Source organism: Sminthopsis crassicaudata, chromosome 4, assembly GCF_048593235.1.
Source record: "Sminthopsis crassicaudata isolate SCR6 chromosome 4, ASM4859323v1, whole genome shotgun sequence".
Classification (NCBI taxonomy): Eukaryota; Metazoa; Chordata; class Mammalia; order Dasyuromorphia; family Dasyuridae; genus Sminthopsis; species Sminthopsis crassicaudata.
The window spans coordinates 278686019-278758107 of NC_133620.1; positions in this window are offsets into that span (position 1 = coordinate 278686019).

Sequence of the window (72089 nt, forward strand, 5' to 3'; positions counted from 1 at the left end):
CCCTGGGCTCTTACAGAGTCCTTCTACACCCTTAGCCCCAGCAGAGATTATGCCACTAGCCCACATCCTGGCTTTGTCCCAAAATCTGCAGACATCCAAAGTACAGTCACTTCACAACAGGCAAAATCTCTGCCTGGATTGTAGTCCTGCTAGCTGGCTTCTTTTAATGTTTATTAGGTATTGCCAACCTCGTGCCTGGTACTGTCTGAGGGCACATAGACACCTCAGGCTAACACGTGGTGATCTGCTACACACACACACACACACACACACACACACACACACACACACACACACTGGGCCAGAGAGGACAATAGGTCATTGACAGATGGCAGAGATGAAGAGTGAGGACTCCTAAAATGAGAGCATCCTGTGGGGAGACCTTAAAGAAGACTTGGGAGCCTGGCAGAAAGCGTCAAGGAGACAATAGGATCCTCTGAGAAAGGAGGAGAGGGAACAAATCAGCGAGAGTGTATCATTTGAGGATTACTCAATAAATCCCCGGGACCCTTGCCCAATGGGGCCTGTGCCAGAGCTGAGGTTGGCCTGGGGAAGTAGAAAGGCTTCCCTTCCCTGTAGCAATCTTCCCATCCCTTCTCCTCCCCTTCCTCCCTTTCCCATGGGGCCTCTCTCTCTATCTTTGTCTCACCCCCACCCCACCCACACACTCACACTATGTTTTTTTTTTTTTCTTTCTCCAATTGTTTTTCCTCAGTCTCCTCTTCTCTGCCTTAGTCTCTCCGTCTCTTTGTTTCTACTTTCCACAGCCCAATAGACTGTCTAAATTCCCTCTGAAGAAGCATAGCTCCTTGCTGCTGAGGGCTGAGGATGAGAGGGAGGAAGAGAGAGGTGGGAAGGGGTATTACAAAGAAAATGAAGCCTGTGGAGCAAAAACTGACCTAGGCACCTGCAACCAGAATTGCTTGGTCAGAGACAGATGAACCCTCTGGGTTCTTTATAGTTCGTAATGTCTGTAGTAAAAAAGAACAGTAGATTTGAAATGAGAATAACTAGGTATCACTCCCAGCTCTGGAATTTTGCTACCAATAAGACTTTGGGTAAATCATTTTCCTTCTCTGCCTCATTTTCCAAATTGTTACATTCAGTTTTAAATCTAGAACTCATTGAGTTCTAAGTTTGTAATGTCTGTAGTAAAAAGAACAATACATTTAAAGTAAGAATTAACTAGGCGCCGTTCACAACTCTGGGGTTTTCTATCAACAAGACTTGGATAAATTATTTTTCTTCTGTCTCATTTTCCAAATTGTAAGAGAAGGGATTGGCCTTTGTTTCTAAAGTTCCTTTCAGATCTAAATGGAATGAGCCAATCTTAGGGAAAAACAAAAACAACAACAACAAAAAAAAAATTATGGTGTTGAAAACATCCCTAAAATGGGATTTAACAATAGAAAACAGGTTTATTGTTATTTTATTTACAAGTTGTTTTGTTCTAAGATTTAAAGGTAAACAATCGTGTCTAATGGGAATAAAGAAATAGACCTTTCCCATCTTTCACTGTCTTTTTTCCTAATGAATTGCAAGAACTAGTGAGTACTCAGGTGAATGCATCTCCTTTGTCTAACTTACCCCACATATCCTTCAGACATCTGTCACCCCTCCCCTCAGAGCACCCACTTCCCTGCTCTTGGACAGTCAGCTTGACACCAAAAGTAGGGCCATCCTGGAGAAGAAAGTTGTTCTGGTGCCTAGAATCTTGCTTTGGTGACCATCCCCTTATTCTGTGATCCTAACCAAACTGACCTTTTTGTTACTCCTCACACATATAATACAAGCTTCTCTCTTTTATAAAATCTGGACCTTTATTTAGGATGTCCTCATTACTTGGAATATTTTCTTTCCTGCTTCTCTGCCTCCTCGAATTCCTAACTTCTTTCAGTGTTCAACATGAAGACTATTTCTTCCATGAAGTTCTTTCCTCTTTTCCCCTAGCTATTGGTGACTACTATCTCCCAAATTATTTTGGATTTCATTTTCTTAATGTGCATTTAACTGATTATTAATTAGGCATACTTAATTGAATATATGCTCCCACAGAGCACAATAAGCTCCTAACATCAGGGGCTATTTCATAGTTTTTATTTTGAATTCTCAGAACCTACTACAGTGCCTGGAACATAGTAGATGACCAAAAAATATTATTAATTGATAGATTCATAGAAGGGAGATTTTATGTGGAAAAGACCCAAGCTAAGAGATTCATTAAAGAAAAGTTATTTTCTTTTTGTTTTTTTGCTTTTACATCACCTTCATTTCCAGATATGAAAACTCCTTTACCCATAAAGCCTCAAAGTTACAAAGATAAACTATCACATAAACCATACCTGACAGCACTTATAACATTTCACACTTATTTTTCCCATCTCTTCAACAATGTTTTTTTCCCCTTTAAATCTCTTTGCAGGGACCAAGATTGGTCAATATAACCACAATTCAATTTTATTTGTTATTTTATTCATTGTTATTTTTCTTTTCATCCCTGTTGGAATCATCTGTGTATATTGTTTTTCTGGTTTTGCTTGCTTCATTCTATATCACTTCAATATAAAGCTTCCCATGTTTCTTTGACTTCTTCATCCTCATTTTCTGTCTCTAGTGTTGACTCTTCCTAGCTATTACCTCCTTCCTTGCTTTTTATAAACATGTTCATTTTTTTCTTCCTTGAAAAATTAATCTGATCCTGCTATTCCAGATAATTCTTTTCACTATAACCAAACATGTATATGTTTTTAAAAGTTTTAATAATAGCTTTTTATTTTCAAAATATATGCAAAGATAGTTTTAAACATTCATCCTTGAAAAGCTTTGTGTTCCCATGTAAAATGTATGGGATTGCCTGTCATCGGGGGGGAGGGAGTGGAGGGAGGGGGGTGATAATTTGGAAAAATGAATACAAGGGATAATATTATAAAAAATTACTCATGCATATATACTGTGGGAAAAATTCTAAATAAAAAAAAGAAAAGCTTTGTGTTCCAAATTTTTCTACCTTCCTTCCCCAACCCCTTCCCCTAGATAGCAAGCAATCCAATATTCTTTAAACATGTGCAATTCTTTTAAACATATTCCCACATTTTTCATCATGCACAAGAAAAACCAGATCAAAAAGAGAAAACTTTGAGAAAACAGACAAACAGATAACAAAAAAGGTGAAAATACTGTATTGTGATCTACATTCAGTCTTCATAGTCTCTGGATACCCTCTCTTCATCACAAATCTATTGGAATTGGTCTGAATTAACTCATTGTTAAAAAGAACCAAGTCCATCACAGTTGATCATCCAAACATGTATATGTGACAATATATAAGTGATATACATCTAATTCTCTCTGTATGTATTTTTTTTCTTTTCTTTTCAGTGCTCAGTAATTGAGTTCTACATCCCTATCTCTAGGGTCACCCTAACCTTTGTTATCAACAATTTACTGGACATTTCCCATTTCCGTGATGTTGTTGGTCCTCTTTCTCTGTGTCTCTATCCTTTCCCCCCTCACTAGATCCACCTGCTAATTCCTTCAAGGGTATGAGAAAGGCTAAGGAAGAATGGGAATGGAGTGATGCTGGATGTCTCCCCAACTAGACTCTTTGTGGGAGAATCTCATACACTTCTCTATCATTGCACTATATCAAACGTAATATGAGCCACATAGAAGATGCTCAATACATATTCAATAAACATTGTTTGAAGGTATCTTTGCCCTACTCAGTAGTGAGTCGCATTGGTGCCCTTGTAAGAGAGAAGCATTTTCATCTATTTACCTTTTGTCTTTGAATTCCCAGAGACTAGCATAGTACTTGGCACATAGGGAAAAGCAATAGAGTTTACCAAAACAAACTTTTATGCAAATTATAGTCTTAGAGTGTGGACTAATTATGTCACCCAGAATCTCATAGCCAGTATGTGCCAGAGGTGAGGATCAAAACCCAGCTTTCTGTTCATTAAACCATATTATCTCTATATGTCATATAGTAGGTGATTAATAACTCCTTATTGATTGGGATGTTTGTTTTGTTTGTTAGGGTCACTTTTATTGGAAAAATACTCTCTCCTTCCTGTTAACTTTTCTTTACCCCTCTTCCCTTCTATTTCTTTCCCTTTTCTTCTCTGCCTGATCCCCTTTTCCTCTTCCCTCACTTCTTTCTTTGAATTCCTCCTCACCTCTTTTTTTTAAACCTCCTATCTTCCCCTTTTCTTCTCTTCTCTTCCCTCTTCCATGCATCTTTTCTTCTCTCCTTTCCCACTGCATATCCATGAATAATACCTCATAACCACCCCTTTCCAAATAAGTCCCAAGGCACAGGGGAGATTTATCTCACAGAGAAGGAAAGCTTGAATCCCCCCTTTTTTTTTGACAACTTAGTCCTCTCATTCCACCGCTCACCCTCTCTGCTTTCTTCAAGCATAACTATGGGTCCTTAAGTCCTTTCCATTCCATTTGTCCCAGACACCTCTCCCAGGAGGTTTGAGTGTTGGTGTAATGTCAATCCATTTGTATGCAGAAACCTACTAATATGGGTCTTCTGTCCCCAGGGCTCAGCATTCCCACGAAACCTTCTTCTCCTCCCCTTTCTCCCTCTCCCTCCCTTCGGTATACCACTGAGGGAAAGAGATTGGGACTAGAGAGGAACAACTGTGTGACTGGACATTCTCCTAATGGTGTGGTTGATTACTGCCTCCTTCTCGCTCCCTCCCCCAACATTCTGCTACTATAGATCCTTTTCTTTTTAACCCCCAGCTTCAGGAGCTAGGGAAGTCCTTTCTCAGTACCCCACTAGGCCAGAGTTTTTTGTTTCTAGGGGACTCAGATGCAGAGGGCACCAGATGTGTATCTGGCAGGTCTGTATGTGTATACTTGTGTGTCTGTGTCTGTGTGTGTGTTTATCTTCAAGATGACAGTGAAATGGAGCAGAGAAAGGGGGAAAGTCCCCATGGAGGAGACATTGTCACCAAGCCAATGGCTTCTGCGTAGGCAGAGAGCTTGGCAGGAAAAGTGCGTGGGCCCTAGTCAGAATGGCACCCGGGATAGGGCCAGATCCTGAAGGCAGGTAAACAGGATACTTGTGCTGAGGTGTGTGTGAAGGTGGGGGCATTTTAAGGGGGGTGGATGAGGGAGGGGTACAATAACCTATTGTCCTTTCTGAGATCATCTTCCTTTTCTCTAGGGGTTGGGCTTCCCAGGGTTTGGGCAGATTCCTCCATTCCCTTCTTCTTCCATCCCGCATGGTTCAGAGAACCTGGAGACACTGCCTAATGAACTAATTTAGGTTCTCTTGTCCTTGCCCAGACTGGCATGGATTAGATAGAGATTAGGACATGCCCTGGTCCTTCTTCAATGGCAGTTTCATAGACTACTGAGTTCTGTTGAACTGAGAAATTCCAACAACGTGGGGTCAAGGAAGTATTAATTAGGATTGGTATTACAATTTGGCTTTAGTATCTCAGAGATTTTCTGGATGTTTTCTAAATCTTCAAAACATTAACTTGTGGCACTCATTCAATTCTACACTGAGAGCTGTCTTCTTTTACTTTAAAGTTCTTCCAACTTCCACCCCCCCCCAAACAAACAAAGACTTTAAGCTTTAATCAATGATTTCCACCTCCCTATAAAATTGACATCGCCTTTTCCAAAAGCTCTATTTTGAGAGTTCAACACATAGAAATAAAGTTTCTTTGGCCTAGGTGTGGATAGTTAGGTGGCAGCTAGAGTGCCAGGTCAGGAAGACTCATCTTCCTGAGTTCAAATCAGAACTGCAGACACTTACTTGCTGTGTGATCCTGGACAAATCACTTAACCTTGTTTGCCTCAGTTTTTTCACCTGTAAAATGAGCTGGAGAAGGAAATGGCAAACCACTTCAGTATCTTTGCCAAGAAAATTCCAAAAGGGGTCACAAGGAATTGGTTTTAAAAACTGAACAACAATAGGCCTAGGTATGTCTGCCCCTGGTACACAAGCGATCCCTGGAAAAATCATAATATCATAGCATAGTTCTAAAGTTGAAAGAAAATTTAAAGGATATCAAGACCAAACTCTTCATATTATCAATGGGGAAAGTGAAGGACAGAGTGGTTAAGTGATTTGCCCAGAGCCACATCTGAGGTAGTGTCGAGGTAGGGTTTGAATCCATTTCTTCCTGACCCCTCCCAAACTCAGTTCCCTATTCACTACATAAAGGTGCTTCGCCAACACTTTGGTGACATCAGAAAAACTGCTCTCAGAGAGGACCTTAACTATACCAAGATTATTAATGATATGATCTTGTCTCAAGGAGGGTATGTTCAGATTTGGAGTGTACTAAGTATATACAATGGAAAATGTAAGTTGAATGCAAACTTTTAGGAATATAGCAAGTGAGGAATACCAATATAAGTCTTTTGAGCTGTCTAGTATACAGACTTGTCTCAATATGCTGGGCAAAGATTGTATATTTTTGAGACAAACCAACAAAAACCAACCTATTCCAGAGAGTAACCAAGCCCTTTTACGCCTGAAATTATGGAAGAGCTTGACAGTGGTAGTGGCAGTTTTGATGGTGAAATTAATAGTTGTCAAAATGGTAAAGGTACTGAGCATGAGGTGACAGTTTGGTGGTCAAGTTCTTTTTTTTTAAATTTTTTTTTGTCTTTATTTTTTTATTATAGCTTTTTATTTATAAGATATATGCATGGGTAATTTTTCAGCATTGGCAGTTGCAAAACCTTTTGTTCCAACTTTTCCCCTTCTTCCCCCATCTCCTGCCCAGATGGCAAGTTGACCAATACATGTTAAATATGCTAAATTATAAGTTAAATACAATATATGTATACATGTCCATATAATTATTTTGCTGTACAAAAAGAATCAGACTTTGAAATAGTGTACAATTAGCCTGTGAAGGAAATAAAAAATGCAGGCGGACAAAAATAGAGGGAATTCTATGTAGTGGTTCATAGTAATCTCCCAGAGTTCTTTTGCTGGGTGTATCTGGTTCAATTCATTAGTGCTCTATTGGAACTGATTTGGTTCATTTCATTGTTGAAGAGGGCCATGTAAGGATGGTTAAGTTCTAACATGACTTAACAAGTCCTAAAGATTTCAGTTCAAAACTTAACTTTGCCACTGACTAGCTGTGCAACCCTGGGAAAGTCACTTAAACTCTTTGACTGTCAGTTTCCTCATTTGTACAGTGCTAATTGGAGAAGGAAATGGCAATCACTTAATTATCTTTCACACACCCACTTCCCCCCCCCCCACAAACAAATGGGGTCATAAAGAGCCAGATATGATTGAGAAAAATGATTCAATAACTGAACAGTATTAATAATGTCTATAGTATCCTCACAAAATTATTGTAAGGCTTAACTAAGATCATATAGGTATCTATATCTATTTATCTCTTTCCATCTATCTATTTATCCATCTTTCCAATCATCTATGTCTCTTTTATCTCATTTTTTCATCCATTCTTCTTTTATATATCTATATTTTCATCTGTCTCCCTATGTGCCTATCTTTTAATCCATTGCCCTATGTATTTATCTATCTCTAGAGAAGAGACATGGGGAAAGACACCTATTTACACAGCAAACTTTTAATTGTAATTGATTATTCTTGGTATTGGGAGGAAGGCACTAAGACAAATGTTGGAAATTCCCTAGCCTGGAATGTACCAACTGTTCATCAGGTAGTCCTACACTGTCTGGAATTCTTGATACATATTGAAATGGGAATATCTCATGGTTAAAAGAAAATGGCTTTTTTTTAGAAATTCATATCCACCTGTGTGATCTTGGAGGCATCCCTTTACTTCTCTGGAAGTCAATTTCCTTATATGGAAAATGAGAGATTTGGACAAGAAGATTACTAAGGTATTTTCTAGCTGTGATCTTTCAGTTCGTCATCTATTTATAAGTAACTTCTATATGTCAAGCACTGTGCTCAGCTCAGGGAATGCAAGGAAAGCCAAAAACTAGGCTCTGTCAGCTCACATATTAATGGAGGGGACAACATGCTAGTAACTTTCTACAAAATAAAAAAAAAAAGATATATGTAGGGGAAATTGCAGATGGACCCAGAAAGAAGTCATTGATTTTTTTTTTAAATAATAGCTTTTTATTTTTCAAAATACATGGTAAAAAATACATGAAAACCCTGTGTTGCAACCCCCCCCCCTTTCCCCTTCCGCTGGACAGCAAATAATCCAATAATAGGTTAAACATGTGCAATTCTTCTAAACATATTTCCAAATTTATCATGCTATGTAAGAAAAATCAAATCAAAAGGGGAAAAATGAGAAAGAAAAAACAAACAACAAAAAGGGAAAATGCTCATTCAGTCTTCATAGTCTTCTCTCTCAATGCAGATGGCTCTTTCCATCACAAGTCCATTGGAATAGAAGGCATTAATTTTAAAGAGAATTGGGAAAGACTTCTTGCAGAAGATGAGACTTTAGCTGGGACTTGAATGAAACCAGAGAAATCAGAAGAATAAGATGAGGCATGAGAGACAGCCTGTGAAAATGCTGAGTCCAGTGATGTAGTATCTTGTGAGGAATACAGAAAGAAGGTTAATGTCACTGGATCAAAAAGTATATGCAGAGGAGTAAAATTTAAGAAAACTAGAAAGATAGGAAGGGGGCAGGTTATAAAGAGCTTTAAAAGCCAAACAGAGGATTTTATTTTTGATCTTGAAGGCAACATTAATTGAATATGGTGTAATAGAGAGACTGTGTGATGTGGTCAGGCCTCTGCTTTGGCAAAATCAATTTGACAGCTGAAGGGAATGGGGAAAAACTTGAGGCAGAGAAACTAATGAGGGAGTATGAGGTGAGGAGGACTTGCTTTCCAATGGTTACAGTGTCAGAAAAGAGAAAGGAGAGTATATGAGAGATGTGACTAAGATGGAAACAATAGGATTTTACAACTGGTTGGATATGGCTGGAGACCTATATAGTTATTGTAAAAGTAGTTATTGTTACAGTAACTAATAGTTACTGAGACTCTGGTTTCAGGAAGCACTGAACCTGATGAGGGGTTGGGTGGTCCCTGTTCTCTGTTTCTCTCAATCTACTATAGAAGGCACAGACCTTTCCCTGGTGGACAACTCAGAATAGAAGAGGAAACATGGTATACACATAGAGTATACAGACCATCCAAAAGTATAAATTCATACAATGAATAGAGTCCAAATAGACTCAATTATAGGACTTTTTTCAAAAATGTTGAATCTGATGATTGCACCATCTATGAAGAATTGGTCTTAGACCCTGAATCTTCTTGGGGTTGGGGGAATCATAATCATTTTTGAATCTATAGAATGATGTTGCCAGAAGTATGGCATCAGTGATGAGTGCCAAGCTTAGAATCATAGGATATGAGTTCAAATCCTCTCTACTCGCTGTTACTATCTTTTTTTTTTTTCAGTTGTGTCCAACTCTCTGTGATCTCATTTGGGGTTTTCTTGGCAAATATATTGAAGTGGTTTGCCATTACCTTCTCCAGATCATTTTACAGATGGGGGAACTGAAGCAAGCAAGATTAAGTGACTTGCCCAGGATGACATAGTTAGGAATTATCTGAGGCCAGATTTAAACTTAGGAAGATGAGTCTTTCTGATTTCAAGCCCAGAGTTCTATCTACTGCACAACCTAGCTGTACTTACTGGACAAGTCTCTGGGCCTCAATTATCTTTATTAAAATAAAAGGGTTGGACTAGACCAGGGCTTCTTAAACTTTTTCCATTTGTAACCCCTTTTTGCCCCAGAAATTTTTATGTGATCCCAGGTATATAGGCATATAAAATAAGTATATAAATCAAACATGTAGTGATAGTAAATCATTATTTCTTCTTAAATTCTTTCTTTTATTTCTTTTTTGAAATAGTATTTTATTTTTCCAAATACATGGAAATAGTTTTCAACATTCGCTTTTGCAAAATTTTGTTTTATTTCCCTTCCTCTCTCCCTCCCCTTTTCCTATTCCCCAAGCAATCTGATAAATCATTATTCCACAGCCCCCCAATTCAGTTATAGGACCCCATATGGAGTTTAAGAAGCTGTGGACTAGATGACTTCTAAATTCTTTCTCAGCTTTAAATAAAAAAAAATCATTATTTACCTCCTATGTCTTAAATATTGGGAATGAAAAGACAAACTAGGGAATAAATCCTTCTCTCAAGGTGTTTCCACTCCTCTCACAAGAAAAAGAGAATAGGTACATAAATGCTGGAGGAAGAGAGTTATAAAAACTGGAGTAATGAGGAAGATTTTGGTAGAAAGTAGTATTTGAGCTAAGTCCCAGATGAAGATAAGAATTCCATGGGACAGAAGTCTGGGAAGAGTTTATTCTTACTATGCTAAGGCACTAAGATGGAAACCAGAAGCAAGGGTTCAGATGATGTCCATTTCCTCTGAGGAAAGGAGAAGATATGTGCTTAACATACAGCAGAAGGGATTCAAGTTAGTCATCAGGACAGATTATTGACGAAAAGGGTAGAAGAACACTGGGATGAGCTGTGAATAAGATGGAAAGGCTAGACCATGCTTGGAATCATTTTAGTGTCTTGTTGACTAGGCAGATGGATGGCCTGCTCCAGTAGTTTTCAAATTGTGGACAGTGAACTTGCAGAGAATGTTCAGGTTCTACTGTGACAAATATTAATAGATGAACTCATATAAACAAAAGCTCTGTGGAAGATCCTTGGGAACTTTTAAGAGTATAAAGGGCTTATGAGATTAAAAAGTTTAGGAACCAATACTCCTTGAGATTCTTTCCATTTTGAAGACAGGTGTAGGTGTAGAGTTAAGAGAACTTGGGTTCAAAAAATGCAATTTTTTGACTCTCAATTTCTTCATCTGAAAAAAGATAAGGTTAGATTAGGCCCAAGGCTCCTTATAAAACTATGATTCTGTAAATTTATTAGAGCTATATAATAGCATCTTCCTTTTCCCAAGATATTTTAATCAATAACGTTTGTCATTAACAATCTCCCATTATCTCTAGTGGAATAAATGAAACCCTTGGAGTCCAAAGGCTTGAGATTTTCTGTCTCACTATTTGTATTTATTGAGCAAATCACTTAACCTTATCTGCAGTTTCAGTGTGCTCATTTGTAAAATGGGAATATTTGTCCTACCCTTTTTTATAAGATTGTTATAAGAATCAAATGAAATTGTGCATTAGAAAATATTTTATAAACATGATTTGCTATGTAATCATAAATGATAATTATAAGTAGTAAATTTATGCTCACTTTCCTATCTGTAGGCTTATGGGCTCAACCCTTATTGGAGTAAGTACTTATTAAATTCTTTTAATTCATTCATACCTATTCATTCATTAAGACACCTTGTTAAAATAATCTGGCAAATAATCTCAAAATAAATTCCATTCAGGCTCCCTTTCAAGCTGCTTACTATTAATCAATCAACATTTATTTATTGCTGACTGAGTGCCAAGCTCCATGTTAAACCCTGAAGATACAAAAAAAGACAAAAGGAAATTCCTGCCCTCAAGGAGCTTACTTTCTAAACTAATGAATAACCTGGAGGGAAAATCAATTAGGACAATGCAAAAACATAAGTTTGTACTATATAAGAGACAGCCAGGTGGCAAAGCAGATAGAGCACTGGGCTTAGAACCAGAAAGACTCATCTTCCTGAGTTTAAATCTGGCCTCAGACATTTAGCTTTGTGACCCTAGTCAAATCACTTAATTCTCTGTTCCTCAATTGTTAAAAAAAAAAAAAAAAAGCTGGAGAAGGAAATGGCCAACCACTTAAAGTCTTTGATAAGAAAACCCCATATGGGGGCAGCTAGATGGCACAGTGGATAGAGAACCAGCCTTGAATTCCGGAGGACCTAAGTTCTAATCTGGTCTCAGACACTTAACACTTCCTAGCTGTGTGATCCTGGGCAAGTCACTTAACCTCAGCCTCAGGGGAAAAAAAAAAGAAAACCCCATATGGAATTATGAAGAGATTGAAAATAACTGAACAACAATAACAAACAAAAAATTATATAAGGGAGAGTGAGGTAAGTGTAGAGGACTGGGTGCTAAGAGAAATGTGAAAAGAGAAAACTCAAACTCAGCTGGAGAATCAAGGAAAACTTTATGGAAGAAATGACATCTAAGTTGGGTTTTCAAGGAAGGGAAAAATTAAATAGATAGTGCAGAGTTGAGGTAGACAGGAGAGTCCATTGCAGATATGGGGGAAAGAAAGAGCAAGAATAAGGTAATGGAAGTGAGCATGATGTGATAGATAAGAGTTCAATTTAATAAAAAATAAACTATACAAATGACTATATAACATAAAACCAGATAAGTAGGCTGGTACCAGATTGAGAAGGGCTTTGAATATTTGAATGCCAGAGTTAGGTTGCTTATACTTAACTCATCTCTCTCTCTCTCTCTCTCTCTCTCTCTCTCTCTCTCTCTCTCTCTCTCTCTCTCTCTCTCTCTCTTGACATTTGAAAGTCTTAAACCTAGGAAATCCTTGTTGCCAGTATAGTATAAACCTAACCAATACAAGAGGGCAGATACCCAGGAAATAGGCAATTGGGGGGTGGAATGACTCCTTTAAATACCCACTTTCCTCTAAGAAATACTTCACTGAGAGGCAGCTGGTATTGTATACCTCACATGGACATGACCACAGGGGATTCTGGGCAGAACCACCCACATAGACAGCAGGCTGTATGCCATTACAGATATAATATGGGCAAATTAGTATGGTCTAAGATATAGGGTCAGTGAGGGATCCAGAGAGAAAAGATCATACCTAAGGGGCTGGAAGACAGAAGCTGGAAGTTAGGGTCAGGGGAAATGGGAATGAATAGGGGTCCAGGGTGGCAGAGAGGGCTCAGAAGGCCTGGGGGCTGGCTAATAGTAAGGAGGGGGCTGGGAGTTGGTGGGGTCAGGGCAGTGCTTTTTTCTCTGAAATGGCTAGTAGATTGAAAATCAGACCCTTCAGGTTGTTTTCAAGCCAGATTTTGGGGGGTGTTTAATATTAATAGTAATGACTGTGGCGGGAAGATAATAGGCTTCAGTCAGATTAGAAGGGGGTAAGCTCTTATCTGTGACTGCTGAAGACATATGTCTTTCACCTGCTCCTTTAATATCCCCCCCCTTTCATTCCACCGCCCACCCCCCTCCCACCATTCTAGAACAAAAGGGGCATTATGGGCTGGGGTGTTTTCAGGCTGCAGCCGGGAGACCTCCCCATCCCCCTCACCCCCTTCTGTCTCCCCCCCCCCCAACCAACGTGCAGGGTTTGAATGAGGCTTTTTCCTCCCGAAGGAGATTAGCTCCGTTTGACAAGGCAGTGAACTTTGGGAGGGGTGAGTGGGGGTCTCCTCAGGGAGCTTCCAAAGTGCAGTCTGACTAATGCTGCCTGAGAGAGACCCCGGGAGACAGAGACAGAAAGAGAGAGAGGGAAACAGAGAGATAGGGAATAACAGAGAGTGATAGCGAGATGGAGAGAGAAACACATGGTCAAATGTGCGCAGAACACAGAGAGAAAACAGGGAGCCACACTGAAAAACAGACAGAGACAGCCAAAGAAAAAGATACAGAGAGAGACACATAGAGATGTACAGATAGAGATGTGAGGTAGAGACAAAGAGAGCAATGTGGAAAGATATACTCACAGAGACTGACAGAAACAGAAAAACAGAAAAAAATGGAGCTGAGACATATAAAATGAAGACATAAGGATGGACCAAAAAAAGCGAAGAGAAGAAAAGAAAATGAGGTTGAAAAGGAGAGAGAAAAGGAAGAAAGAAAATTTGAATGAGGAAGGAATAGAATAGCTAGGGGAAAAGAAATGGACTGAAGAGAGGCCAGAAGGGCACTTCCTAGGTTCTGACCTTCCCTGGGGATAGATAGTGTTTGAGCTCAGCTTTACAGCCTATTCCATTGGCATTTGTTTGGAGGCTGCCAGCCAGATAGGTTGATCTAGAGGGGGCAACACAGGGCAAAGAATAGAGCAAAGGTCAGGAGGGACAACAAACAGGATGCATTGTCTCACCCCATTAGATTTTGAGCTTCTCGAGGGCAGGGACTGTCATATGCTTTTTTTTTTTTTTTTGTATCCTCATTGTAGCAGAATGCCTGGCACATAGTAGGCACTTAATAAATGTTTATTGACTCTAACTCTGAGAGAAGAGAGTTGACAAATAGAATAAAGACAAAGACAGATGGAAATAAATTGACTTCTGGAGAATAAAATCGACAAGAGGTAGAAATTCAGAGATAAAAAAAGGCAGAGAGAAGACAGCAAGAGGGAGGAAGAGAAATACAGACAAATACAGAGAGATAGAATCCAAGAAAGCCACACAGAGAGAGACAGGGGGAGAGGGGGAGGGAAATAGAGGTGGGAGAGAAAGAAAGAGAGAGAGAGACAGAGAAAGTGCATATGAATCAAAACAGCTATGTAGGGAATCATTTGAACTTTGAATGAATTAGTTTAAGAAATGTTATACTATGAGTGTGGCTTGCTAGAGGGTATTAGCACCTCCTGGGTACTAGCACTTTTGGTATGAGGGCTTGTCAAACTCTTTTCAGGGATGCTCATCTATCTTTGGCATTTACCTATCGCCCAGCTCCCACCTGTTCCTCCAAGAAGCTATAGCTGGTGCAATGGTCACACCCCAGTAAAACTTGTCAGCAGACAGGCCAAACCAGGCTAAACCAGGTTGAGGGTAACTCATGGGCCTCAAAATTGTTGGTGAGTTAGAGGGATGTCTACTCTAAATATATGAAGATCTCACCAGATGTAAAAGATGGGTGAGAATAATTTGTTCCAATGGCCACAAAGACAGCTGAAACAGGAGCTGTGGAGTGCTTAGAGCTTGATCAGACACTGAAGATGCCAAGGTCATCCATTGCATCTGGGGCATTGCTGGTCACCTTGACTTTTTTTTTCTGCCACTGCATTCTGATGATTCTGGAAGAGAGAGTGAAGCTGAAACTTTGTACATTTAAATCCAATTCATTCAGAGGTCACTCATCATCTACCATTTTACTCCAGCATTGTGATATCATTGGCTATCTTAGAAAATGAAGGACAAACAGCAATCTCTTTGGGACAATGTAAGAAACAGGGATTTTTCTGCTGTAGAGTAGGATCTGTTGAAGCCTACTGAATGTGGAATGGATAGTGGGAAATATTGTTCTAGATCATCATTATCACTATCATTAATCTTTCATTCCTCAGTAACTGCAACAACAGCAGGAGCAATAACAGCAACACCATTACTATTATATCCTCTCCATTATCATCACTTTCACCATCATCTTTCCCATTGTCATTATCCCCAACATTACCACCATTCTCAATGCCACCCTCATCACTACATCCACCGTTTTAACATTTGTATGATGTTTTAGAATTTATGATGTCTTTTATATACATACTCTCATTTGAGCCTCACAATAACCCAGGGAGGGAAGTATTACAGATTCCCATTTTATGGAAGGGGAAACTGGGCTCAATGAGGTTGAGTGAGGTTGTTTAGAATTACACAACTAGTATATTTCAGGGGCAGAATTTGAATTCATCTCTTCTAGGCTCAAAGTGGAATTTACCTCAATGACTGCATACCTACTTAATATTATCACAATTCTCATTACTATTATTATGACCATAATTTCCAACATCATGACTAGTGACATTCTTAACGTGATCACCATCAACATTATTACCACCCACAATGTTTTCACTATCACTACCATCTCCAACACCATTACTTTTGCTGTTACTGTTACCATATGTTAACAGGTTTGGAGTTGGAAAAGATCTTAGGTAGGATGTCATGGAACTAGATTGAACTGGCTCTTACCAGAGAGTCAATTATTAAATTTTCATTGTAAGAATGTACAGAAATGAGAAAACTATAAATCAGGGTTTGATTTAACATTTTGGTTTTTGTCTACATTTAAGAAAATAAGAGAGAAAATATTAATAATGCAAATTAAACTTATTTCAAGGCTACTCTTCCTCTTCTCTCCCCCTCCCCAGCTATGTTATGGCTATTTACCAGCACACCACAGATTTAAAGTAATCTTATTCAATCTTTCATTCCCACTCACACACCCTGGGTTTTACAAATGAGGAAATTTGGCTCAGAGAGGGTGACTTACTCAAGGTGACACAGATAATGATAGAAGTTCAGTCTTTCCATTGTTCTTTCCATTGTACCAGCCTGGTAAAGGTGTGGCTGGGATTGGCCTGGGATTATTGGCAGTGCTGTGCAGTATCACAAATGCCTGTTCATCCTGGGCATAGCTCCTTATTTACCTATCGTGTCTGTCCAAACTATTATACTTAATGGACTAATTCAGTGGTTTATCTATCTAGCCACATATTGTGAAATGTATGTAAACACTATTATTTTTTATTCACTTGGTTTTCCTTGTTTGGATAACTAGGATGATCTCTTTTGCATGGTCATGGATTTTACTAAGAATCTTTCTCCACTTTGTTTTCTCTGTGTGGATGACTAGGGTTAAATCTTTAGAAGGGGTCCTGGACCTCAATGAAAAAGCCTTAAAATAATCAATATAATTGTATCTGCAAACAAGAAAATCTAGGAAATCTCTCCAGTGTTAGGGAACTCCTTTTTCATTTTGGGTTTTTATTCAGGGCATTCCTAAATGCCCTAAGTGAATAAGTGAATACTTTTCATAAGCAAATGCCTTTCTATTTTATATCTTGTTTTCTCATCAGGTAACTGAACAAAGGTGGAATAATAGTCTCGTTTTTCATGAAATTTTGTATGATTATGCATAAGAGATATGTTGTTTGAGGAGAGCCTTTAAAGAGGCATGTTGCTCTTATTTTGCTCCTATTTTCCCAGCCAAATTGGCCTATTTTCTCTTCATATACAATCTTTTGTCTTCTTTTCCCATGCCTTTACATAGACTATTTCCCTGTGCCAAGAATGCATATATTCCTTCCTCACCTCCATATCTGAAAATTTTTGGTTCTTTTCTCCATCTGTTGATCTTCCCAGATTATTCCTGATCTTCCCAATTACTTGTGCCAGCTCACTCCAACCACTCCCCTTCTCGCTATAATCACTTTGTATTTACTTTATATTTACTTAAATAGTGTATGTTGGTTTCCCAGACAGAATGTAAACTCCTATAAGGTAAGGATTATTTAATTTTTCCCTCATTTTATCCCCAGCATCTAGATTCATGCTTGACACATACTGGGTACTTAGATGCTTGCTGATTGATTATCAAGTGTTTTTAAGTGGGATCCTACATTCTTAACATCTCTCAAGAAGAGAGTGATGGATAAAAAAGCCCAAGTATTTCAATATGACATTTAGTATTCATGAAATATTAAAAATATTAAAAGAACCAAAAGAAGTTTTTGGGTTGTGGCTTGAGCTAGAGGATGCTCCCGCACAGAGGTCAAATGCACTTTAGGAATTGAAGTCAAGGACCAGTCTAGTAACTAGGAAAGATTAGAAAGGGTATTCCTGAGATCTTATGTCAAGAAGTAGTAGGAAAAAAAGAAGCCATCTCTTTTGATTCACAGATTTTTTTCATCCAACAAAAGATCTCTTAATCTCTTCTCCAGATCTAATTTATTTACCTTTCAGATCAGAAATTCTATGATTATAAATTATATATACAGAAACATGTTAAGCACCTAGAAGATACAATATATGTGTATAACTTGGTTACTGCCATCAAGAAGTTTAAAAATCCAGTTAGAGAAAAAAGCTCTACATACACACGGAATAATACTAACACAGACTAACCCTAAATCAGTGGTACAGACAGTAAATTGGACAATTTCTACTTGTGTGACTTTAGGTAAGTCACTTATTTCCTTTAGCCCATCATGTGTTTCATCATATGTAAATTGAAGGGATTGGATCAGATGGACTCTGGGGTCCCTTCTAGCTTAACTGTAACCTATAACTATAACTAGCCTTATCTAACCTAAAAGGGCCATAACATGGCTAACTCTCTAGTGACTAAGGAGAGATGTCATTAAAACATGAGATGTATAATTATTTCTCTTATGATCAAGAAACCCTAGAGAACAAATGACTTAGAGTTAGAAGGGATTTTAGAAGTCTTCTCTATTTTACAGATGAGGAAACTGCAGTTCATATAAAAACCTCCTTGTCTGCCTTATGCCTCACCTGGCATTCCTGCTACTACTGTGTTTAGTAAGTCAGAATTTAAGAATTCATAGGTGATTTTTCTTTTGACTTTATGGGCTTCAACAGGTCTGAAGAATCACTTCTTCTCCTCATCCAGAGTCAAAGAAATAGATCATTTGGTCTTGAGTAACACAAAGATTATATAATGGTGGATTGGCCAATGCTCCCTAGAGCATGTGCAGAGATGTCCTTCCAAGTTATACAGAATATGTGCACAATGGTATTGCTTGCTACCAATCCAATATGTGGAGTCAGATTCTGCCCATGAATGTCTAGAGCTTTGTGGTAAAGTTTCTTTTTCTTTTTTTCCTCAAAAGTATTTCATTTCCCCAAATACATGTAAAATAGTTTTCAACATTCATTTTTGTCAGACTTTGTGTTCCAAATTTTTATTTCTTTCTTCCTTTACCTCTCCCCTTCTCAAGACAGCAAACAATTTGAAATAAGTTAAATATGTGCAATCCTTTTGAACATATTTCTATTTTTTGTCATTTTTGTGCAAAAAAAATCAGACCAAAAGGGGAAAAGATCATGAGAAAGAAAAAGCAAGCAAACAAACAACAAAAAAGTAAAAATACTATGCTTCAATTCACTTTCAAACTCCATAGTTCTCTCTCTGGACGCAGATGGCATTTTCCATCCCAGATCTATTAGAATGCCTTGAATCACTGCATTGCTGAGAGGAGACAAGGTCCATCATAGTTGATCATTACATAATCTTGCTGTGACTGTCTATAGTGTTCTCCTGGTTTTGCTCACTAGTGAAGAATTTTCTAATTGACTTTAGAACCAGAAGGACCAATGACAGAGTTGGAACTGAGGAGTTATACAAAAAACCCAACATCTTTTGGATCCTTCGTAGCAATCAAATCAAGAATTACTATGAGCTTCTGAATAAAGATAAATGGAATGGGTTGCACAGAGTCAGTGGTTTTAGCTGCAGATGTAGCTGTCTGACCTCCTTGCTTGGTTACCATGTATCTGTGAACATATAATGTTTCTGTTTTTTTCATCTCTTGTATTTATACTTTTCTGATCTTAGGTTGATGAATATTTGGAAACAGAATGGACTGCATTTTGAGCAAGTCTGAAGAGTTCTCTGAGGTCCAGCAACTGGAGTCAACAGCAGAGTGTGCTGGTAACCCAACCCAGAATGAATTGGACCAGCAGCTGAGAATGCTGTGCCTTGTAAGCAAGAAAGCAGCTCATCCATTAGCTATACTCTATTTACTTGTTGGGGTCTTAGACAAGGGAAAAAGAAACTTTCAGGGCTACACATGTTTTCTATATGTTTTTCAGTGCCTTTGTGCTTCAAGATTGGGTCTATTCCCTCCTCCCCCAGGGACCTTGTTTATGTACAAATCATAGCTGGTATTTGAACCTAATTTCTTTGACTCCAAATGATTGGTCATCTTCATTGCTCATCATCTAAAATCAGTCTGGTTTTGGAAGTCCCTTCAGTGACTGTGGTCTTCTGATGCCCTCCTTCACTGCTACCTGTCTTCCATATTTCATGAAGCTCTGTTCTGGTCTCTCCTAGATCTTTTTCTTCCACATTACTCTGCACACCATTTCCCTAACATATTTTGCAATCTCTGGCTCAAGTCATTGTCCCTACTGAGGACATCTTCCTCACATCCCCATTTTTGCCATTTTAGTTTTATTCTTTTTTCTTTTCTTTTCTTTTTTTTCTGAGGCAATTGAGGTTAAGTGACTTGCTCAGGGTCACACAGCTAGGAAGTGTTTGGTGTCTGAGGGCAGATTTGAACTCAGGGCTTCCTGTCTTCAGGGCTGTTGTTCTATCCACTGCACTACCTAGCTGCTCCTAGTTTTATTCTTAAGAGATATTGAAACTATTCTATAGATTTAATTGGATTAGAAGAGTTTGGACAGTTGATATAGTATTTTGGTGGCCTAGGTACCAAAAAAAAAAAAAAAAAAAGAAACATTAGGGAATTATCAGTTGTCCTCTTAGTCTTCTGCTCATCAAACTAATATGGTCAACATAGAGGTAGGGAAGCTACATCCAAATGAATTGATGCTATACCTGTGCTTAATATCCATTCTCTGCTGTAGCTCAGCAATTTTTTTAAATTAACAGTTATATGGATTATAGGTATTTCATTTTGCTCCAAATTCAAATCTGAATTGAAGTCCTGAGACAGGAATGGCCTAGTATAATTATTGTATTCCTCGCTTTAAATTTTTTTTTATACAGAATCATACATATTTAACATATCAGCTTGCTTGCTGTCTTGGGGAGAAAGGAGGTAAGGAAGGGAGGGAGAAAAATTTGGAATACAAAGTTTTACAAAAATGAATGTTGAAAACTACACATGTATAATACTTCTTAGATGTATGACCTTTGGTAAGCCACTTGACTCCAATTGCCTCAGCGAAAGAAAGAAAGAAAGAAAGAAAGAAAGAAAGAAAGAAAGAAAGAAAGAAGAAAGAAAGAAAGGAGGAAAGAAAATTATATATTTGGAAAAATTTTAAAATTTAAATTAAATTAAATTAAAATTAAGTTTTAAATTTAAAGTTAAAAGATAATTTAAATTAAAAAATAAAAACATAGTGAAGTTTAAAAATGATTTTTATTTAATATTTCATTTCCCCCAATTACATGCAAAAACAATTTTCAACATTCTTTTTTAAAAAAATGAGTTCCAAATGCTATCTCCCTTACCTCCCTCATTGAAAAGGCAAGCACTTTGATATAGATTATACATGTGTAATATTATTTTTTAAATACTCTCTTAATGAATTTTTCTTAACCCTTCAAAGATCTTTATAACTTTTAAAATTATCCATGCATATATCTTGTAAATAAAAAGCTATATAATAAAAAAAGAAAAGAAAAGAAAGCAAAGGCTAGAGTTTCCCTCAAAAACCAAAGACTGATCTTTCTTGAAATTTTTCCAATCTATCTTAAATTGGAGTCAGTCTCATTGAGGTTAAAAGGGTGTTTATCCTGGCTCATATGGAATATGGAAAGCCAGTGAAAAAGTCTTAATTATAGCAGTTCTGCCACTGAGATTCTTGGTCCTAGCTCAGTAGAGGAGCAGAGCAGTGAGATAGTCTCCAATACCAGGTCAGAAGGAAAATTCTTGAAAATCAAGTGTTTCCTGGAAAGAACAGCCAAAACTACCCTCTACAAACACAAGGGGCCTCTGTGCTCAAAATCAAAACTAAGAGCTACACTGAAAGCTTTACCCCAGGAGCAGAGATTCAGATAGGGTTATAGTGATCTGTCCAAGATCATACAAGTAAGAAGTAAGAGCTAGGATTCAAACTCAAATCCTTTGGTTCTAAGTGTGGTGCACTTTCAATTGATAAATAGAAACTTCCTCTTGATAAATGATTATTGAGTGAATGGAATTCAAACCCATCAACAAAAACAAATGACCAAAACTGTTGTAAATCTAAACATTCCAAGAGAATAAAGACTAAAGGAGGAGTTGGGTAATTTTTCAGCATTGACAATTGCAAAACCTTTTGTTCCAATTTTCCCCCTCTTTCCCCCACCCCCTCCCCAGATGGCAGGTAGACCAATACATGTTAAATATATTAAAGTATATGTTAAATACAATATATGTATACATAGCCATACAATTATTTTGCTGCACAAGAAGAATCAGACTTTGAAGTAATGTACAATTAACCTGTGACAGCCTTTACTTTCAAAGAGCTTCTACAGATTCCATAAGAGGAGATTTGGTATCTTTCAAATATATAGTGAGAGAATAGTGTGTGTGTGTGTGTGTGTGTGTGTGTGTGTGTGTGTGTGTGTGTGTGTGTGTTTAAAGAATTTAGATCAGCCACAAAAAAGGGGAAAGAACACACATGTACAAAAACGTTTGTAGCAACCCTTTTTATAATGGCAAGAAAATGTAAATTGAATTGATTTCCATTAATTGGGAAATAGCCGAATAAGTTATGGTATATTCATGTAATGGAATATTATTGTTTTATAATAAATGATGAGCAGACTGATTTCAGAATAGCTTGGAAAGACTTGCATGGCATAACCAAGAGAACATTGTACATAGCAACAAAAAGATTATGTGATGATCAACTATAATAGACTTGGCTCTTTTCAACAATTAAATGATTCAGGGAAATTCCAAATAATCTTGTGATGGAAAGAGCTATCTGCATCTAGAAAGAACCATGGATAAGAATGAATGTGGCTCAAAGGATACTATTTTCACTCAAAAAAATTTTTTTTGCTGTTGTTTGCTTGTTTTTCTTTTTTTCTCCTGTTTCCTCCCCTTTTGATCAGATTTATTAATTCTTTTGCACAGCATAATGAATATGGAAATATGTTTAGAATAATTGCACATGTTTAACCTATATCAGATTGCTTGCTGTCTAGGGGAGGGAAAAGAGAGAAAAAACAATTGGAACACAATATTTGCAAAGATGAATGTTGACAATTATCTTTGCATGTATTTGGAAAAATAAAATTTGTAAAAAAAGAATTTAGATCAACTTCCTATGTGTGCCTATATATTTACGTATATCTCCATATATGTGTCCTGTCTTCCCCATCAGACAGAGAATGAAAAGAGTAGTTTGATGGAGAAATTTTTTTAAAAGAAATTACATGTTGAACATTTTAAGGAAGATTTATAGTCCTAAAAGATTAGAGCTACAGATGATTTTACACATTTACTTGACCACACCATTCCCTCAACTTATCATCTTCTTCTCAATCAAATTCCTCGAAAAACTCACCTATATTCCTTGTTTCTACTTCTTCTCCTTTCACTCTCATATTTCCCTGTAATCTATTTTCTAATTCCATAGCTTAACTGAATCTTCCCTCCAATAATTTTAGTTATCTCTGAGTTACTAAATTCAGGGCTTTATCTCATTCCTTATCCTTCTCTTAAACTTTCTGTAGCATTTGACACTATTGATCACCTCCTCCTGAAAACTCTCTTCTTTCTTTCTTGTCTTACAACTCATCATTCATATAATTCATATAATACCTCTTATCAAAATTTGTCTTAGGTCTTTTTTCTTTAGATGACTTTAGAATGACTGAATGTTAAAACAAAAATATTAGAATCTCAGAGCAGGGAAGGCCCTTAAAGAACATTAAAACACAGAACATAGAATTTCAGAGCTACAAGAGACCTTAGAAATCATCTTGTTTAAATTCGTTTTATAGATGGGAGGCATCCATCTCGAACTTCTCCCTTTCCTTATACCTTAAAATCTCTTAATATCCTTTTCCCCTCTCCTTTTTACCTTTCCTTCAGCCTTTGGGAAAAAGACCTTATCCTGGCCCAAACCAACATGTCCATTTTTGACCTTGAGGTCATTATCTCTTGTCCCTTCTGCAATCACCTCTCAATCTCTAATCTTCAGCCTTTCCTTATCAACTGGCTCCTTTCCTGATGCTTAAAAATGACAAGATATCCTTAATCTTTAAGAAACATTGACTTGACCACACCATTCCTTCACCTTCTTCTCAAATTCCTCAAAAAACTCACCTATATTCCTTGTTTCTACTTCCTTTCCTTTCACTCTCACATTCCTCTGTAATCTATTTTCTAACTCCATGGCTTAATGGAATCTACTCTCCAATAATTTTAGTTATCTCTGAGTTACTAAATTCAGGGCTTTTCCTCATTCCTCATCCTTCTCTTAAACTTTCTGTAGCATTTGACACTATTGATCACCTTCTCCTGAAACTCTCTTCTTTCTTTCCTGTCTTACAACTTCATAGCTACATTTGCTGAATCATCATTCATATAATACCTCCTAATCATGGATATCCTTTCAAAATTTGTCTTAAGTCTTTTTTTCTCCTCTCTTTTCTGCTCTTCTTTTCTCTTTCTCCCTTCCTGTCCCTTCTATTTTTCCCCTTTCTTTCCCTTCCCTTCTCTTTTCTTTCCTTCCCTCCCCTTCCTTTCCCTTCCCTTGTATTGTCTCGTCTACCCTTCCCTTCCTTTCCCTTGTCTTCTCTTGACTTGTCTTCCCTTCTCTTGACTTATCTTTTTCTTTCTCAAATAACCATGTATTTACATATATATTTAGATGTATACATGCTACACATTCTCTGCTCCAGTAAAATGTAAGCACCTTGAGGGCAGGAATTATTATTTATTTTGTCTTTGTATCTCAAGCATATAGAATACACTTATTAGATTAGAATAGGATACTGAAAACCAGGGTGGGGAATCATACAGCAGAACTGAGAACAAACCTTGAGAATTCTGTCACCCAGGATCATGACAAAGTGGAAGAAACCCCTGATGTAGACAGGTGTTCTTTTATTGGATTCTGTGAATTTACAGGGTTCCCCCCCCCACCCCCCGAGGCTGGGGTTAAGTGACTTGCCCAGGGTCACACAGCTAGGAAGTTAAGTGTCTGAGACCAGATTTGAACTCAAGTCCTCCTGAATTCAGGGCTGGTGCTCTATCCACTGCGCCACCTAGCTGCCCCTAATTTACAGTTTTAAGAAACTATTTTGATAACTGGATTCCAATATAATTTTTCCTTTTAATGCTATGTACTTTTGTATACATTTTAAAATATCACTCTAAGAAGGGGTGTATAGAATTCACCAGGCTGCCAAAAGGGTCCGTGGCACGAAAAAGATTAAAAACCCTTGATGTAGAGTTAGAAAAGCAGGTTTGAAATTTAGATCTTTTACATAATAGTAAAGTAGTGACTATGTAATTATTTTTACTATAGAGTCACATGCCTTGGGTTCAGAACCTGATTCTGCTACTTACTATCTGTGTAATCTTGAGCAAATTTATGGACTTTGGTTTCCCCTAAGATTCCTTCAAGATCTAAATCTTCACTTTTTTGTGCCTCAGTTTCCTCTTTTGTTAAAGGTAGAGCTTGAACTATTTATTTTCTGAGGTTTCTTTCATCTCAGAATTTTATGATTGTTCCACTTATATAAGTTACCACTAAAAAACCTTCCTGGCCTAATTCCACTGGGACGTGGGAGACCTGGGAATGGGGAGTGTGGAAGAAAGGTGATAAACAACTTTCTGTACTCTTCTTTTACAGCTATCTCCAGCACTCATTTTAAGGCTCTGCAGAGTAGGGCTCTCAGTATATGATAGCTGGCTTTGCTCCCAAAATGTGAGTGTGTGTGTGTGTGTGTGTGTGTGTGTGTGTGTGTGTGTGTTATTGAGGGGTGCAGAGGATACTAAAGAATTTGGGATTCCATCTCAACTGGGACCCAGAGTCCCTCATTTTAAATAGACACCCTCTCTAAACTCTGACACTCAACCTACTCTGGGACTGCCTGGGAACCCAAGCTGTTGTTTCCTGTCTGGGTCTTGGTAACCCCTTGAAATCCTGGCCTCCCTCTCCAATCCTTTCCAAATGCTCATTAAGCCTCTTGCAAATCCAGGGCTGAATGGCTCTGCATGAGTTTAATAAAGCAGGAGACAAGAGGCCATCCATCACAGGGAGCCACACAGCTGGGGAGCTTGGGGTGGGAAGGTGATGGGTTTGAGCCTTCCCAACAATCTCAAGGCTTCTTAGAGCTATCAGAACCTGTGGCCTCCAGGGAAGTATAAGGTATTACATATAGGAACCATCCTATACACTAATGCCTAAATCTAGGACCTGAATTCTCTCCCTCCCTCCTTCTTTTGAGCTCCATCTTTATGATTACTAAGTTGTAAGCCTCTTGAAGACAGAAATGGGGTCTTCTTTCAACGTTGTATCTTCCTCAGTGCTCATAAGTAGTGATCACTGCATATTGGTTGAATTGACTTCGAAATGGCTGGGAAATTTACAATGCCTCTTCATTTTAAGACTTCAAAGGTCCATGATTTCCAATCAATAAATGTAGACCTGGAAGGAATTTTAGAGGTTATCCAGCTCAAGTCCCTCATTCTACTGATGAAGAAATGGAAGACTTAGAAAGATTAAGAGTTTTGCCCAAGATCACATAGAGGTTGTAAGTGTCAGAGGGGACATTTGAAACTGTCTTCTGCCTTCAAAGTCTATATTCTTCCTTTTGCTCCTTCCACAGATCTCCTCCATTATGGCTTTCTAGATAGCCTATTTAGTTTCTGTGAGTCTCTCTCTACACTGTTTGCTCCATATTGATTAACCCTTCAGTCATGATCCCATTGGAACTTAGCCAGGCTGTTTCTACATGATAAGAGTGTCATCTGGTGCTGGGCTTGTATTGAAATCCTTCCAGGTTGGCAGAACCTGCCAGGCTGGTTTGGAGCAAAATAGAGAGTAACCTTGGAATCTTAGGCATAGAACTGGAAAGGATCTCAGAACCCTGAGGTCATTCCATAGATGAAAAAATTAATATACAAAGAAGTTAAATGATTTGCTTATGACTATATAGATAATGTGCAGGGGCAAAATTTGAACCTAGACCCTCTGACTCCAAAACCAACATTTGAAATTTCTATTGTATTAGAATCAGAACACCAAGGTTAAGGAAGTCCAGTCTCATACTAATTAATATGTGATCTCCAACAAGTCACTTAACCCCTCCTCAATTTCTCTATCAGTAAAAGGGAATAATACTTTATCTATTTATCTACTTTAAATTATTGTCATGAAGTGTATAAATTATAAGTGTATAACACACGAATGTACATCATTATATACATATGAATTTCAAGTTTATTTATTGAAGGGCAAGGTATTTGGTCACACAGAGTTACACAGTTAATAAGAATTAGGTGTCTGAGGCCAGATTTGAACTGAGATTCTCCTGACTTCAGGGCTGGTATTGTATCCACTGTGCCACCTGGATATCCCACAAGTTCTTTTAAAGCAGGAGCTGCATCTTGTTTCTTTTTTTTTCTTGTCTCTACTTCTAGCCTAATACTTTGGTTATAGCATTTAATGTTGGTTTTGAATTGAATTGGTTTGTACCTGGTATTCGAGGGAAAGCTCAATTTGTTTGCTCTTTTTTGGAAAGAAAAGTGTTATGGTTTCTTGAGCCACTGGACATTGCCCTCTGTCCTGGCCTCCTGAGACTCTACCCTTCCTACCATGACTTCTCTACTCCTGCCAAACCTGTTCATCATGTTACCTTTTATATTTCTACATCTCTCACATCTGTCACTTTCTCTTCACTTACACAACTATTGCCTTATTTCTAGTCTTCATCACCTCTCACTTGCACTGTTGAAATTACCTCCTAATTCATCTCCCAGCCTTGTCTCTATTCTTTCCAGTCTATCCTCTACACAGCTGCCAAAGTGATTTTCTTTAAGCACAGGTGTGACCATGTCACTCTCCTATTCAATAATTCCGGTTGGCTCCATATTCTAGGACAAAATATAAATTCCATTGTTTGGCTTTTATTTATTTTCAATACACATCACTTCCCTTCTTGGACTCTATGATACAGTTAAACTGAACTTATTATTCCTCCCACATGACACGCTGTCATCCATCTTCTTGCCTTAGCAGATTGTCCCTGATGCCTGAAATGTACTCCCTCTTCACCTATTTTTTAGATCCTCTAGTTTTCTTCAAGTCTAAATTTCAGTGATATCTTCTAGATGAAGTTTTACCTGATTTTATTAGCTCCTAGTGCCTCCCCTCAAAAATGACCTTGTGCTTATTTTGTATGTATTTAATACCATCTACTAGCTCACATTTCTAGGTTGTTCCTCAGATTTAATCCCGTGGTTGGCTAATCTTACTAATGTAGCTCATGAGTCCCTGTCATTGTGTTTCCTATTAATAACCAATCAGTAGATATAATTAGTTCTTAGCAAATGGAATAATAGGAAGAAAATTCACAAAATATTTTCTCTTGTATATCTCCCACAAATATGCTTAGTGTCCATGGGGATAGTGGGCTCAAACTTAGAGTACTATGGTAGGGAAGTTAGGGTGCAGGATACATGGGCAAAAGCAAATCACAATTGGTATTGCAAGATCTTGTAAAGTTCTCATGCTGAAGTACAAAGGTTTGCTCCTCTCCGTAGTTTATTTCTCAATTGCTAGGGGTCACAGTCTTTGAAGCTGCTGTCTTCCTCCAGTGACTGTATGTTTGGAGTGGTGTCTCTGCTTTATGATAAATGTAGCATCTTCTACTGATCCAGTAGCTACTATGACATGCCCAATACTGGGGAGAAGAGAAAATCCCCTCTCAGCCTTGTTGCCATTAATTGTATGCAGGTATCTCTATTACAACTCAGTCAGGATCAAATTTCCTTAAATTTCCAGAAGCATAGCCAAACTACTTGTTCAGATAATTTTTTCTTTTCTTCTTTCCTTCCTTCCTTCCTCCCTCCTTCCCTCTCCCTCCTCCCTCATCCTCCCCCCTCTCTCTTTCTCTCTCTCCTTTCTCCCTCCTTCCATCCTTTCCTCCCCCTCTCATTAACATCCAGAGCTATTTTATTGCAAATATGTCCTTTCAATTCACAGTGCTTTAGAAGATTCGCATAAACTACATTGTCCAAATCATTATAATTTTAATATTCATGTTACATACAATTCAAAGTCCTATCAATGATTTTAAAGCATGAATTGATTGTACAGTTAGACCTTATGTGATCTTTCCTCCACCTGTCAGATTTCAAGTGAGATGGCTGCTGAAGCAGGTAGTTCTTTCTGAACACACCTGAGAAAATCATCAGAGTATATGCATTAAAACCTTATGTGTAACACACTATATTCTGTGACCACATCTATTGCAATGGAGAGGTTATCTCTCTTGATAATAATTGTAAGTTACTTGAGGGCAAGGACCATTTCACTTTTGCCTTTGTATCTGCATCACCTACTACACAATTTGGCATATAAGAGATGTTTAATAAATACTTAAAGACTAATACTCCTGTACAAGTAATCTCATTTTGCCCACCTCCAAGTTTTTGAACTCACCATTGTCCACTGTTTCCTATATGGAATGTCTTCTTCCTTATTTTATATTAATTTATGTTCCTCATCTCCTTGAATACCAAGATAAGATTTACTTCTTTTTTTAGAAGTTGGGCTATTAATGGAATGTTTGGTGGTTCATATTTCCCCAGGGACATAGCAGGAGATATGTAGAGCTGAAAATATAGGACAGTCAAAAAAACCTCATCAGTCAGGATATCTGGGTTCTGGATTGGGCCCTCCAATAACTAGCATCCATTTTTGTTTTTCTCAATAGTATTTTATTTTTCCAAATATATGTAAAGATAGTTTTCAACATTCATTTTTATAAAACTTTTGTATTACAATTTTTTCTCCTTTCCTTCCAGACAGCAAATATGTTTAACCTATTTCCATATTTGTCATGTTGTACAAGAAAAATTAGACCAAAAGGGGGAAAAAACCACAAGAAAGAAGAAAAATAAAAAAATTGAAAATACCTTCACATTCAGTATCCATCCTTCTCTCTCTGGATGTGGATGGCATTTTCCTATTCCAACTCTATTGGAATTGCCGTAAATCATTGTTAAGAAGAGCCGAGTCCATAATAGTTGATCATTTCATAATTTTGTTATTGTATACAATGTTCTCCTGGTTCTTTTGTTTCATTTAGTCTTTCTTTTCTGAAATCCATTTTATTTTATTTTAAACATTTTGAGAAGGGGTCCATTGACTTCACTACACTGCTTAAGGGGCCAGTTACACACAATTACATTTCCTAGCTTAAATGATATCTGACATCTCATCCAGCTCAAAGTTCTATGATTCCAAGTCTTCTCTGAGCATCTAGCACAGTGTCTTGAGCAGGTAAGAAGTGAGTGCCAGAGACAGAGTAATGATATACCTCAGGGATAGACTCTCACATCTGTTGTTCTTCCCATTACACCAGGAAAAGGACCAGAGGTCTTGCCTTTTTAGACAGACTTCAAGCCTCCTGAGGGCACGTCTCTTGTGTCCTTTTCAGTATTTCTTGGACTTTTTCCATTCCCGATATTTTTTCATCTGATAAATTTTTATGTGACCCCTGGTATATAGGTAAATAAGATAGGTATGTAAATCAAACATTTATAGATGATAAATCATAACTTTGCGACCCTCACATTCAATTATAAGGTATCATGTCATGACTCAGTTTAAGAAATTAGGTCTTACACAGGATTAACATATTCCTGGCATTCAATCAGTGATATAAATATTGTCCATTGAGACATTTCACTTGACTGGGACCTAAGACTTACTGGGGACATTTATGAAATGGCTAAGCTTCCATTCAGCTTTAAGTCCTTAGATTCTATGGTTAAATTTCTATGGGATGACAGAATTTAGACATCATACTTACATAAAATAAGAGGGTTGAACTAGATGACTACCAACATCCCTTGCAACTCTAGATTTGTTATTCTATAATCTGTAAAATGGGAACCAAAATGTCTGAAGGATGCATGATCAAATGATATAGTATTTCTAAAGTGTTTTTTAAATCTTCAAATCTTACATAAATGTCAGCTGTCTTCATATTAGGACTGGGAGGTTGAAGTGAAAGGTCAATAATGTGCTTTTAGATTACTCTTACCAGAGATATAGGTAGCTGGTGTGGATAGAGTGCTGGGCTTGGAGTCAGGAAGACATCCTTTTGGATTTAAATTGGACTTCTCACACTTCCTAGCTGTATGATCTAGGACAAATCATTCAATCCCGTTTGCCTCAATTTCCTCATCTGCAAAAATAAGTTAGAGAAAAAATGGCAAACCACTCCAGTTTAAAAAAACAAAAACAAAAACAAAAACAAAAAACAAAAACAAAACTTTGCCAAGAAAACTCTAAATGGGTCATGAAGAATTGACAATAATAACATGCTAAGAAATGTTTAACAATTAACTGGGGGAGGGAGTAAAGGAGGGGAAGGTGATATATAACTAATAAATCAGGCCAGACTGTAGCTGCCAGTTTCTGAGGTATCAGTGCTCCTGCTAAAAAATTAACAAGTGGCTTTCAGAGCTGGTTACATCTGGCTCCAGCATGCCCCTGATTTTAACTCATGCTCAATAGCTGCTGAGATAGCCCCTCCTCCAACAAATACTTGTTGAATGACTGATTGATTGACCTTTCCCTTTTTCTTGGAAATTTTTTAAAATCTAAAACATTGCTAAATTTTGGAACTCAACATCTCATAAAAATAAATGCTAAAAAATTTCTTGTCATGTTTCTGGGAAAATACAACACGATACATACATATACATATATCTCATTGATTAAAAAAAAAGACAAAAATTATAGCTCATATTCCTCTACTACTTTTAAGCTTACAAAAGTGTCCTTTCCGATGCAAACATTATTATTGTTCCCTCATTTTTTAAAAATAAGGAAACAGACTCAGAGATAGGAAATGATTTCTCCAGATTCATACATAGTTATCACAGATAAGATTTGAACTCAGGTCCTTCTGACTTTCCACTACACTGAAATGCAACCTTTCTTCCTCTCCTTGGGACAAGGGGAAAAAAAAACAGTAGGAGAAAGAGTTGGAAGGGGAGGAGTAGGTTGAAAGGGAAGGAAGGAAGAAACTGGAAAGAAAGCTGTCTGTCACCTTGCTTCTGCCCTTCCCAGTAACCTAGCTTTTTCCTTTCCCTATTCCCCCCACCCCTGAATTTGTACTCTGTCATCTCAGACCTTGTCCATTTTAGCCTTTCCCTCTTCATTCCCTCATTCTACCCCAATTCTAACTGACTTTTCTTCACTGGCCACCTCTATGCTGCAATCTTTCTGTAGCCTAGGGGTACTGAACCTGGTCTCCCTAGCTCCACCAGAGAATCAGGGCTGGGGCTGTCGGCTGGTGTTTCACACCCAGATTATAGAGCTGAGGCTGCAGGAGCCGTTCTCAGGGCTGGGCTGCCCGCCAGGCCTAACATCTGGGATCGATTACCCACGGTGGCGGAGTGGGCTCCTCTCCCTGCCACTCACCTATCTGCCCGGGTGACAGAGGAGATGGGAAAAAGGTTTTCACAGCTGGAATAAATTGAGGGGAAGTGGAGGGGGAGGGTCAGAAAGAGACAAAAAACAACATTGAACTCAAGATGGAAGAAAGACAGTATTAGAAGAGGTAATGAAGAAAATATGTGTATGTGTGTGTGAATGTGTGCATGTGTGTGTGTGAAGGTGAGTATATGGACAAGTGAGTACAGTATAAGTGTGAGTGTGACAACGTTTGTGCATGTGGGTATTATCCAATGAATCAAGGTAGTGTGAATCAATTTAGTGTGCATTTATTTGAGGGGCTGCCCACACACACTTTGGTCTGGGCAGGACTTCAGATCCTTGGTCCCAGTGTTTTCCCTAAATGGAGAAGGAGGACAGAGAGGGAGAGAAATGGAGAGCCAGGGGACAGGGAGAGAGGGGAATCAGGAGAGAGAGGACAGGGAAGAAAATAAGGAATAAGAATTTGGAAAAGAGGGACAGAGAATTACAAAGGTGGTAAGGGAGGATAATAGGAAGGGCTAGAAGGGAACCTGTAGGAATAGAGAACAAAAAAAAGGGGGGGAAGGAGAGAGGGAAAAAAGGAGGGAAAAAGTAAGCAAAGCAACAACTTAGAAAATGCCGGAAGCAACTTGTTTGGAAGCATCAACTAAGCCAGAACTCTGTCCTTTCTTTGCCCTTCTCTGTCCTTTGGAGCTGGGCTCCAGACATGGCATGTTTATCTGTATATAACTGGGTAGGTTGAGGAGGGGGAAGTTTTGACTTAACTTTCTCTCCCACCTATTCTGGTTAGGCCCTGGTCCCCTCTCCCCTAAACTCCCCTCCTGTCACTTTCTCCCTTTTACCCCCCCTTTCTCCTCCCCCTCCTCTTCCCAGCAGCCCACACCTCTCTGGCTTCAGGAATTCTCCTCCTTCTCCATCTGCTCCCCATTGATGGTGGGAGAGCTTTAAATCGCCGCTCATTAGTCACTAGGCTATTCCCCCCCCCATCCTCCTCCCACCAATCCGTCTCACTTCAATCATACTGGGGCAACGGGGGTCCCAACCTCCCACCAGGCCCCTGTTTCCAAAGGGAATCATTCAGTAATAACCTTGTCAGACAGTAATCTGGCCCTACAGACTTGTTCCAAGTGGAGGATTGTGGGCATCTCCTAGCTCTATCCCAGGACAACAAGGCACCTTCCCCCTTCCACGCTGATCTTTGGCCCAGGGGGTCACTGGGTCACTGGCCTAGTCTTTCACCATGAGCCACTGAGATTGGGCTCCTAACACCCCTTCATAATATTATCCCTGGTCGAGTCCATAAAAGTCCCCTCTAGCGTTACGGCATTTGAGAGACTATTAAGTTTTAAGGCCCCAGACCTCCGTGAAGGAGGCGCGTCATTGGTGTTTTGCGGGCTCTAGGTTTATGGGCCAGTCAGAAGCAAGATTGATTGGGGCCTAGGGAAGGAGGGGGTGCACTGTGGGCAGCAGGGGCAAAGGCCTTAAGAAACCAGCTGTGGGCGGGCTGGCATAAGGCAAAGTAGAAAGAGTAGGGGGTCAGCTTGAGGGTATGGTTTGGAGAAATGGCAACCACACTCATTTTTCCCCAACCTTCTGAGCTTATAGCTTGCTGGAATCATAGGGCTCCTGGAGGTAGAGATGGAATGGATCTCAGACCTCACTTTATAGGAAAGGAGACTGAATTCCAAAGGGGTTATCCAAGGCCCTAAAAGTAGTAAGGAGTATAGCTGGGATTTGAACCCTGGCCCTCTGGGAGTGAGTGGTGATGACCAGTAACCAGCTTGGTGACAGTTACAGCATCTTGGAATCGAGGACTACCTTCATATGCCTTCTTTCCTTATAACCCCCGGACCCTCATCTCCAACAATGATACACACTGTACCAGCATCTTTGGCATCTACTTCCTTGTAGAATTTATTGAAGGAGAGATTTTGCAGACACTGTTAGGTCCTTAACCCTTTATACTCTAAGAGGCTGGTGGTTCTTTCTGTGATTACTGAATTCCATAAATGTAATCTTCCTCTCTTCTCCCTTGTCTTTCTTCCTAGTATCACTCATGATTTCTAATGAACGTTCTAGATAGTCTTTTAAGAACTATGGAAATAGGGAGTGGTAGCCCAGCATACTGGATAAACCAGAGTTAAGAAACCTAGGTTATAGTTCTAACTTTGATAATAATTAGCTGTGTGATCTTGGACAAGCCACATGACTTCAGTTCTTAGGTGTTTTTTTTTTTCCCATCTGTAAAATAGACCCTTCTCAATCTTCAACATGCCAGTATTTTGTGACTTTCCTTGTCTAGAGATATGAGAATACAGAGATTTCCTATAGGGCTGTAGTTATAGTGAGATGATGTAGACAGAATCTAATTTTGATTAGCCCAGGAGATTATTTTTATTCAGAGAATAGCACTCTTAACAACAGAACCTGTGATAGGCAGGAAAATTTAAGAAGTTCCTTGTCTAGAGTAGGGATAATGATAGGGGCTAATTTGGAGATGGTTGGACCATATGGACTAGAAAAGGTGGGGAACCAAATCAATCAAAATATATGTTGGATATCTTTTATTATTTTTAATTTTGTTTTTTATTAGGAACCTTAGGAACAGCAACAACAATGGATATTTCAATATACAAAGAACAAAAAGAGAATTATACATGAAACTGAATTTCCAGTTATTCAGTTTTTAAAGGCATTTACTAATATAAATAATAAAAATAAAAAATAAAAGGCATACATTAATTTTTAATACAACAGTAACTTCCCTGCTGGTCTCCATCCCCATCTGAATTACCTAGTATGCCCTTTCTGGAGCTACAGCAATGTGGCTGACAAATAAGATATATAAACTCAGTGCCTGTCCTTAAGGAGATGATCATCTAGCTATCGAGACAATAAAATTTGCTCACACTTCTCTAGCTCTCTAAGGCTTACAAAGTGTTTTCTTCACAATCACTGAGGGAGAAAGTACAAACCAACATATCTCCTTTGTATAGAGGTAAAAAGATTTGCCACATGCCTGAATGATACTAAGAATAGAAATCATGATTTGAATCCAAGCCTTCTGACTCTATAGATAACACATGAGACAATAGGAACCTACATAAGGCAAGATATAATTAAGAGGCAAGCAAGTACTAAATTTTGTGTACACCAGGCAGTCGTCAAAATTGAAAAGTGATCCATTCATAAAGTTGGTGTCCCTTTCAAAGAAAGTTTCATGGAGGAGGTGGTATTGTGGATTCTAAGGATAGGTCATGTTTAACTCTTTTGGACTCCATCTGGTGTTTTCTTGGCAAAGATACTGAACTGATTTGCCATTTCTTTCTCCAACTCAATTATGGCTGAGAAAACCAAGACAAACAGAATTAAGTGACTTGCTTAGTATTATACAGCTGGGAAGTGTCTGAGGCCAGATTTGAATTCAGGGAGATGAGCATTCCCAACTCTAGGCCCACACTCTATACTCTGAACCACCTAACTGCCCTTCAAGGATGGATAGGATCCCTATTTTCAGAACTTAGGTGGTGTTGTTCAGTCAAATCCAACCCTTCATGACATAAAGGACCATAGCATGCCAGGCTCTTTTGCCCTCCACTATCTTTTGAAGTCTGTCCAAATTCATGTTGTTTCTGTGACATTCTCTCCATTTCTTTCTCCACCACCCTTTTTTCTGTTTCCTTCAATCTTTCCCAACACCAAGTCTCTTCCAATGAGTCCTGTCATTAATTGAAGGGGTGGAAAGAGTGTTGTCTTTAGAGTTATGGAATCCAGGTTCAAGTCCCTCCTTTGATATTTACATTAGGCAAGTTACTTAATTTTCATTGACCTCATTTTCCTTATTCATTAAATGAGGGAATTGCACTAGATTACTTTTTGAAGACCCTTTAAAAATATATGGCTTTAAAATATATGGCCCTATCACAAATAAAGGAAGGAATGGCATAGAACCTTAGAGTTGGAAGAATCCTCAAAGACCATCCTGTCTAATGCTCTTATCTAAGAAGGACTATGTAGCCCCAACAATTTGTTGTCAACTCTCTGCTTTCAAGATCTTTAGAGATATGGAATTTACTACCTTCTTACACAGTTTGTTCCACTTTTGATTTATCCTAACCTATCTGTGTTCTACTATAATTTATATCTTTTCTTATTTGGAAGATAAGCATTGTTCTTTGCACATAGTAGATAATGTTTATTAAACTGAACTGAATTATGGACAGTGAAGAGAAAATGATCTAACTAAAAGTAAGAGATAAGGAGCAATGGAAAACAATTCTGTTCCTCTTGTCCCTCCAACATTGGTCATTTTCCTTTTCTGTCATATTAGCCAAGCTGATAGGTATGAGGTGGTAGTTCACAGTTGCTTTAATTTACATTTAATTTACATCAATAGTGATTTAGAGGATTTTTTTCATATGACTATGGAAATTTGATTTCTTTATCTGGAAACTTCCTGTTAATATATTTTGACCATTTATCAACTGGGAAATGATTCATATTCTTATATATTTGTCTCAGTTCTCTTTTTGAGAAATGATAACTTTATCAGAGAAATGCTGTTAAAAATACTTTCCCCCAGTTTCCAATTTTCCTTCTAGTCTTGGCTCCATTGGTTTTACTCATGAAAAAGCTTTTTGATTTAATGAAATCAAAATTATTTCTTTCATATCGCATAATGTTCTCTATCTCTTGTTTGGTCATAACTTCTTCCCTTATCCATAGATCTAACAGCTAAATTTTCTATGCTTCTCGAATTTGCTTAATATCTCCTTGTATGTCTAAATCATATATCCATTTGACCTTATCTTGGTCAAAGTATGAAATATTGTCCTATATCTAGTTTTGGGACTCTTGGGACTAAATCTCCCTTGAATTCATAGTCAGTTTCTATTCTCTGATGCCAGAGAAAACTCTATGAAGCTACTTCTTGGTCCTTTCTCTTATCTCTCTGCTCCCAACTGGATGTGGTATTTACTATCGGAAGAGTTGTGTCATAGCTAATGAAAGGATGAAAGAAAATGCCCATTCCCCTCTGCTGCCTCCTGGTGGAGACATTCCATCAGCTGCTTCTGACTTTGATTTGATCATAAGGGTTGGCACGTTCATCTTTGAAGGGTCATTAGAAGTGTGGTTGATCTCAGGCTAATCAGTGGGAAGCTCTTCCTAGAATTTCATCAGAGAACTTCTTCCCATTTCCCAAAGAGATAACAGGGCATGAACATGTTGCTGTTGTTGAGCTGTTTCATGTCCAATTCTCCAAGATCCCATTTGGGGTTTTCTTTGCAAAATTATTGTTATGATTTGCCATTTCCTTCTCCAACTCATTTTACAGATGAGAAATTGAGGCAAATGGGGTTAAGTGGCTTGCCAAAGGTCACATAGACAGTGAGTGTCTAAGACTGAATTTAAATTAAGTTTTCCTGACTCCAGATCCAGCACTCTTTCCACTGTGCCTTCTAGCTATCCTCCAGATACATTTTCTTATTTAGTTTAACACCAAATCTCCTGTTATCTGTCTCTTACTTTCTCTGGCTATATCCCCTAAGCTGGGTATGGGAACGTAGGGGGAAGTGCTTGGCTACTTTTATATAATCTATTTATACTTATATATGTACATATGAAACAGCTAGGTGGCACAGTGGAGGGAGCAACAGGCTTGGAGTTGGGAATATCTGAGTTCAGATCAGAGTGTCACACTACTAGCTGCATGACCAAATTACTTCTATCTAACTCAGTTTCTCATCTGTAAAATGGGGTCACACTGAAGAATGGCAAACAATTCCAATATCTTTGCCAAGAAAACCCCATGGACAAAAGTCCATGAGGTCACATAAGAGTTAGACATGACTAAAAAAAAATGTACATGTGCTGTCCCAAGGAGCAATAAGGTATAGAGGAATGAGTGGATCTAAGATAGTTAACCTTTGGCTCCTTTGGTAACCTGGTGAAACCTCTTCAGAATAAAGTTTTTAAATGCCTAAAATAAAATATGTAAGATTACAAAGGAAGACAATTATATTGAAATAGTTACGCACACACATAAATTCACTGATTCCCAATAAAATAATAATGATAGAATATAAGCTTCTTGAAGGCAAGGATTGTTTCACTTTCTAATTCACTGAATTTAGCACAATGCCTCCCATATAGTAGATGCTTGATGAATGCTTGTCAATTGGTTGCTCTATACAGCATATTGTCCTGGGGTTGAGAAAGAATGACTGCATTCCTATCTGGCTTGCCTTCCCAGGTAGTCATTACTCCCTCCCCAGCTCCAGCTCCTAGGTATCTCAGCATCATTCAGAATTATCCCAGAGAGGGCACGCTGTCCCCTCGAACAAGTTAAGACTGTCTTTTACTCCAGTCTAACATCTTCTTGACTTCTGACCCTACTTTGCTATCACTGAAAGAGAGACTTAAAGAAGGCCTTTGTGTCTAAGTGTGCCCTTTGGCAATCAGAATAGCTTTTGGGGCCTTTCTGTAATAACTGAGAAATACTCTCTGTGTGGGAGATATTGAGCTCAGTGTATTGGCTTACCTATCACCTCACCTCACTCATTTCAAGTGCTGAAGTCAGCCTGAACCAGAGATCTACATGCTAAATTTCTAGTGTGAGCATTTATACTTAGTAACTATGTGACCTTGGTGTCAAGTCCCTTGACCTGTTTGCCTCAGTTTCCTCAACTGTAAAATTGATATGATAATAGCAACCTAACTTTCAGAGTTGTTATGAGGATAAAATGAGACTATATTTATTTAAAATAAATTTTTTACATTTGTTTTCAAAATTTTTGAATTCTAGATTCTCTCTCTTATTCCCACCCACAATTAAGAAACCACTTGTGAAGTTATACAAAACATTTCCATAAAAGTCAAGTTTGTGGGGGAAAAAACAGATCAACGAAATAATATTTAGAATAAAAGCACTTAGCATAGAGTCTGGCACTTTGAAAATGCTTATTCCCTTCTCATCGCTTCCCTCTCACTCCCCAGTTCATACTCTGAAAAGAAAGGAGGGAAGGACATTTTCTCAACATTTCTAGGGCCATGCTTGGTCACTATAATGACATAGTGTTAAATTTTGGTTTCTTGTTCCTACCATTTACATTGATATCCAGATACACTCATATGCACTTGAACGTGCACACACACACACACACACACACACACACACACACACACACACACCCTCCCTCACACAATTTTCTGGTTTTGCTTCCTTCATTCTATACTAGTTCATAGTTTTCCCATGTTTCACTGAATTTTTCATACTCATGGTTTCTTAGAGCAATATTTCCCCAAGAAGGATCAGCATGATTAGTCCCATTCCTAGGGCTCAACTTTCCCTCTTAACTCTTTCCCTTCTCTTTTCTCCTTAACCCAATAAATAAGGCAGGATAAGAGATATTAGAGAAATGCTGATACCTGTGTGCTTTGGATTAAGGTGCTAAGGAATCTTAGCAATACTTTCTAAATAGTATCTTTATATGTTAAAAGTAGTTGGAGGCTTCTAGGCCACCAGGGAAGGAGAAATACATAGAACAGAAAAAATAATTTATTCTGAAGATCAGTGCTCACCTCCTCAGACAAGTCTTTCAGTGATTTCTCTCAACACTTCACAAGTTAAAGGATCTGTGGCTTCCTTGTGTTTCACTCTCTCTGCCACTCACTGTAATTCCAAAACCCTCTGGGCTCATTCATTTTCAATCCAAATAATATGATGTTATATTAATTTTCCTAAAGCACAGTTTGTGATCATATTTTTCCTGATCAAAAACTACCAATTGACCCAGCAGTGTTAGTACTGGGCTTATATCCCAAAGAGATATTAAAGAAGGGAAAGGGACCTGTATGTGTCAAAATGTTTGTGGCAGCCGTTTTCATAGTGGCTAGAAACTGGAAAGTGAATGGATGTCCATCAATTGGAGAATAGTTGCGTAAATTATGGTATATGAATGTTATGGAATATTATTGCTCTGTAAGAAATGACCAACAGGATGAATACAGAGAGGCTTGGAGAGACTTACATGAACTGATGCTGAGTGAAATGAGCAGAACCAGGAGATCATTATATACTTCAACAACAATACTATATGATAATCAATTCTGATGGAAATGGTTATCTTCAACAAAGAGAAGATCTAATTCACTACCAATTGATCAATGATGGACAGAATCAGCTACACTCAGAGAAAGAATACTGGGAATTGAATGTGGACTATTTGCATTTTTAATTTTCTTCCCAGGTTACCTTCTGAATCTGATTTTTCTTGTGCAACAAAAGAACTATACAGATCTGTACACATATATTGTGTTTAAGATATACTTTAACATGTTTAACATGTAGGAGACTGCCAGCTTATATCTGAATACCCTTCTCTTCTGTCTTCAAAGCTTCTACAGCATGGTCCCCCTTTCCCTCTCAGGAAAGAACATTCTCTCACATTTTGCTGAGGAAATTTAAGTAATTCCAGAATTCTTCTCAAAACCTTTGCCATCAAACAACTCCCCATCTCTATATTTCCTGTAGTCTCTAAACAAGAGGTAGTCTTTTATTTTTCATCTTGCCAAAGTTATCTCCTCTACTTGTAATCTAAATGAGTCTTTATGTCTAGATCTGTGTAATATGCCACTTAACTTCTCCTTTATCAATTCTACCTAAGAAAAGAAAAAGTCTCACAAACATGTCTTTGTCTGCACTCATATACCACCTTGGTTCATACCATCACCCACCTCTCACTTAGCTCTTTTCTCACCATTCCATCCTCTATTCCTGAAGCACAGGTCTAGCCCTAGGATTTTCTGGTTTAGAAATCTTCAGTAGCTTCCTATTGCTTCAAAGATGATACATAAATTCCTGTTTCACAACAAACTCAAGGCTTATTATACATTACTCTCTTTCACACAGTCCATGATCCAATCAGATGGGCTTACTTACTATTCTTATAGATGACATTTCCTTTCACTTTTCCATGCTATTGCATAGAAAATATATGCAATGTGTTTTAGCATGTGTCCCTTCTTATTGCTTACTTTTAGAATACTAATTCAGACTTCCTTCAAAGTCTAGTAAATGTGTAACCTCCTACATGACATATTTCCTGATTCCCCAGAGCTGGTATTACCCTTAATTACTTTGCATATATTTTGTTTTGTCTTATATATGCATATGTTGTTTTGATTTTGTTTCTGTTTCTCTAGTGCACAGTATTTAGCATCATTTGATGCATGTTTATTGATTAAATAAGAATCCTTCCTACAATATATCAAACAAATAATCATTCATCCTTTGTTTAAAATACTCATGACTCAGGATAGAACTTTATCCCTTGTAAAAGAACTTTAGTCTGGGCAAATCCACCACCTCTGGAGGCAGCTTATTCCAATTTGGATTGCTTTTATGAGAAGGAAATGTTCCTTTGCATTAATTCAATATTTGTTTACTTGTGACTCCTATCCACCCTTTCTGGTTCTATCCTTCTTAGCCAATGCGGATAAGTCTAATTGTTTTTAAAAGGATAACCCTTCAAGTATTTGAAGACAGCTATCATGTCCTTCCTAAGTCTTCTTTTCTCCAGGCTAAACATCCCTTACTTCTTCACCAAGTACATATATGGCATGAACTGGAAGCCCTTTACAATCCTAATAACTTGCTTAAAATCCCAGTTAGTTAATGGCAGAAACAGATCTAAGGTCCAGGCGGATTTTACTGCTATAGTGGACTACAACAAAAATAAAGCAAAACAAAAAAACAACTCTCTTGGTTTGGTTTGGGATTGGCTAGGGATGTGGACCTTCCTGAATGGGGAGATGAAAATTCTAATGCAAGATTCCGGGATGTAGGTGTGGCTTCTAGCATAGAGCCAAAGATGGCTCTTTTCTTTTCCAGGCTAAACATTTTTGGTTCCTCTTACCACTCCTTTTGGAGTAAATTGTGAATCAAAGAGATGAATGGCCCAAACAACACTACTGTGGGCTACTTATTCTCTCTAGGGATCTAGTCTAAGAGATTGGTTCCAGGCCCTGCCCAGACTCAGGAAAATTTTACTTAAGAGGAACAGGCAGTATGCTTCTCCTTCCTCCTCTCCCCCTTCCAAAAAATGCCATTTCTTTGTTGGGAGAGGAAGGGGGTTTGGGGAAGGTAAGTGATGGATTGCTTTCTATTTTTTATACCAAAGTCAAACAGATTCCTTTACCATGTCCATTTTCTTTTTTAGCTTGCCTCCTTCCAGACTTTGGGGAATTTCCCCAGGAATTATAGAGGATAAAATGATGGGGTTGAAATCAAGAAGATCTGAATTGAAATCAAGTTTCAGAAACTTATTAGCTGTGTGATCTTGGGCAAGCCATTTAATCTCCATCAACTGTAAAATGAAGCTAATAATTGTACTTCTTCCCAGGATTATTGTGAGGATGAGCTTTATTAAAAAAAAATTAAATACCTTAATTTTTCCAATTACATGTAAAAACAACTTTTAACATTCATTTAAAAAATTTCTGAGTCCCAAATTCTCTCCCTCCCTTTCTCCCTTTCCTCCTCATTAAGAAGGCAAGCAATTTGATACATATTATACATGTGCAGTACAAAACATACTTCCATATTAATCATATTGTGAAAGAAAACACAGATCAAAAAAACAAAAAAGAATAAAAAAGTTAAAATAGTATACTTTGATCTGCATTATTCCTTTTTTCTAGAGGTATGCAGCATTTTTTCATTTTAAGTCCTTTGAAATTGTCTTGGATCTTTGTGTTGCTGAAAACAGCTAAGTCATTCATAGTTGATCATCCTACAATATTGTTGCTACTGTCTTCAATGTTCTTTCGGTCTTACTCACTTCATTCTGAATCAGTTCATAAAAGTTTTTCCAAGTTTGTTTGAAACCATCCTGTTCATCATTTTTTATAGCACAATAGTATTCCATCACAATTATATACCATAATGTGTTTAGCTATTCCTCAATTGAGAGCATCTTCTCAGTTTCCAATTCTTTACCATCACAAAGAGAGATACTACAAATTTTTTGTCCATAGAAATCCTTAATTTAAAAAGCCTCTTTAGGATGCAGGCTTAGAAGTGGTATTGTGGGGTGAAAAGGCATGCACAGTTTTATAGCTCTTTGGGTATTGTTCCAAATTGCTCTTTAGAATGGTTGGATTTTGTTATTTAATTTTTTCTAGCTCTATAAAATTATTTTTGGTAGTTTGATTTATGTGACAATTCTATTGACTTGACCTACCCATGAACAATTAATAATTTTCCAATTGTTTAGATCTGACTTTGTATGAAAAGTGTTTTGTAATTGTGTTCATGTAGTTTCTGGGTTTGTCTTGTCAGGTTGATTCCCAAGTATTTTATATTGTCTACAGCTATATTAAATAGACTTTCTCTTTCTATCTTTTGCTGCTGGACTTTGTTGGTAATATATGCTGATGATTAATATGGATTTATTTTATATCCAGCAACTTTGCTAAAGTTGTTAATTATTTTGACTTATTTTTTGTTAATTCTCTAGGATTCTCCATATATACTTAGATTTAAAGAATGATAGTCTAATTTCCTCATTACCTATTCCAAGTCTTTCCAATATCTTTTTTTCTCTTATTGCTAAAGCACAATATTGAATAATAGTTGTGATAATGGGCCTTGCTTCACTTCTGGTCTTACTGAAGAAAGAAATTTGGTAAGACTCCTTTTTCCCCTATTTTTCTAAAGGGTTATATAGTGTTTGAATTAATTGTTCTTTAAAGGCTTTGTAGAATTCACTTGTGACTTCTTCTGGTCTTAGAATTTTTTACTTAGGAAGCTCAATGATGTCTTGTTTTATTTCTTTTTTAAAGATAAGGTTATTTTCCAAGATAAGTATTCAATTTCCTCACTTATAAATCTGAGGAATTCATATTTTTGTAAATATCCATCTCTCTCTCTCTTAGATTGCCAGATTTATTGACATGGTTGGTCAAAATAGATCCTACTAATTGCTTCAACTTCATCTTCACTAGTGGTGAATCCACCCATTTAATTTCATTTTCTAGTAATTAGATTTTCTTTTCTTTTTTTTTTTAAATCAAATTAACCAATGATTTCACTAGTTTATTATTTTTCTCCCTTAAGTCAGCTCTTAGCTTTATTTATAATTTCAACAGTTTCCTTACTTTCAATTTTATTATCTCTCTTTTGATTTTCAGGATTCTAATTTGGTGTTTAATTGGGGATTAGGTACATGCTCAATTCATTAATCTGCTCTTTATGTTATTGATATAAACATTTAGAAATATAATTTCCCCCCTAAGTACTGCTCTGACTACACCTCATAAATTTTGGTATGTTGTCTCATTGCTGTCATTCTCTATTGAAATTATTTCTGTAATTTGCTCTTTGACTCATTCTTTAGGATTAGATTATTTAGTTTCCAGTTAATTTGTAAACTATATTTCCACCGTCATTTATTGAATGTATTTTTTATGGTGTTATGATATGAAAAGGATGAGTTTAGTAATTACCTGTACTTTGTTAACAGGTTTTTATGCTCTTAATATTATGGCCAATTTTTGTGGAGGTGCCATGTACTGTTGAGAAAAGGTACATTCCTTTCTCTTTCCATTTAGTTTTCTCAAGAGCTCTATTATATAAAAGTTTTCTAAAATTCTATCCATCTCTTTAATTTATTATTTTTTATTAGATTTATCTAGTTCTGAGAAGGGAAAATTAAAGTCCCCTTAGTATAAATATATTGTCTATTTCTTCATGTAACTCATCTAACTTTTCTTTTAAGAATATGGATGTTGGGGCAGCTAGGCGGCACAGTGGATAGAGTACCAGCCTTGAATTCAGGAGGAAACTGAGTTCAAATCTGGTCTCAGACACTTAACACTTCCTAGCTGTGTGACCCTGGGCAAGTCACTTAACCCCAGCCTCAGGGGGGGGGGAAAGAATATGGATGTTATACTAATTGGTACATATGTTTAATATTGATATTACTTTATTGTCAATTGTACCTTTTAGTAAGATGCCATTTCCTTGCTTATCTTTTAATTTTTTAAAATATTTGTTTTATCTGAACTCATGACTGCTACTCCTGTTTTTTTTTTTCCCCACTTAGAGCTGAAGTATAATAGGTTCTGTTTCAGCCCCTTATTTTTACTCTGTGTGTCTCTCTGTTTCAAATGTATTTCTTGTAAACAACATATTGTAGAATTCAGGTTTTTAATTTACTTTGTTATCCACTTCCATTTTATGGGTGAGTTTAGCTCATTCACATTCACAGTTATAATTAATAATTGTGTATTTTCCTCCATTCTATTTCCCTCCTATTTATTTTCTCTTTCTCTCAGTTTCTCTCTGTGTATCTTTCCTTTCACCCTCTCCCTCTTTAAAAGTGTTTTGATTCTGACTATTGCCTTCTCCAATATTCCTTACCTTCTATCAGCCTCATCTCCTTTTCTTATTTTTTCCCTACTCCTCTGATGTATAAAATAGATTTCTAATTCCAACTGAGTGTGTATATTATTTGCTTTTCCAGTCAATTCTGATGAAAGAAAGGTTCAAAGGAGGTTGCCCACCATCCTCCCTATTTCTCCCCAATATAATAACTCTTTCATGCTTCTTTTATGTAAATAATTTATCCCATTCTACGTCTCCTTTCTCCCTTTCCCAAGTGCTTTCTTTTTTCATCCCTTAATCTTTTTGTGTGCGAGGGCTATCATCCTATCATAGTCAACTCTCATCTGTGTTCTCTATGTATATCCAACTACCCTAATAATGATAAAAAAAATTTTAAGAGTTATAAATATCATCTTCCCATGTGGGAATGTAAATCTTATTGAATCCTTTATAGTTTCTCTTCCCTATTTACCTTTTTATCCTTCTCTTGAGTCTTGTATTTGAAAAAAAAATACATACACACACACACACACACACATACACACACACACACACATATATATAGGAATGCTTGAAAATCTTCTATTTCATTAAATATCCTTTTCTCCTGATGGATCATACTCAATTTCGCAGGGTGATTCTTGGTTGTACTCCCAATTTCTTTGCCTTCTAGAATATTTCAAGCCTCCCGCTCCTTTAATGTAGAAATTTCTAAAACTTGTATTATCCTGACTGTGATTCCACAATACTTGAAATGTTTCTTTCTGGATGTTTGCAACATTTTTTCCTTGATCTAGGAGCTCTGGAATTTGGCTATGATATTCCTGGAACTTTTCATTTTAGGGTTTCTTTAAGAAGATGATGTGTGGGGTCTTTCAATCTATCTTCCCCACTGATTCTAGAATATTGGGATAGTTTTCTTTAATAATTTTTTGAAATAAAATGTCTAAACTCCATTTGATCATGGCTTTCAGGTAATCCAACAATTTTTAGAGTATCTTTCCTTGATCTATTTTCTATATCTAACTGATTTTTCTAATGATATGTTTCACCTTTTTTCTTCTATTTTTTCATTCTTTTGATCTTGTTTCTTGATTTCTCATGGAGTTATTAGCTTCCAATTACCCAATTCTAATTTTTATGGACTTATTTTTATTAGTGACCTTTGGTACTTCTTTTTCTATTTGGCGAATTCTACCTTTTAAGCAATTGTTTTCTTTAGTGAACATTTGTACATATTTTCCCATTTTTTGGATTTCCTTTACCAAGCTGTTAACAGTTTTTTCAAGATTTTCTTGCCTCACTTTCTTTTCCCCATTTTGTTCTATACCTCTTTGATTTATAAAATCCTTTTTGAGCTTTTTCAGTAAATGTTTTTTTTGGGGGGGGTCTGAGACAAGTTCACATTTTTCTTTAAGGCTTTGTATGTTGATGTTTTGACATCATTGTTACCTTCTGAGTTTGTATTTTTAATTTTTTCTGTCACATAGTAACTTTGGTCAAATCCTTTTTTTTTTTCTTTTTGCTGAGGCAATTGGGGTTCGGTGACTTGCCTAGGGTCACACAAGTAGGAAGTGTTAAGTGTCTGAGGCCAAATTTGAACTCAGGTCCTCCTGACTTCAGGGCTGGTATTTTATCCACTGTGCTACCTAGCTGCCCCATCTGGTCAAATTCTATTTGCTGTTGTTGTTACTTGCTTTTTTTCCCCAGCCTATTTCTTGATCTCCAACTTTGTACAAGTTGGGCTCCTAGGATTTAGTCCTATCTCAACGTTCAGGTTTTTGTGATACAGGTTTTTAGAGCTAGTGGTGAAGGCCCTGCAAGTTTTCAGTTCTTCCAAGGTAGTATGATTTCCTGGTCTGTGCTAGAGTCTGTGAGTGATCTCAATCACCCTTTTCCACTCTGAAATTGTGACTAGGGTCCTGTTCCTCTGTGGCTGTGAGCTCTCATGTGCTAGTGCTCTTCCTTGTCCTGGGATTGGAACTTGGGCTTTACATCCCTGACCTGCATATGGGCATACAATAGAGTCCTGCTCCTCGATTCAGAAAAAGGTCCCTTGTAATCTTCTATTTGTCTGACCCCCAATTATTCTCTGTGGGCTGAGAGCCCCAAAAGTTGTGGCTGCCAATTCAATAACTCCCAAGGCCAGATATTGGCTAACTTGCTGGGGAATTGCTGACTTGCTGGGGTACAGCTTGCATTGGACTGACTTCCATTCTCACCCCAGTGAGACAGAACTTTACTGTTAACCTTCAAAGTTGCCATGGGCTGAAAAGTTGCTCCATTCTTTCTTTTTGTTGGTTCTGTTCCAGAATTCATTTTGAGGCATTATTTTAAAGTTGTTTGGAGGTGAATTTGGGAGAATTCAGGTAAGCCTCTGCATTTATTCAGCCATCTTGGTTTTGCCTTCCACAAGATAATATTTGTAAAGATCTTAGCACGGTCCCTGGCAGATAATAGATGCCTAATAGTCTTTTCATCTCTTCTTGGTTGAGATGATATTTTTCCCATTGAAATAGTTCATATATTTTCTAGTATATTTTAATTGTTATGACTTCTGTTTGCTATCTGTTTAGATAAGTAGATTTATTTGCTTTTCATTATTTGTGATGATCTTTTATATTTATATAACTAATATTTGGAGGGAAGGGTTCAAGTCAGTTGGGCTAAACTTGGGAGTACTTTCCCTCTTGAAGGGATAGTGACCAGGGAAATTATTAGTTTTGAATTTTAAAATTGTGTCTCTAGATCGGTAATATGGGGGTAGATATGTGTCTAGTTCAGTAGCAGCCCTCTCCCAGTCTTTCTTAAAGATGAACAGAATGGTCATTTTCATGGCTATTCTCCTCAATGTGGTTAAGATTCCAGCAGAACTATCTATCTCTGTCTCCCTTTGAACCTCTAATTAATACATTTAGACAATCTATATAGATATAAATAACACAATGGACAATGCACACCTGATATATGAAGATATATAATGGGGAGAAAGACACAAAACACTTCAGTTCTACACAAAATGAAATACTTTCAGAATTGGCAGACCTGGGCTTGATTCTTGGCTCCAGGTGTGGCACCTGGAGCAGGAGAAATTGCTGATAACTAGTTGTGTGACCTTGGGCAAATCCCTTTCTCTATATGCCTTAGTTTACTAAATTGCAGGAAGCTCATAGCCAGATTGGATGAAGGGTGTGAGGTAATGAGATAACGTATATAAAGTCAATTATAATAGAGTTCCTGTAATACAACAAAATACATTTACTTCAGGTAGAAACTGGTTCATCTGATGTTTTTAAAAACCCTAACCCCTTAGTCCTCTTCAGATTTCAGTTTTACTTTTTTTGTAAAAAGATGCTCTTGTAATTGAGGCAAGTGTCAGCATCATTTGAAAATCAGGATTCTTCTTGAATGGTGGTTATGGTGGGAAAGAAGTAATTCAAAATAGTTGAGGCCCTTGTGAAGTCCCCAAGGATTTCTTCTACATCAGTTACATATATTTTGGGATTAACAAAGCCTTCTTTGTCAGGTAAATATTCTATTAAGTCTTCAAAACATAATGTGAGCTGCTTTTAGTTACAGATATTGTTAAGTGAAAAAAAATACTTAAATAGCTAGTATTCGGATAAAGTATCTTAACTGAATTTTAACAGGCATTATTATTCCCATTTTGTAGGTGAGGAAATGAGGTTAAGAGCAGTTATATACTTACTTGTCCAGAGAGCAAGTTGTCCTCCTAACCCCAAACACACTCAAGTGTCTATCTTGCTAAAAAGTTCAATAGACAATGAAATAATATCTATACTAAACACATATGTATTTTAGTATTCAAATTATTAAAGAAAAAATTAATGAGTTATAGGAGGAAACAGTAAAATTGTACTACTGGGGGGGGTCTCAACTTTCCCTTCTCAGAATTAGATAAATCTAACAAAAAAAATGTTAAGGAAATGAATAGAATTTTAGAAAACTTAAATATGATAGATCTCTGGAAAAAAACTGAATGGGAAGAGAAAAGAATATATAAGATTTTAAGACTTCCTCATCAGGTTCATTTTTATATCCATCACACTATAGCTCTAATGAATATTTGAAAGAGAATTGGATCTAATCTTTGGCAAAGGGCAGGCCAGGGTTGGGTGCAAAAGTGAGGGTGGAGGTGGTGGGGAGTTTAGGGAGCTAGAAGCCATTGTTTAATCAGATAGCATTTATTAAGAGACTATTATGTTCCTGGTACTGAGAGAAGCCCTGGGGATACAAAGAAAGGCAAAAGACAATCCCTTACCTCAAGGAAATTACAGACTAATGGAAACAATATGCAAACAACTATGTACAAACAAGATCTATTCGGGATAAATTGGAGATAGCAGAGGTGTTAAAAGGACTGCTGCCAAATGGCACCTGGCCATTCAAAAAGGAACTGGGTGGCACAATGGATACTCAAAAAAAAAATACTCAAAACACTCAAAAAAAAAAAAAGCTACCCTAAAAGTAGCTGTCTTACCCTGGGCAAGTCACTTTACCCTGCTTGCCTCAGTTTCTCCATATGTAAAATGTTCTGGAAGAAGTGGAGGAAACCACTCCAGTATTCTTGCCAAGAAAACCCCAAAAGGGGGCATCAGACACAACTGAAAGATGATTCATCAGCAACAAGAGTTCATAAAGGAGGATGAGGGAAAGAGCTTCTAAGAGACAAGACACACCTTGCCTTTATTACCATTTTGCCTAGAATTAGGGCTGGTTCAACTGTCCAGCCTCTTGAAAACCTTCCACTTTTTGAAATGTTTGGCTCTTTTGGTAGCTGTGCAACCAGATCATCAATTGTCTGGATTAGGAGTATAGCTAATTTTGTGAGTAACTGTAGGTTTTGTGCCACATTTTGATTCCTGAGAAAAATACCCTAGTTACAGCCTGAGGAGGAACCACAGAAATGAGGGGCTTCAGGCAACGACTGAAGGAATTGGGTAGAGGGTTATCTGGTGTCATTGGACTGATAAACCCACTGCTTCTACAGGTATAAAATGAACCTCTTTCTTTTCTTTTTAACTAACTGCTTCATTGATTAACTGAATGATTTAAACATAGTTTGTCCTTCTGCTTTCAAAACACAGCGGAGTTGGGATGCAGAAGGAGGGAATTGAAATTGATACTGCTGGCTAGTCTAGATTGTGGGTACTGGGACAGGAGCGTTAAAGGGAGAGAAAGAAGGGAATGGGGGCTTCTGGCTACATGTTATAGTGGAAGCAATCGGATAGCCCGACGTTTTAGATTTGAGTGCTAGCTCTGATGCTTACTAGCTTTTTGAACTTGAGGAAGCTTCCAAGCCTCAGGTTCCTTATTTGTAAAATATCATTTAACAATTAAATTAAACAATTTAACACTGAATCTCTAGAGATCTGAAAAGGAGTTAAGAGGCCACTTGATCCAACTCGAACCTCAGCAAGAATCCCCAACATCCATGACAAGTGGTCATGCAGCCTCGAGTCTGAAGACTTCCAGTAAAGCAAGTCTTTATCTGCTTCCTCCTTCCTTCCCTCTTTCTTTCAGACAACCTTCCTCCCTTCCGTCCCTTTCTCTTTTCTTTCTTCCTTCTTTTTCTCCCTCTCTTCTTCCTTCCTTCCCCAGGAAAAATTGACAGATGAAAACTGCGGAACTAGGAAACCGGGTGCATGCTCACGATCTGGGTTTAAGCTAAAATAGTCGAGCCGAACTTCTCGGGGAAGGGGAAGGCCTAAGGCAAGAGTGGAGTGGCGATTTAGGGCCCTGGGAAGAGATGATCCGCTGAAAAAAAAGGATCATGTATGTGGTGTGTGTGTGTGTGTGTGTGTGTGTGTGTGTGTGTCTAAGTAAGAGTAGGAAATCTCACTAATCTTAAATGCAAAAAGGAAAAAAGCGAGCGAGAATTACGGAGTCGTAACTCCTTCTCAGGGACCCACTTGCTCCACTGGGTCCACTTGAGCCTCCGACCCTTGTGGTTTATGTGGCCGCGACGCCTTCACAGGACCCCATCTCATAACTCACAACTCCGGCTTATTTATCTCCAGCGCTCAGGCTGGCCTAAGATCGCCTCTTGGCACGCTGAAAACCAGAGAATGGGGAGGAGGATCGGGGAGAAATGGAAAGGCTGGGGGGTGGGGGTGGGGATCAAACGTAGCTCTTAGTTGTGCTATTAGATCTTCCAAAGATCTAGAGATCATAGCGCTGGCTCGAGGGCTCAGAGACATCTAGATGCCTCACTGCGCAGGAAAAGCCTGGCTAGCGTTCTTACCACCTCTCCGGCGTCCAGCAGACTGACCAACGGACCAGTCCAGCGGACTGCTATACAATTCCGCAAACCACAAGTAAGTGAGCCGCCCCTGCCCCCAGCCGCAGCAGGAGGGTCTGTTCTGAGCTGCGAGAGAAGCGCCAAGGGACCAGGGAGGCTATTTTAAGGCTGTTTCCACGCCCTTTATTCCCCTCACCGCACCCCCCTTCCCTACCCGGCCCCCATCCAACAAACAGACAGACAGAAAAACAAACAAGGCCCAAGGCCCACTCTGTTCTCACGCAGAAGCCACAGAGCCCCTCCCTTCGAATTCCTCCGGAGTCTGAGCCACTTGGGCATCGGAAGTGGACCGTTTGGCCAATTGTGTAAAGCAGGATTAGCCTGATTTGTCTATTTCGAGTTTTACGAGCGCTAATGGGTAGAGCTTTGGTGGAGGGTAGGGGCAGTCGGGGAGGAGATGGGCTGTCCGATTTAAGGAAACTAGAATGCTGGTGCTTCTTCAGAGGTGGATGTCAAATAGCCTTACCATAGAAAGAAATGAGGGAAATTGGAGCAGAAGACAAGTAGATTTTGTAGGTGATATTCCTCTGTATATGTCTTATGCCTTAGATTGTAAACTTCATGAGGACAGGGTCCCTATTTTAGCTAGACTTAAACATTTCCCCCCAGTTCTTGGTACAGTGCTTTGGGCATCGTAGGTGTTTAATCAATGTTTCTTGAATTGAATTGCGTGTGACTGAACATTGGACTGAGCATTGGATAGACAGCACATCGAAAGTTGTTAGAAGTACCTGATTTTAAAGTAGCAGACCTTTTTTTTTTATTATTTTTTTTAGGGTGGGGGTGGGGAAGAGAAACCAAGCTTAGCTATTTCGTAACTCTGTGACTTTAGTCAAGTCATTTACCTCTCAGCTTCAGTTATTTAATTTGAAAAGCGAGGGGATTGTTATGATAATTTGTCTCTTCCAGCTCTGAAATCCTATGATTCTATTACCTGAATTATGACTTTTTTTTGGCTTCTCCTTAGCCGTGGCTTTCTCAAAGCACTTTAGCTCAGTTCCCTCAAATTGAGTCTTAGATCTCAGCATTAAGGGGGAATTGAGCTTACTATTGGAGAAAAGAAGAGGGAAGTGAGAATGGAGTATAGAAGAAAATAATTTGCCAAAGTAAAATCTTAGTTCTATATAAAGAAAGGATGGGAATCAAACAAAACAAGTTGACCCTTTCTTCCACATAGTGCAGATGTTCCAAAGTTAAGGAAAATTGCCTATCCTCATCTCATTCATCTCATCTCTAGGTTAAACATTCACTCCCCAGGTGTAGTTATTTTTCATTGCATAGCACACTTTGGAGCCTTTCCCTCAATCTTGGTCTTTTTTATTGATCTAGTCAATATCCCTTCTAAAATACTCAGAACTGAAAACCCATAGTCTAAACGACTGCCTGACTAAAAATTATAGTACTATTGACAATCATATTGGCCAGTGTTTCTGGCCCACACTTCTTGTGTCAGATTTTATCACTGAGTATTTGCTTGGTGCCTCCTGTGTTCTCAGCTGGCTGCTGGCTGCTTGGGGATGTCAGAGAAGTTCTATTCAATTCATTTAAGATTTACTGGGGGCCAACTACGTTCTGTGCTTTTTAGGAGGTTAAATGGTGACTTTTACAGACCAGGAAGATAGGTATCTTGCTAGCAAGGAGTTTACAACCTCATTGATAGATGTAAACTAATTTCATAAAGATTAGCAAACAATACTGTTTTATTTTTGAAGAGATCATAAGATCCAGGTCTCCAGTCAGGGAGATAGGGCTGTCACTACTAAGGGGCTGCTTACACTTGACAGAGAGGGAAGGCCATTTCAGCATCCGATGTTTGCTTTTGTCCAGACTTCTTAAATTGGAAGAACCTCAGAGACCAATCTCTCTACTCCAGTCTCTCCCTAATCTACTGGTTCAATCTACTATATAGGTAGATAACGGGCTATTCATGGCCTGAATGGCATACAACTTTCCACCCCTTCTTCCTAAACCCTCAACTATATTTAGGACATTCTCTTCCCTCTAACTCTCCAGTTTGGTATATATGTATTTATCTATATATCTATCTATCTACTTATTTATTTATTTTTGCCTTTGGTGGCTAAACTTGAAGAGAATGGGACAAACCCTAAGCAGAGCTCCAGGCTGTGCTTCTGAGTCCAGGTATAAATGGAAGGAAAGTAGCAGAGCTCTCTTGTGATTTTCTTTTCCCCAAGATGGTGCTTTTACAATCCAACACAAATTTATTAAGTACTTATTATGTGCTGAGTACTGGAGTTACAAAAACGAGCCAAAAAGCCTCTGCCTTCAGAGAGTTTATATTCTACTGTGGATAGGCGGAAGTCTATGCATTCGTGGATAAATTCTTGGGTTTTGTTTTGTTGTTGTTGTTGTTTTTTGTTAGATCTGTGACTTCCTTGAAATTGGAGGAACTCCTTCCAGAAGTATAAAATATAAAAGTTTAGTAGGCATTAGTCCTAAGGAACAATTTGGGAATACCTAGGGATCATATAATTCACTCTCTGTATTCCAGCTAGTATGTGCTAAAGGCACAATTTGAACAGAGGCCTTCCAAAATCAGCCAGCTTGTTATGCACTAGGCAACACTGTCTCTGACAACAGTTGAGGTAATTTGAAGAAATCTGGTTGAGGAAATCAGGAAGGACTTCATGAAACCATAATACAAGCTGAGCAAGAAGGAAGAAAGAGCTATGAGCGGAGGAGAGGAGAAATTCCAGCCAGGACCAGTTGTCACCTGCGTTCCTTTTTATTCCTCCCTGGCTATTGTTCTGTCATTCCCATACTTCTTCCCTCCCCTTTCCACCTTTTCAAAGAATTCCTACTTCCCCCCAATCCCTCACAAATATCGCTCATCCACGGTCCTCAGCCCACGACCCTAAAATCTCAAGGAGAAAGGCTGATATTGAAAAAACCTAATCAATCAATTAACAAAAGCAGAGGTTTGATTTCAATTGCCCCTAAATACAATATGCCTGAAGGAGTTCCAGATACTGTGTGGAAAATCTGTCCTTAGTATCCCACTGGGTGAAGTGATCTCAGTCCCCTCCCTCCAAAAGAAAGAAGTACAGGTAGTGACAAAGTAGTGATCTGGGCCATCAGTGACTAGGAAGCTACTAGGGGAGGTAGTAGTATTTGTCTCTGCCTCATCACCAAACCCTTGTTCTCTGCTCTGCTGTGCTGATATTCTAATCTCAGAGCACCACTTCATCTTAGATGGCAGAGTCTAGTACCAGAAAGGGAGCATCTGCATTGGGGAAAGTTCCCAGGACCCTTAATGGATTTAGCTGGTGAATATATTCTTATACATCCATATCTCTGCGCCTGTGGCTCTAAGCACTGGCCTCTTTTAGGACTTTTTCCCCTTCTTCCAGTTCTCCCACAACTTCACTACAAAAGCTTCCAGGAGATAAAATGGATTCTTCTAAAATGTCCTCCCCTCCCAAATCCTCATGTTCCATCTGGTTCCTCTTGCCTTACTTCCATTCATCTCCACCAGCTCTTCTCTCATCTTGCAATATCTGTCCCTTTCTCCTTTTCTTTCTCTTTATTTTATCAAATTCTGGTGATCCTAATTTCCTATACTTGATTCATGTGTTGTAGTTGCAGATTAAATTGAGTCTGGTCCTAGTAACCTGGGCCTTGAACTGTGTGCTGCACCTTGCTGATCCTCTATCCTAACTTCTCCTCTGGGACTCTAGATCCTGAAGTTAGGCTGGCTGGTAGGAGCCACCTATATTTCTTCAGTTGTTTTTTAAGATAGGAGATATCTGAATCCCCAGATAGGCTCAGGGTTCCTATGGCCAGGACACTGGTGGGGAGGAGCAAGAACTGCTTTGGGAGTCTGGTACCCAGAAAGCATGACCGGATGGTCTGAGTTCAGAATCTTTATCATGCCCTGTACTCAGATTCAAACTTGCTGAATTGAATTTACTGCTTCCTCTGTGCTGAGGGGAGGAGGTCCAAGGTTTCCACTCCCTCCTTAGAAGAAGAAAATGACTTTCCCCTTCAAAACTCAGAAAGTACTTTGTTTTATGAATTCTTTAGTGTATTTGAGCATCATTACTATCTGTGCTCTTGCTTTCCCCCTTTTTAGAATTTAACCTATTTGATGGTAAAAGTCTGATTTCTTAAGTTTCTGTGTCCCTTTCTATGCTCTGCACGCATAAATATTTGCTTGTCATATTGTAAGGTAGAAGGGATCTTAGAAGCCACCCCAACCACTCCCCCTCCTTATTTGACAGAATGGTTAAGTGATTTGCCCCAAGTCACACAGGTAATAAATGGCCAAGGTGATATTTGAATTTAGGTTGTTGGACTTTTTTGTTTTTATTTTATTTTATAACAGGAGGCAATTAGGTGGCTCAATGTATAGATAGCACTAGGCTTAGAATTGGGAAGATTCTTCTTCCTGAGTTCAAATATAGCCTTCCTAGATGAGTGACTCTGTGCAAGTCATTTAACCCTGTTTGCCTCAGTTTCCTCATCTATAAAATGAGTTGGAAAAGGAAATGGCAGAGCAAAAAATCCCATAGGAGTCCCAGAGTCAGATGTGACTGAACAGTAACACTGCTTCATGGGAGTGGGGAGTGCAGGGGACAGTAAGGAAGAATTTCTTTTACCTTCTTTCTACACCCCATTCTATGCATTTTCTGTCTACTTTTATCCTTACTCTTTCCCCTTATCCCTTTCTTAACTTTTCTTTGTGCATCTATTGCACTTCTCTTTGCCCATCCCAATTCTCCCCCACTCTCTTTGTCTTTTCCCTGTCTAGCTGTCCCCTGGCTGTCTCCAGGCCTCTCCCTGCTTTCTTGTCTCCTACTCTTTTCCCCTCCATCTCTTATTGGAGGTGTTTATTTAATTGTTTTCCTTGATGCTCTGTGGCAGGCGATCCCGCCATTAAACCCTGCCATCCACATTCTGACTGTGTAATTTAAAGCCATAGTTAAATTATGACTTCTCTGAACCTGTTGTGGCACTGACGCATAAGCCTAATTAAATGATCACATCCATTCTGAAGGCAGCTCTCTTCTCCCCTCCAACGTTAATTACAACATAAGAGGCTTTAATGGCCCGCCTCACCTCCAGCTCCTGGAAAGAAAGGTCAGGCGATTAATTTTCGTCATTAATCTTTTCCCAATGTGGACACTGGGCTGTCACAGGAGCCTATTAAACCCCCTTTGTCCCCCCTTCCAGCCTCCCTGGCCCCCTCACCCCCTCCTCCCCGAGTGACTGGAGAGAACGAAAATATTTAAGAATCACTTTGTCTCTCTGGCTTTTTTTTTTTCCTTCCTGAGACAGTTTCTCCTTGGGGGTCTACAAGGGAGGTGGGGGAGGTGGCAGAAGGGCACCTGGGTAAATGTACTGAGATTTTAAACCGGGGCTCCTAACTTGCAGGAAACTGGGGAGGCAGCTTCTGTCCGATGCTGGGGAAGGGGTGGAAGAGGCAATTTAAGGAGAGTTTGGCAGCCTGGGTAGGCATCCCAACCTTTTTTAGTGCCTAGAGATGGGAAATGTTTCCAACTGAATTCCAGATCTGTTAAAGGAAAAAAGCCGGTGCCCCAAAAGAGAACAGGCCAGACCCTCTCCCCTAATATTCAGAATTTACCCTGATCCTCTCCCAGCTATCACTTTACCCCTTCTGTCTTCTGTTTCCCCCTTTAACCAACCAATGATCCAAAGATTGATTAACCCCACCTCCTTTCTAAGAGCAAAAGGGAGGAAATGTGGTATTTGTGTGACCTTGATTAAGTTACTTTGTAATTATTATTATAATAATTGTGAATGTAGCTCACATTAATAGAGTGCTTTACAAAAAAAAAAAAATCACCCTCCTGGAAGATTATTATTTACCAATGAGGAATCTCAGACTCAGAGAGATTAAGTGATTTGCTGAAATCCTCATAGCCAGGAGGTAATGGAGTAAGCGCTTGAACCCAGGACAATCTTGGTTCAGTGATTTATATATTCATATTTATATGCGTATACATAGTATATATATGTATGTAAAGAGAAGAGTATACATAGTATATATATGTATGTAGAGAGTATACATAATATATATGTATATAGAGAGAATATACATAGTATAATGCTATTAGACATGATGAAGCACAATAGACATGTGATTCATCATCATCATCATCATCACTATCTTTGTAACAAAGAGAAAACTGAACAGTTTGGTTCTCTGCAGTGACATCCCTGGAGGAAACTCTAGAATTATTTCTGCTGAGAAAGGTCTAAGCTTCCAGGCCCGGTGGTGGTAAGAGAGACAGTGCCCGGAAAGAGAGGACTGAGGAGAGGGGTAACAGAATGGGGCAGGGTGTGGTGGGTAGGAAAGAATGGCCTGGGGAGGGGGTGTGAGGAAAAGAACAGGCCGTCCCAACCTTCCCAATTCTAGCACCATGCCAAGAAGGGAAAGGGAAAGGAGGGGCCTACCAGGCTCTCTGCAGGCAGCTTTATTCGGAGCCCAGAATTTATTTGACTTAAAACTCTAATCCAGAAGAAAGCCCCTAGGAAATGGAGGGAGAGTGAAGCTTGTTCTAGGGCGAGGCTTGGAACTGGTAGACTGCCTGGCTGAGCCCCCAAGCAGAAGGAAGGAGGAAGAAGTTTTGATGGTGTGGGGATGCCAAAGGCATGTATATATAGGGATAGCAAGACATGCAGTCTGCCCCTGACAGCTCTTGCCATGGGCCTGAGCCCCACAGCCCTCAGTTTTGGAGGGGGGAATTCCTAAATATAATGGAGGGTGAGGGGTTAGAGTACTTAGTACATAAGTAACATGAAAAGGACCACCGAGTGCCCATGGGGGAGGGTTAAGACATGCCCTCTCACAGCCAGACTCACCTACTTGCCTGGCCACACTTTTTACTCATTTAGCACTATTTAGCACTGTAGATAGATGTCCACTTCCTCACAGACACACATTTGCACACTTATATGGACAACCCCTGCTTGTATATTTGTAGCCATAGTGACACACCTTTGTGTCTGTTCATACACATAGTAAACCTCCAGTTGCATTCACATATTTTATGATACACATGAATCAGCTTGTAGAAGCTGTGGGAAGTTGATTTCTTTTGGGCAATTGTATCTGAGACTATAAGATCTAGAACTGTCCCCCCAAAACCCCAAAAAACCAAAAATCCAGGATCAGAAAAATCTCTGATGTTTTTAGTGCCCAAGTAGGAAAAGCAATGGAATGGATGGAAGAGGCTGACAGAGAATATGAAAGCCAGAAGGTGAGGGACAGAAAAGGGGTGAGGCAAAATAAGCGTACCCGTATTCTCCTTAGCGGGCAGGGCTGGGTATCTAAAGCACAGAGAGGAAATGGGGGCAAGATTCTCGTGGAATGACAGACTGTCTGACAGGCTTCCCAAGTATTCCCTGGATTAAAATGTAACTTGGGGAAGGGGCTACAGGAGGCTCTACCTTCAGCCTGGAGCTCCCAGAGTTAGGTGCTTAAATCTTTATACGGTTTCCTGCTACTTGAAAAGAGAAGACTTCTAGGAAAGCTGGAGAACATCTGGCAAGGACCCAGGAGGTTTAGTTCAGACAGAGAGGCGAATTTATTTTCAGGAAAGACCCGCCCCTCAGGGGTCCCCCTCCCCTCCAAAGCAGGGGCAAATCCACATCTGTCCCAAAGCCGATGTCCCCATGCTTCCTTTAACCAGGAGAAAACCCTCTAGGTGCAGAGCAAGTCCCCCCTCCCTTGATGCCCCCTCTCCCCCACTGATGCCACCCCAAGGACATTGGGGACATCACGTCCACAGAGCCCTGCACAGCCGGATAATAATAATTAATAACCATTAGGAACAATAAGTAGAATACCAGTGCCCGGCCGGCCCAATGTGCAGGCTCTGCTCTTTTTTTTTTTTTTTTTTTTTTTTACTTTAATGAAAACAATGATTTGACTTTGAAGAAAGTGACTTTTTTTTAAGTGAAAGCTAGATCTGGTCTCTTTTCTCCCCCCCATTTCGACTGCCTGCTGCCCCCCTTTCCTTTCCTGGGCTCCCCCTCCCATCTCGCCCCCCCCTCCCTGGTTTTTTTCCCTCTCTCTTTTTTCTTTTTCTTTTAATACTCTGCGTTCTATCATGCAAATCCCCTTTCAAATTATGAGAGTATTAGAGCCATCAACGGTAATGTCACCGCCACAAAATGAGAGCAGAGACTTAAGCACCTAACGAACAATGAAATGTGCGAGCCTTGGGACAGGACAATTAAGAACTGGGCTTAGTCAGCCAGGGAAATTTATTGCTATCAAATCCATATTTCTATTTTCCCCCTGAACAGTAACCTATTTGAATATGATTAAAGGGTTTCATTACGGCGGAGAGAAAGGCCCGTGTCCCACCGTTCCCTGTGAGCTCACAAACACACGCCTGGCTCTGGGGCACCCTGAGGGTGGGAGAAGGAGGAAGATACGTGAGCCAGAAGTGGGGAAGGGGTAGGCAGCAGTGGGGAGACAGGGTTGTGAGGTTCCAGAAAGACCAAGAATGGACAGCTGGCTGGGGGGGGGGGGGCACTCTGCCGAAATGGGTAGTCGGTCTGGGATGGAACCTAAGAGGTAAAGCTATAAAGTAGTGAATTTAGTGTCAGAAGAGCAAGGACTGAATGTAGGTATATCCTGTATGACCTTCAAAAAGCCACTTCAACTCCCTAGACCTCAGTTTCTTTATTTGTAGAATAAGAGACTTAATAAGAACTCCAAGGTCTCTTTTAGCTTGAAATCCTATGAGTCTTTACCTCTGGATGCCTAGATGCTGCTCTGAGGTTCTGCTGACAGTGGGGTGCATCAATCAATCAGTCTCTCAAGTATTCTGTTTTAGGCTAGTGATTTATTTAAATTATGTTGATTTGAGATTAAGATTAGATAGGATGGGGAGAAGTCTGAGAACAACAATATAATCCATCTAGAACTACAATAGACCTCAAAATCCAATCCTTCATTTCAAAGATGATGAAAATGATACCTAGAGAAGTTAATATGCCCAAGTTTTCACAGGTGGTAAATATCAAAGAAAGGAATTGAACCTAGGATCTCTAACTCAGATATTTCTGGCTCTTTCTAATACACTTGAGTAGAAACCTATTGAATTCATTCCTGGACTCCAGAACCCAATAATACTTTGGTATAGGTTTGATCTCTCATGAGAGACAGACCTGGTGAAGTTGTGGGTTGTGGTAGAAGAGGAGAAAGGGAAAAAGAGAAATCTGGATATGTGAGTAGGGATTATATGGGCTTTATGTAGACCTTCAACTCTGTTAAAGCCCCGAACATCAACATCAAGGATAAAAGATTTGCTTTGGAGACACAATAGGCAGACTTATCCAACTTCTGAAGTGTGTGTGTGTATGGAGGGGATTGGGAGTAGGTCCCCCTCAGTTCTCAGTCCTAGGTATTCAGACCTTGCAGGTCATCTTATTTAAGTCTTTTATTCTACAAATAAGGAAACAGGCCTATGGAGTTGAAGTGGCTTCCTGAAAGTCATACAGAACATACCTATATCCAGGCATCTTATGTAATGTTTTAGCTCAAAAGGACCTTCCAGGCCACTTATTCCAAATTCCTCATTTACATATAAAGAAACTGAGACCAAGGCTAGTCTATTGCAATCCCCTCATCCTCTAGCTTGCAAGCATTTATAGTATTCTAGATCAGAGCTGCTTAATTTTTTCTTTTTGGGACCCCTTTTTGCTTGAGAAAATTTTACATGACTCTGGGTATATAAGTACATAAATTTGTATGCAAATCAAACATTTACTGCTAATTAATCACAATTCACCATCCCTACATTCAGTTACAAGACCCCATATGGGGTCACCACATATAGTTTAAGAAATCCTGCTGTAGACAAGGCTGGAAAATGTTGACCATCTTTCCTTCCAAACACCATGTGTCTATGAAAAATAATCCTAGAAAATGCCCTTGGTTTCAGCTCCTTTTGTATTGGGGACTAGTATGTGGCTTGCCTTGGATTCTAGATCTGAATTTTTTGTCACCCTTAGACCCCCTGGGAAAGGAAATGAATTGAAGATCTGGGTTCCTGAGAACCTCTGCATACTGCAGAGTCCTGGCCCTACTAACTCTCATCACCATTTCTCAAATCAACCTTGGGGTTTCTGCTATAACTACCCATTACTTTAGTTCCAGGTGACATCAATCACTACTATGAACTACCGTGAGCTTCTGCAGAGCATTTTGGATATGCTCCATGCTTGAGAGTGACTGCCATTAGCAATTTTACCCAGTGCCCAGATAATAATACACAATGTCTATATAGTGCTTTTTTGAAGGCCTGTACAGCATTTTAAAGGCATAATTCCATTTTATCCTAACAGATAAAACAGAGGCTACTATTAGCCTCCTGTTATAGATGAGGAAACTGTAGACAGAAGCGAAATGACTTGCCCAGGATCATACAGCTAGAGGGTGTTTGAGGCTGTATTTTAATAATAGTCACTAACATTTATATAGAGGCCTACTATGTACCAAGCACTGTGCTGAGCTTATTACCTCGATTTGATCCTGTCTCATTTGACCTTCAAAACAATCTTGTGAGGCGGGCACTATTATTATCCCCATTTGTGGAAACTGAGGCAGACCGAGGCAAAGTGATTTTCCAGGGTCACACAGCCAGTCACTGTCTGAGGCTAGATTTGACATCAAGTCTTCCTGACTCTAGGCCCAGTACTCTATGTGAACTGGGTTTCCCTCTATCTCCTCTCAGAGGTAATAGGAAGTGCTGGTTTTAAGAGGAATCAGATGGCCAAGATTAAAATTTCTGCTCTGCTACTTCCTGAGAGAGAGTCTCTTAGTCACATTGGGAATCAGTTCTATCATCTGTAAAAAAAGGAAGGTGGATTTGATGGAATAAGGTCCCTTACAACATGAAATATACACATTAACAAAAAGAAAGATGAACCTTGAGCAACTGTAAGAATTAAGAATGGTCTTAGAGAATAGATAATGGTGACAGCATGGAAAGTATATTGGAATTGACATCAGGAGATCAATATTCAAATCCCCCATCTGCTACTTGATACCCATGTTGGACAAGCTCTCAGAGCCTCAGTTTGCCCACCTGTAAAATGAAAATATTAGTCCAGATGACTTCTCAGGTCCCTTCTAGCTCTGGATCTATATTCTACGATCCCCATGACTCAACCTCCCTGGGTCACAACTTCCTAAAGTGTAAAATGGTTGCTGAGGGTGGGGGTTGGATGAAGTGATGTCTAAGATCTCTTAAAGCTCTAAATTCTAAGCTCTACAAGTGCCTGTTGGATGACCTGCCTTAGTTAGTTCTTATGCTATCTCTTGCAAGGTCATTTTCCCTGTAGTGGTAAAGCTGATTCTCCTTACCTGTCTGCACAGCAAAAAAGTCTGAGAACAGAATGTCCCCTAGATTGTCAGTTATGTTGAGTAGAGTAGAATATAATATAATTATAGTATAACATAGTGTTATATAGTGTAATGTACGTTACACTACACTATAATGTCGTATATAATATAGTTTAGCATTGGGGTATATGGAGTATATGGAGAAGGACTGTCATCTCTGGTGTGAGGGCTTGCTGAGTCCTTTTCAGGGTTGCTCATCCACATTTGATATTCACCTGTCACATAAATCTCACCTGTGGCTCCAAGAAGCTATAGGATGGGCATTGGCCCGTACCTTGTTAAAACCATTTTGGCAGATGGGCTAAACCAGGTTTTCAGTAATCAATAGGTCACAAACCTGTCAGTTTACAGAAGTGTCTACACCAAGCATGTGAATACTTTCCCTGGTGAGATGAACAAATGAGAACATTTTATTCCAGTGACCATTTAGGCAGCTGAAGCAAGAGCTGTGAAGTGCATAGAGCTTGATCAGATATCAAAGATGCCAAAGAGGCCATCCACTGCATCCTGGACCATTGCTGGTCTTCCTGATTTTTGTCTTGTCACTGGACTTTGATAACTCACAAACTCTGCACAGCTTTGCACATCAAGCTAGTTCATGCACATGTTAAGACATCACTCTCATGATATAATTGATCTCAGAAAATGGATGAACAACAATACTTTTAGTATTAGTTGTTGCTCTATAATATGGTATAGTATTAGTTTTTGTAGCTTATTCATTGTCTTGCAATTTATTCAGTGAGTATGTGTGTTTGTGTGTGTGTGTGTGTGTGTGTGTGTGTGTGTGTGTGTGTGTGAAAGAGAGGAAGAGGGAGAGGGAGGGAAGACAGAAAGGAAGAGGGAGAGGAAGGGAAGAAGGAGGGGGCTTATAATAATAGCTAGCCTTTACATAACACTTTAAGGTTTGCAAGGCACAATATTATTTCATTTTGCAGATAAGGAAACCTAGACAGACAGAGGCTGAATGACAGAGACCTGCTGGTAAATGTTTAAGGCTGGATCTGAACTCATGTCTTCCTCAATGCACACAATGCTCTATGTAGCCACAAATGTCTGGGGTGTAAAACACAAAAAAATCAATTAAATTAATTACCAAAAAATGGAACTACAGACTTGTGATCCTTGAAAAGTTAAAAGAGAATGTGAGTATTGCTACTTTGATTTGGGACTCAGAACTCATTCCTGATTTTAATGAGTGCCTAAGCCTAGAATGAGCCTCAGTTTACTACGCTGTAAAATGGAGGCAATGCCTTAGGACATGAATTTATTTTTATGAAGCAGTTTGAATTCAAGGAAATAGTCAACAAATATGGATCAAGTACCTATTAAAGGCTCTACCCTTCAGGAATATATAATCTGATTGGGCAGACATAACAACCACTAGAAACAATTGGAGGATAACATGAGGAGATCATTAAGTGCTAAAGAATGTTCCAGAGTCTCCAAGATCTGTAGAAGGGTCCCAGAAAGAACAATGAGAGCTAGAGGAGACACAAAAGACTTCATGTAAGAGATGGATCTTGATGGACAAAATAATCCCTAATGTTTCCTCCAACACTTGAGATTCAGTGATTTGGACTATAGAATTTGGAGAAAAAGGGTTGAGTGAGAAAGGGCATATGTGTATTAGTGGCAGGACTTGTGATGATGTGCTCGAAAGATCTGATATCACCAGGAATAAAATTGGCCACAGCTCTTCAAAATCTAGAAAAGAAAGTTTTCAGCACTAGTCTTTTGATACTATCAAATGATCCAACATCAGAAATAGACATAGCTTCATTATTTATTTATTTATTATGGTTTTATTCATTAATGAACACTAAATAAGATACTTTACCTTCTGTTTTGTTGCTCTACCTCAGGATCACTGGGTTTTTCCAATCTGACTTGCAGCCAAAAACTTCCTATATGTATTGTCTCTCCCTAGTAGAATGTGAATTCTTTGATATTGGAGACTGTCTTGGTTTTCTGTTGTATCAACAGTACTTTTAGCACAGTGCTTTGCACATAGTAACTGTCTGTTTTTCTTTGATTCATTTATTGACAAGGGCTCTGTGTGGTGTCCCACAGATTTAGAGCTAGAAGGAAGCTGAGAGATTATTGTGGCCAGATCTTTCTGGAGCGAAGTCTCTATTTGAATGAACTCCAGAATGGTTCTATTCCTTATCTCCCTTTCCTCCTTACTAGAACATCTCCCTCTTTTAATCTTCCTCCCAGGCTCTTAGTCCTTTCTAGACTTGTACTTTTGTACTTGTTACCTTCACTCCCATGGGGACAATTCCATCAACTTTTCAAACTTGAAAATCCAAAGGGCAGTGGTACAAGGAAAGCTGGATTAATCATGGGATTGTCAAGGGATCTATGCAACCATTGGAATGAATAAATGGACAAAGCTCCGCATCACCTGGACACACATATATCATGTGTGTGGCTGTCTGTCCAAGGAGCTGGTAGCGGTGACTGTCAAGATCACACCTGCTGGTCTAGAAATGCTGGTGTCTCTTACCTCTGTGAGGTAAAAGAAAGGATTGGCTTCTGGAAGCATGAACTTCACAGGCAGAGGAAGCATGATCTCTTACTAATTTATGTTTGTTCTCATTTAATAAGTATTTATTTTCCCTCTCCTCCCTCAGATCCATTGGAAAAAAAAGAAAATCCTTATAATAAATATGTATGTTCAATTAAAATAAACTCACACATTATCTATGCTTAACATAGGTTTGTAGATTTCATTCTGCATCTTGAATTCATCACTTCTCTGTCAGGAACTGGGTAACATGTTACATCATTGGTTTCCTGGAATCTTAGCTAGCCATTGCATTGGTCAGAGTTTCTTCAGAGCTATTTGCTTTTACAATATTGTTATTGTACAAATGCTTCGACATTCTTTTGTAAAAATTCCAGACCTGAAGCACAGGTCTCACTGATCTGAAGTCAACTTCCCAAAGTACAAGATTCTTTTCTCCAAGTCGCTTCAGGGTACCGTTGTTTTCAACCTTAATGGTTTTTTTCACCCCCTTCTCTCCCTCTGACATTTAACTAACTGTGGGACTTTAAATAAACTTCTCCAGTTCTTTAGGTTTTACTTTCTTCATCTGTAAAATGACAGGGTTTGGGTTAGATGGTCTCTAAGGTCCTTCTTCTCATCTCAAGGCATGGTCCCTGAGGCTGCTTTATTTTCCCCCTGGAATTCATTGACCTGTGCTCATGACCTGTTTATCTGTTCTCCCTCTTCTGTGATTGCCCCTTTTGTTGGGGGAATTTCTGCCATCTGCTTCTCTATCTTCACATACTCTGAACCATAAGAGTAGGGGTTTATTTAAAAGGGAAATGACAACATACAAATTTAGAAAATAAACACAGGATTTAGAGCTAGAAGGGTCTTATTTATTCCATCTCTTCATTTTATAGTTGAGGAAACTCTCAGAGGGGAGAGTTAAGACTTACTCAAGATCACACAGAAAAATGATAGACTCAGAATTCAAAGCAAAGTATCCAGAATATAAATTCTAGTACTTTCTGCTCTATGCCAAATTATCCCTCCCCCCACTTTTCACTTCTCAGTTGTTGTTCAGTTATATCTAATTCTTTGTGACCCCATCTTTTTTTGTTTTTTGTTTTTGTTTTTCTTGGCAAAGATATTAGAGTGGTTTGCTATTTCCTTATCATTTTACATATGAGGAAACTGAGGCAAACAGGACTAAATGACCTGCCCAAAGCCACACAGCTTTCTAAAACCAGTTTTAAACTCATTTCCCTAAATCCAGGCCCAGTGCTTTATCCACTTAGCCACCTTTCTGCCTCCTTTTACACATGAGGATAAAATAAATTAGAAGTTCAAACGGAAGTCTATCCAGTTCCTAATGAGGTGATGCTAAATTGTTCTGTCTAGAGACAGTTTTCCAGGCCTAATTTGGCCTGTATATTTTTGTGCATATTACTCCTGTCTAGCTACCTAGTAGATCCCAGAATCATATCATATAGACAAATACACACATAAATACACAACACATACCAGCCAAATACTCTGAAATCATCAGTCTTCATCTTTATGGTCCTTAAATGCATTTCTCTTACTCTCTGTTCTATTGGGGGACTTCAGGATTTTCACATTCATCTTATCCCTTCCCTCCTTGTGTGTGCTTGTCATCTCTTTTCTTCAGACATCACTTAGACCCAATTTCTTTGCATGCCATTCAGTTCTGGTATTTGTTAATCAGTCATAAAAACAATTTATCAAGTATCTGTTATGTACAAGGCATTGCACTAAGTGCTGGGGGAATGGCCAAAATTAGAGAAATGTAATGGGAGTCAAAAAACTGCATTCTATAAGTTATGGTATATGAATGTTATGGACTAATATTGTTCTGTAAGAAATGACCAACAGGATGATTTCAGAAAGGCCTGGAGAGACTTACATGAACTGATGCTGAATGAAATGAGCACAACCAGATCATTGTAAACAGCAACAAGAAGACTGTATGATGATCAATTATGATGGACATGGCTCTCTTCAACAATGAGATGATTCAAACTAATTCCAATTGTTCAGGGATAAAGAGTCATCCACACTCAGAGAGAGGACCTTGGGAACTGAGTGTGGATCACAACATAGCATTCTCACTCTCTGTTGTTGTTTACTTGCATTTTGTTTTCTTTTGCAGTTTTTTTCTTCCTTCTTGATCCAGTTTTTCTTGTGCAGCAAGATAATTGTATAAATATGTATACATATATTGAATTTAAACACATATTTTACATACTTAACATGTATTAGACTACCTGCCCATCTGGGGGAAGTAGAAGGAAGGAGGGGATAATTCGGAACAGAAGGTCAGTGTTGAAAAATTACCCATGCATATATTTTTTAAAATAAAAGCTTTAATTATAAAAAAGAAAGAAGCCAACCCCCCCCCAAAAAAACCCCTGCATTCTAGCATCTACTCAATGATACTCAAGTCTCCTAGTATTAATTTCTTCATCTATAAAAGGAGTATAATGCTACTTTTCCTGTCTACCACACAGAAAGGAAGGAAACAAACATTTATTAAGTACCTACTGTGTGCCAAGCATGTGCTAAGCACTTTACAAATATTATCACAAGGATCCTGGAAGTAGGTGTTATTATCCCATTTCACAGTGAAGAAAACTGAGGCAGAGGTTCCGTGAATTGTGCCACCTAACTGGAGTAGCTAGGATGTGAAGATGACATTTGTGAAGAGTTCATTGTGAATTCTAAAGTGTTGAGTGAATTATAGGGTAACAGAGGTGAAAAGACCTGAGAAAGCATCCAGTTTAATTCCTTTGTTTTGCAGAGCGGGGAGCTGAGGTACAGAGACATGGTGACTTCCTTATAGTCATAGCCCTAGATTATTATTACTATTCAAGGAAGAATGAGACAAAAACCTCACAAGATTCATTGAGAACCAGATTAAAATGCAATTAGGAAATATTTAACAAAATAAATACAAATAAAATAAAACATAGATAATACTCTATTTTGAAAACTGTCAATGTGCTACCTTCAGGAGTCCTTATATATGGATTAGTGGCCCCCATTCTTATTAAGTTTGATACCTCTGGTCTAGGTACTTACCTGTATTAGTAGAAGTTATTCCCTATACTTACTCGAATCCATATCTGCTCTCTCACTGTTGTTGGGTTGTTCGACTCTCTGTGGCCCCATTTGGGGTTTTCTTGGTAAAGATACAGGAAAGGTTTGCCATTTCTTTCTCCAGTTTATTTTACAGAGGAAGAAATTGAAGCAAAAAAGTGACTTGTATTTTAGTAAAAGATTGAAGCTGGATTAGAACTCAGGTTCTCCTGATTCTAGGGATAGTGCTCTATTAGTTACCTATATCATTCCTCTAGGAGTTTACAGTTTAGAGAATAGACAGGACAGATAAAAATCCGAATATCACCACAAGAGATGTCAAAAGGCAGTTGGCGATTAATTGCCCAAAGAGTAATGCAGACAGTTGGTCTTCGATAATTCAGAGGCGGAAGAGACCATAGTGGGCTGGAGTAGCCAAGCAAAATAAGAAGAAAGCAAATATTTATTAAGCACTGTGTGCTGGACACTTAACCCATTTAAATTCTTTGTATACAAATACAATAAAAAAGAAAGGCATTTCTTGTCTTTAAGGGACTTATATTTTAATGGGAGTGAGGGAAGATAATACACAAAAGGAAACTAAAAAGAGGTGGAGAGTGAGATTAGACTCACAGTCTGAAGTTTGGTGTTTAATTCCAGAAAGCAGGTTGGATAGCCTGTTTTATTCCTCAAATGGATCCTCCAAAGAAGACCAGCATGATGACAGGATGTTACATTAGGAGAAGGTTACAGAGTTGGATAGATGGCCCAGGGAAATGAATTCACTTATTCTGAGCAAAATTCCAGGGTGAGATTTCAGCCGAGGCACGAAGTCACAAATGGGGTTGGGAATCTTTCATGGAGATTCAGTGACTTTGATCTGAGTTTTGAAGGATGGATAGGCTATAGAAAAGTAAAGAGTAGAGGGGAGGGACCAAAACCAAGAAAAGAAAATTTTGAGAACACATTTAAGGGATGGTGAAGAACCTAGATCAGAGCTTACTTGTAGAGGAATAGTTAGTGACAGAGTTAAAAGAGGGGCTGGGGCCAGATGGTGAAGGGCCCTTGTCTCAGTCTGTTCTATCTTTCTTTCCTTCCTTCCTTTTTTCCCTCCCTCCCTCTTTCCTTCCTTCCTTTTCCGTTTGTTTTTTCTTTTAAAAATTTTTTCTTTATTTTTCAGCTTCCCCCCCCCCCCCATTCTGGTCTTTTCCCAGCCTTTTACTGATTCTCCCTAAATGCTACATGGAAGAGGGTCATTCTAGGCACTTCAAGGAGGAATAGGGACCCTGACCAGATAGAGGGAAGTCCTCTAAATGACTTTTTAATAGGAATATTTTATTGATGCCTTTTGTTTTTGAATCACATTCATTTCCAAAACAAACCCTTCCATTGGCCATTGAGCCATCCCTTCTAACAGATAAAAGAAGAAAACAGCAAAACAAACGCATCAATCACGTCTGACAATATGTGCATTTTGTCACACCCACAGTTCCCCATTTCTGTAAAGAAGGGAGGGAGAAGCATTTTCTCAGTTGAAAAAACTTGGTCATTATAATTACACAGAGGTTCAGCTGCATTTTAGTCTTCATCTATACCATTGTAGAGACTGTGTGTATTATTTTACAGGTTCTCCTGGCTTTGCTGTGTATCAGTTCATATGTTTTTCCATGCTTCTCAGAATTCTCCGGGTTTTTCTCCCCTAAAAGTCCTATGGTTTCTCTGGGGCTCCCTCTCCCACTGTGCAGTTTCCTTCTTTGCCTCTGATTCAGAATATATCTGTGTATCAGCTCTTTTTGGGTGAGGACTTAGATTATTTCTCCTTACCTTCCCCCCTTAATAGACTCATGAAACCATGTCCCCAGGGCTGGGGTCTCTATCTCTCCCTGTCGCACTGCCTTCTCTGAGGGCCCAATGGTGGCAGAGGTAGAGCAGAGCTCATTTCCCAGCCCTCTCTCCCTCCCTTCTTCCTCTTTCCCTGAAATGTCAGTTTAATGGACAGGTGTTTAATTCCAGCCTGTCAGGCACCTGGAAATGCCAGCATCACTGCTCATCAGTTTGTGGAGTTTGCTGTTAAAAGAGCAGCAAGGATCTGAACTCTGATTTCTACAGCTTGGAGCCCTCCCTGCCTCCCCTCCCTCCATCCCTTTGTCTACATCTCTTCAGGCAAACGTGGATAAATCTCTTTCCCATTGCTATTTTTCTCGAGGGTAGCTGGGTTCAGTTGAGAATCAGACCCCTAAGGGTAGGTAGCAGTGAGGGTAAGGTAGGGTAGAGTGGGGGAAGCAGAGATTCTCTGTCTGGACTTCAGCAGGTTAGGAGGAGTCAGAGATTCAGCGGGGAAAAGACTAGTGCTTGACTGTAGCCTTTCTGGTCCCCACTGAACCCAGGGAGAACCAAGCTGGTGGCTGCTTCTACTCCGGGGCTGCCAGAGATGAGCGTTTGGCCTTGATTTTAATAGTTAAAAACCAGGCCAAGCTTGGTGATTCTGCAGACAGACGTACATAATTGATGGCACTAGGCACTCGGGGAGCTGCTTGCTGTTGGAGGCCCTTGGAGACATTCATCCTCTCGATTTTCTTCTTTTTCAGGCAGTGAGACTGGGGGGATGTGGGGTATGGTGTGTGTAGGGTGTGTGTGTGTCTGGGGGTACTGTCCACTTAAGTTTCACAGCTGAAAGGTCCAGCCCCATTGATATCAGAAATAACCCCAACTCTCTTTTCAGTTTCCAAGGTTTTACTAGAGACCTGGGGACAGAGAACAGATAAGGGGAGCACAGGCCCTGCCTCCAACACTTAACGTGTGACCCTGGGCACAAGATTTGAGATTCAGGTTGCAACATGAAATGGGTTTTTTTCTGAGATCTCTTGAAATAACTAGCTGAGAGGAATTGGTGCCAGCTCAGAATAGGGCAGAATCTACCTTTGTAAATGCGAAAGAAGCTAAAGGGGCATTTGAAATCATGCCATCGGAACTGAGCCCACGCCAATTTCACCTTATTCCTAGTGCCCCATTTTCCTTTTCTCACCCTGGCCCCTCCCATCCCACCCCAATGAAGCATCACAGCTCCTAACAAAACGGAACCGCTGCCAGATGAAATATATTACTATTAAATACTTAATTCTTCTAGTGAGCAGAGAGCAGGCAGTATGAATACGATTATTAAAGAAAATTACTTTGGCTGATCAGATATTTCTGCATACTAATTTCTGACCCCTCTTCCCTCACTCCCGCTTCTCATCCCTTAGAGACCAGGACAGATAAAATTCCATCACAAATAGCTGATTACTGAGGCTTGCATTAAAATCACATTTTTTCCTCTTCTCTCTCTTTTACACTAA